Here is a 72,089-nt window from a genome sequence, read left to right on the forward strand (position 1 = left end):
CTGTTAATCGTCTGGCTTTGGGCAGGCCTTAATGCTCAGGCTGAGTAGTCACTCCTGCACACATGAATCCTGTGTTGCAAGATTTGACTGTGGTAGCAGTGTCTCAGAAATTTGCAACCATACTGTCATGGATGGTCATTTCTGTTTCCAGAATTGCAAAGATTCATTCAGGACACTCGTTTGGGGCTGTGATGTCTTCACTACAACTAGTAAATCCTGAAATTACTCTCTGTTATGAAATTTCACTGGAAAAAATAATTGATTTTAATTGATTCAAATGTATATATTAATTGTACATGAATGAACTGAGTTATGTTCACACAGTTTGTTTTCATACAGTCAGGATAGAGTCCCAGAATAAAAGCAAACTCGGCACAGGCTTACCTAAGCTATGGATCAAGCTAGGAATCTTCGAGCTCTGAGGTGGTGACATTATGCACTATGCTATTCAGCGATTTCCATAAAATATTTACAAATAATGAGGAATTCTCAAGCCATTTTATATGGAAAATTAATGTGAGGAAATGGAACACTATCATAGGAGTGCCATAAAACAGACTAAAGCTGTAAAATAATAAGGCCAGCCAGCGAACATACAGAGGAAGCAAATCCTTTCTTTCCCTCCCTGATCCAAACCATTACTACATTCACGCTGTGCAAAGCAGGATTCATGTTTGCAGGAACTAACTACTCAGTCTGGGAAGGAAGGCCCACCCAAACCCAGTTCATTGACAGCTTGGCCCTTCAAGCAACAGAAAAAGCAATAGGAAAAAGCAATAAGGAATAGCAATACAATAAAGTTAGTTATTTATTTTCTTATTTTATTTGTATTTATTTTCATTTATTTTTATTTCTGCATTTATTTTGTATTCTTTTATTTTTATTTTTATTTCTTTTCTAATTCTTTTTCAACATTTACTTTCTTTCACAGATTTATTCTTTTTCATGGCACTCCTGTGACTCCATATGGTACATTTAGTATCAGAGAATGGTTTTCATTAAATGACTGGAACATCAGTTTTTTAGTATCCTATTATTCTTTTACTTTCCCTTTAGAGTCTTATTTGTGTGGCAGTCTGAGAAATGCTGGGTTTACGGTCCTTTCCCACAAGTTATAAGAACTCACCCACTCACTTCTTCCAGCTTGTCCCACTTATGTGTGTGGCGTCGCTGCCATGTGGACCCCAGCATGCCATATTAATTGGAGCATAGTTTTACGCAAGATACCCTTCCTGCCACAACCCTCCCATTTCTGGGCTTGGGAAACAACCATTCACACCAATTTAGAGTAGCCAGTTAAGCTAACTGCATGTCTTTGGACTGTGGGGGAAACCAGAGTGCCCAGAAGAAACCCACACAAACAAGGGAAAGAACATGTCTAACTCCAAACAGAAAGGCCCTTGTTGGCCACTGGGCTTGAACCCAGAACCTTCTTGCTGTGAGGCAACAGAGCTAACCACTACACCACCGTGCCACCCCCCACAAGCTCTTAGAACATGTAATATTTATTATAAACACCCAGGGGTGTAGCTGGGGGGTCCTGAGGTGCCCATGACACCCCCCCCCCCCCCCTTTGTCGGACCATACATTTTTTCAATAGCCGCTAAGAATAATAGAAAAGCGCCCACTGTAATTTTTTTAACATTTTTTTAAACTAGATTGTCACCTCAGCCTCATTAGGGTTTCTATAACCTTGTATGGAGTTCCTGTGATTTGGGTGCGAAAACCCAGTTCTGCACAAGTGCAACACGATCGCACTAGAAAGCATGGTCAAGCTGCCAGTGTAGCTGCAGTCTTTTTAGTTGCGAATTACGAGTATTTCCTCATATTAATAATTCACCATATCAAAACAAGCGAAACTTTCCTCCTTCTTTCGACGTGAAGAGAGGTAAGCAATTTATTATCTATTTTTTTCCATCAAAGTTGCATTTTGTGGCTTTGAAGCTAAGTTTTAGTGTGCTGTTTCAAGAACACAGCATCAAGAAAACGTGGAAGAAACAGCAATAATGGAAGAGCCAGTTTCTAAGCTACCTAAAACTAGCAATGGTAATTATTTTTTATTACATAATATACTCAGGCTGCCAGTCAGTGTGTGACCCCCCCCCTTTGAAAAATCCTAGCTACACCCCTGAACACCTACTGATCATGTTAAAAGACGTTTGATGGATTTTTTAATGGAAGTTGCTGAGATTCCAATCAAATACGAGCAATTGTATTTCTCCACTTCGCCATCTTGAAATCGCAATGTTTGAAGTAACCCGTATATTAGTCACCAAGCCTCCCTTCAAACAATTTAACACAGCACACCACTGATCTCTGCATAAAATGTCTGGATAGCTCATTGGCTAGTCAGAGTGAAGCCATCTGGCCACCATATTACCATGCACATCGGATTGATACAGTCATATCTCTGCCTAGGAAGCGACACAAAACAAGACATGTTGTTCATCATCTCATAATTGTTGAGGGGAAAAAAAGCACAAACTGGACATGCTATTCATCTAACTGGACATGTTATTTATACACTTGTGTGTATGCATGTGTGTGTGTGTCAGTGTGTGAATGGTTGATTTTTGTGGGGTGTTTGTGTTTTAATCATAATGTACAGTATTCAATACATTTTATCATCATAGATACATTCAGGAAAATTACTGCAGATTTTTATTATTATTATTATTATTATTATTATTATTATTAATTCAACCAAATAGAAAATTCACAGACAATACACACATAACAGAGGAGAAAACAAAGTGTACATTACAACAATTCTGGTTTACACAGAGATGGAGACAGCATGTGAGTCAGGGTCCCACATGTCATTTATGTGATGTCAATATGTCAGTAAAGTCATTTCCTGTTGCCCAGAGGCATGTGAATCCTCATATACTGTTCCAGATCATCTCATCTCATCTCATCTCATTATCTCTAGCCGCTTTATCCTGTTCTACAGGGTCGCAGGCAAGCTGGAGCCTATCCCAGCTGACTACGGGTGAAAGGCGGGGTACACCCTGGACAAGTCGCCAGGTCATCACAGGGCTGACACATAGACACAGACAACCATTCACACTCACATTCACACCTACGGTCAATTTAGAGTCACCAGTTAACCTAACCTGCATGTCTTTGGACTGTGGGGGAAACTGGAGCACCCGGAAACCCACGCGGACACGGGGAGAACATGCAAACTCCACACAGAAAGGCCCTCACCGGCCACGGGGCTCGAACCCGGACCTTCTTGCTGTGAGGCGACAGCGCTAACCACTACACCACCGTGCCACCCTGTTCCAGATCAGCAATAAAATAACAAATATACTCTATTGCACAGAATGAAAAATGAAATGAAACTAATCATGCAAATAATGGATGGAACAGAGACTTACATGTAGATATTACAAATTAACTATTTAGAAACAGATTGATACCAATCCGTGGCTATAGTTACAAATTATGTATAATCAATCAATCAATCAATCAATCAATCATCTAATAACAATAAAATTAAATAAGTCCTAAATTAATTTCAATTCACTGCATAATTATATCAAAACAATAAATTATTCTAATACTCCATTTATTAGAAAAGTTTCTCTGCAATTTAATATTTCAAAAATTTTTATATTAATAATTTCCAAAGTTGTTTTGATGTAAATTTCAAGAAAACCAAAATAACATCAGACAATATCTATTTATAACTATATCAAACAGAAATAAGATCAATAAAACAATTCAATTGTATAAAAAAAGCCAATGTGTATTCAAGAAAATGAGATATGGGGCAAATCTGTAAGTTATTGTATTCTATCAGGATCGATTCATGCATGATGTGAATGATGTGACCAATAAATACTGTTAAGAAATAACTGTGAGAATGAAGTGAAAATGGCAAATAACATGAGAAAATAATCGCGTTTCAACAACTGTCCTCAATAGAAAGGAAGAAGAAATATACGAAAAAGAAAGATATACTGTACAAGAGAAAAACAAAAATAATCTCCATAAAAATAATTATTGTAGTAAAAGAGCAGTTCAAAAAAATTATCAGAGACTGAACTGGAAAAGGGAAAAAAACATTAACAATTAAGGGAGCGCTATAAAATAAGGAATGTGGGTAAAGTTGAGAAAATAAGAGGAGGTAATGAAAGGGGAGAAAAAGTAAGGAAACACTTCTTGGGGCAAATTTGATCGGATACGATGGTTTAACACAAACCAAATACACACAATGTGTGTGGTAATATGGCAGCCAGATGGTTTCACTCATCTGTACAGCGGGGACTGGACAATGAGCGATCCAGATATTTTACGTAGAGATCAGGGTAGTACACCAGTTCAGCTACAGTCGACTTCCAGGTTTGTAATGTATATGTGACAAATAAAGGCTTCTAATTATAAACATCTAATTTAATCTAATCAGAAATTTTCTGTAACCGTGATTTTTACTGGCAACAAAATGCGCGAATCAACAGACTTCACTTTTATGAAGTTTAAATCTCACCACGCAGTACTGACGCAGATACTAGTAAACAATCCCACTGCTGTGGCAATGCGATTCTAAAACGATTGTTTTTCTCTGTTTATATTTACTAACAAAAGCATGTCACATAAAAATGCAAGGAAATTTTTAATTTGGGGGGGGGGGCAGAATAGACAATGACGGAGTTTATTTAGTAATAGCACAAATCCTCTGCAATTTTGCACAACAATTGTGCAAAATTACTGAGGATTTGTGCAAAAACACGTTTGTGCAAAATGACCGGATACCGGATGCTGCCGTGGTTGAATTTTAATAAACACCAAAGATGACGGGAAATCATCAAAATCATGTAGAAATGTTTTATTTACTGTCTTATTTACCTTACTCTCTCTGTGCAAAGATCATGTTGGATCAATAAAGAGCTAGAGCGGCGGCTACAATTATTGACACCTTACCGATCTTTTGGCCAAAAAGTAGAAAAGACTTTCAATATGTAAATTGTGCATGAATAATTACTCAAATTTCCACTGGGGGAAAAAAATGAGTTGATTCCCGAATACTTAGCGTATCAGATCACATGACACCATTCCACAATTATCGGCATCCAGATGATCTCATCTCATCTCATTATCTCTAGCTGCTTTATCCTGTTCTACAGGGTCGCAGGCAAGCTGGAGCCTATCCCAGCTGACTACGGGCAAAAGGCGGGGTACACCCTGGACAAGTTGCCAGGTCATCACAGGGCTGACACATAGACACAGACAACCATTCACACTCACATTCACACCTACAGTCAATTTAGAGTCACCAGTTAACCTAACCTGCATGTCTTTGGGTTGTGGGGGAAAACGGAGCACCCGGAGGAAACCCACGCGGACACGGGGAGAACATGCAAACTCCGCACAGAAAGGCCCTTGCCGGCCACGGGGCTCGAACCTGGACCTTCTTGCTGTGAGGCGATAGTGCTAACCACTACACCACTGTGCCGCCATCCAGATGATATTTTTTTTTTTTTAATCGGTATGTGGTATTAAGTTAACAAAACATAGTTTTTATTTAAATTTTGTTTTACATAGACTTATATTTACAGTAGTACAAAATGTTTTATATCTATGTCAGTGCTTACGTAAATGAAGTAATTCTAATGATTGTAAACAAATGAACGGACAATGTTGAACCTGTATCAGAAAATATTTTTATTCCACTTTAAGTATTTTTGTAGATTACATTTTGTTAATCATTTCTTGTTGTTTGTATTAATTTCTAGTTTTGTAGTTTACTAATAAATGTCAACAGGCAATTGACATGGTAACCACATCAAATTCCAGGTCAAAAGTCGCATGTCATTCCTCGAACCAAAATATATGTCTACTGATATTGTAATATATGGTAGATATTTACAACAAACTGCAAAAAAATATTTTCTGAATGGAATAGGAAAATCTGAACATTTCAAGCATATATATATATATATATGCATTCCACTGTTATGAATCAGGAAATATATATATATATATATATATATATATATATATATATATATATATATATATATCTCACAGCACTTTTTTTTTAAAGTACTTCATCTACTTCAACAATGTTACACAAAGATCAATACATAACAATTGTAGATGTCATTTAATTCCACAGGGTGTCGATAATGGTGGACACCAGTGAAAGTGATCACTATTATCAACACTTCATGTGACTTCTCAAACATGTGTTTAGATACAAAATGGCGACTGTCAAATGAAAGAGTAAGAAACAAAGTAGGTTTTGACAAGGATATCATGAAATATCAGTGAATTTGATAAGTAAAAATATGTCCATGATCTTTCCACCATGCTTATCTGCGATGATAATGTCTGGGTTTTCCTCAAATTGTTGATCATGCTTTTTAAAAAAAAAACATATCAGGTAATGAGCTGTGTCATCAGATGACAAGTTCAAAGGGCAAGGGGGTTCTTCCGGTTGATTAACCAATAATAACTGTAGGTGCAATTGGTAATTAAGTGATCAATCTCATTAAATCAGTCTCATTAAATAATACCATTAATTTTGGTGCTTAATAATAAATTACCAAACAGCTAAATTATGGTATATTCCAAATTATTATGATCACCTACCGTATTACATAACTCATATGCACCTTGGAATTCTTTGAGGTTGGGTACTTCAAAAATATCGGAACAACAAATAAACACACACAATTTCAATAATTAATTGAATTTATTATAACAAAGATAAAATAGCAGTTGGAATCATTATATACAAATATGATATATACTTGATGAGCGTGTGTGTGTGTGTGCGTGCGTGTGTGTGGAGGCCTCATGGTAAACAAAAGGTTAGCCTAGCTTGCTAATGAGACAAAAGAATTAGCTGTGTGGCTAGCTAAGATGTGTTTGTGTGTGTGTGGAAACAAAAGAATTAGCTCTGGTAGCTAACTCCACGTGGTGGAGGCCTTGTGGTCCCTTGAGACAATATAATTAGCCCTGGATGCTAATGAGACAAAAGAATTAGCTGTACGCTAATTTCAGTAGCTTATAGCATTACTAAATCCCCTGAAATCTTGAGGAAGTCAAAATATCTGTAAGAACGAAATTAAGAGTGTTAGGAAGGAATAGAAGAAAGCATGCAACAGCCTATCTATTAAAACAACTGAGAGGTCAAAACAAAATAGAACCATCAATTCAACACCGAGTGTCTACAGTATACACAATTAAACCGTTCCTGAGTTTAAATTCACACTACTTCAATAAAGCTAATTCCTAAGACTAAGTTTTGCCCAAATGCCAGTCTTACTTCAGTATCTCGTCTCTATGCAAGATTATGAGAAGATGTTCCAAGACTTTTGGAGTTTCACCGTTGTGGAGCACGTGAGTCGCTTCCGTGGAAGGCAGAGGATTTCTTGGTCCGACGCGTGGTCGCTCATGATGAAAAGAAATTCTCTGATCAGACAATGTGCACAGCTTTTTAATTAGAAGGATCCGGTCGCTTCTAAACTTTAAATGAACTGTTCCGGGCTGCAGTTCGTAACGTTACTATAATAGACAAACAAATCGGCTGTAGCTCAACCGAGAGAGAGATAGCATGATTTAAGTGGTTCTACCGTGGCCAAGGGTAAACAAAAACCATGTTGAATTGTATTCTCAGGAGAAAGATGTCTTTTCTTGGGTTTTCTGGTGCGGGGTATCTCTTTGTGTCCAGATGGCTTGACATCCAAGACGAGAGAGAGAAAGACAGAAGCATTGTTCCTTTACTTATGCCTTCAGGGAGGAAGTGAAGTAGGAAATCCCGCCCAGGCATGACGTAGGTCAACGCGGAAGTTGGCTGATGGGAAATGTAGTTTCTTAAAGGGACTGTGTTGTACCTACAATCCCCCTTTTGGTCTCAGGGGTATGACAGAGTCATAGCACTGAGAGCACAGTACCGTACAGTCCACATGTCCGTAGTCCTTGAGGTAGCCTTGCTCTGTACAGTCCATGGTGTCCTGTGAAACCTGTGTAAACTCATGAGTCCCAGTAAGACAGTTGGAGGCATTTTGGGCATATAATCACTCTAGCTAACTAGGTCAAAGTCACACCTAAAAAAAAATATTAAACATTGAACATGAAACATATATACTTCATTTCCTACGCATAAAAAAACAAGAAAAAAGAAGAAATGAAGGAAGGAAAGAAGTATTAGTGTTTGGGTTCGTAAACCTAATCTTCTGGAAATCTTCTGTGTTGGGTTGGTGAATGTGACTGGGAATGTCAGTGTACGCTTATGGGTGAGTGAGGCGTACAAGCTAAGTGGACAGGATGGGCCTAACTGTCGTCCCCCCCTTTTGGAGTGAGGACTGTTCAACAGGTTTGATTCGATTACTATGGACCCATCGATATGAGAGCGTTTGATTAGGCCTGGAAGTCCTAATACGATACGCGACGGGGGACAGTTTCCTACAATCGAAAGGTCCCGACCAGTGTGGTAGGAACTTTTTGAGACTTCTACCGGCTTGGTAAAGTTAAAATATAGGACTTTGTCGCCTATTTGATATTTGTGATGGGAGGCTTTTCGGTCGTAGTAGGCTTTTTGCCCTTTTACGCTCGCTTCTATTTATCCGCTGAGGGGTCTGACCTCTTTTGTAACAGTTTTTTAATCTCAGCCAACCAGGCTTTTAAAGAATCCAGCTCTGAGCGGAACTCACCAGGTTGGTCTGAGTCACTGTGTCGGTCATCTGTACCCCTACATTTAGAGCTACGGTCGGAATGCTCCTGCCGTCTCTGGCCAGAGCAGGGATGACGGTCTTGCTGGCAACTGCCTTGTTCCCTACGACCCTTTTCATGTGATGGGCGATTGCCATAGTCACTGTGGACTTGCCTTCGGTCCCTCCTGGCCTTACCTTGCCGATTTCTCTGCTCACGCTGGTGACGGCTCGGCAAGGGGCGGTTCGGACCGGGATTTCTCCAGGGGGGTCCCCCTTTTGGAGCTTCGCCTCCTTCTAAGGCTAGCGGGGGCCCGTCTGCATCCTGGAGCCTAAGGACTCTGGGTTCATCATTGTTTCTGCCTGTGGGTTTGACAATGGTCTCCCAGGTCATTTGGGCTAGTTGCCTAGTTTCCCTCATCGAGTAGCAACCTTGTCGACACGCTAGTGTGACTTGACTCTGCACGCTTGGGTGGAGGTTATGTAAGAAGAGGGATTTGAAGTCTCTATCTTCTTCCAAGCCTGGTGCGCTACTACCCTGGAAATAGGCAGTACGTAGCCATCTATAATATTCACAAGGCGCCTCAGACCGTTTTTGTTTAATCTGTATCGCACACAAAGTCGTGGAGGTTTCATCTGTGTAAGGTGCATATTCTTCCCTCATGTAATTATGAAGTTTCGAATAACTATCGCGAATGCTTGGGGGTAGAGTCTCTAAAAAGGCACGAACGCTGCTACTGGAGGTCTTCCAGATCAGTCTAAGTTTCTCTCGCGTTGTGGCTTTCGGTAGGTCCATCAGGCATCGGTCAAATTCTCGTAAATAATCATTCACATTTGTTCTTTTATTCTCAGGATCGAATCGCTCAACATCGTTGGCAAGTAGGTTAATTTGCCGTAAGCGAACAGTTTGGTGCATGTCCTTGTGCGACCTTCTTGGCTCTCCTGAGTACTCACTATCTAAGCTACTCTGGTGCTGCTCCCATTTCACACTAGATTCATAGCCTGATTCATCCAAAGATGGATCAGGGATACTGTAGCACACTGACCTGTGTGCGCTATGGTCCTGGGCTTGGGATGAGCACAGTATGGCTCCACCCTGGCTAAACGACGTAGTCGTGTAGCGAGTTGATGGAGTTTGGCGGGGTGTCTGGTCCTCGACCAGGTAATCTACGGTGTCCGGTTCGGATGCCTCTTCCCGCTCTGAGCTTCGGCGCATTGTTGGGGGTCTTTCACGCCCCTCGCGCCCTTCTTGGGGGGTCTGCTCCTCGGCAGCCCTCTTGGCAGCCTTTTTGGCTTTCTCTAGCCTTTCGGCGCAATCATCAAGGGAGGTTTTCAAGAGCTCATGCTCCCTATGTAACTCATTATTATTGGCTGCCAGCTCGGCGTTGCTGGTGGTCAGCCTTTCAACCTCTCCGTGGAGGCGTCTGATTTCTGAATCAGTATCTCGGAAGTATGACAGGAATAGCTTACCTAGTGCCTCTTGGACACCAATGGTTGTTCTTTTTGGATCTCTTACATGTTTATTCAAGTTATCTATGTTGTTTTGGCATTCACTCTTACTCGTGTTCCTAATGTTTGCCTTTTCGGAGGCAGAGCAGTGAATGAGATCTGCGATGACCTCAAGGAGAGACATGTCTTGAGTATTGTCTTCAATTTCTGAGACACGAGGGGATGCCATTTTGTTTAGATTGGATAATTAATTAATCAATGAGTTAATTTATTAATTTTTATTAACTAATATTAACTACGTAATTAATTAATCAATCAATAAAGTTGTTTTTGTTCAGAAATGCTATCTCTTATCCTAAGTTATGAATAGGTTATTAGTATTTGTGATATGGTTATCACGCTACTGTTAACCGTTTAACACACCTGGGGATATACCTTAGCAACTGCTGAATCAAACTGATAGTTTATCTGTTGTTGCAACAATATTCAAGAAGTCAACACCACAGGCCTCACACGGGGCACCAATTTAATATGTAGGTGCAATTGGTAATTAAGTGATCAATCTCATTAAATCAGTCTCATTAAATAATACCATTAATTTTGGTGCTTAATAATAAATTACCAAACAGCTAAATTATGGTATATTCCAAATTATTATGATCACTTACCGTATTACATAATTCATATGCACCTTGGAATTCTTTGAGGTTGGGTACTTCAAAAATATCGGAAGAACAAATAAACACACAATTTCAATAATTAATTGAATTTATTATAACAAAGATAAAATAGCAGTTGGAATCATTATATACAAATATGATATATACTTGATGAGCGTGTGTGTGCGCGCGCATGCGTGTGTGTGTGTAGGCCTCGTGGTAAACAAAAGGTTAGCCTAGCTTGCTAACGAGACAAAATAATTAGCTGTGTGGCTAGCTAAGATGTGTTTGTATGTGTGTGTGGAAACAAAAGAATTAGCTCTGGTAGCTAACTCCACGTGGTGGAGGCCTTGTGGTCCCTTGAGACAATACAATTAGCCCTGGATGCTAATGAGACAAAAGAATTAGCCATAGGCTAATTTTACTAGCTTATAGCATTACTAAATCCCCTGAAATCTTGAGGAAGTCAAAATATCTGTAAGAACGAAATTAAGAGTGTTAGGAAGGAATAGAAGAAAGCATGCAACAGCCTATCTATTAAAACAACTGAGAGGTCAAAACAAAATAGAACCATCAATTCAACACCGAGTGTCTACAGTGTACACAATTAAACCGTTCCTGAATTTAAATTCACACTACTTCAATAAAGCTAATTCCTAAGACTAGGTTTTGCCCAAATGCCAGTCTTACTTCAGTATCTTGTCTCTACGCGAGATTATGAGATGTTCCGAGACTTTTGGAGTTTCACCGTTGTGGAGCATGAGTCGCTTCCGTGGAAGGCAGAGGATTTCTTGGTCCGACGCATGGTCGCTCGTGATGAAAAGAAATTCTCTGATCAGACAATGTGCACAGCTTTTTAATTAGAAGGATCCGGTCGCTTCTAAACTTTAAATGAACTGTTCCGGGCTGCAGTTCGTAACGTTACTATAATAGACAAACAAAGCGGCTGTAGCTCAACCAAGAGAGATAGCACGATTTAAGTGGTTCTACCGTGGCCAAGGGTAAACAAAAACCGTGTTGAATCGTATTCTCGGGAGAAAGACGTCTTTTCTTGGGTTTTCTGGTGCGGGGTATCTTTGTCCAGATGGCTTGACATCCAAGACGAGAGAGAAGCGTTGTTCCCTTACTTATGCCTTCAGGGAGGAAGTGACGTAGGAAATCCCACCCAGGCATGACATACGGTAGGTCAACGCGGAAGTTGGCTGATGGGAAATGTAGTTTCTTAAAGGGACTGTGTTGTACCTACATAACTTATAACTAAAACTCACCTTTGTAAAATTGTTTTTTTTATTGGTAAATCTGAAAAGGTGTCTAATTATGGACTGTCTCTAGTTTAACAAATGGTCAGTTTGATTAAAGATGATTTAATTGCTAGCTAATCATGCTTTCTTCATACAGTAAATGCTATGCTTTGATCAAATTGTTGCACTTACACTCTTGAGATTGGAGAAGACAAAGTGTGGTTATGTGAACGCTAATAAAAAAAATTTCAGCCAATAGAAGAGAACTGCTTTAGCCTGATCATGGTTTCAGTGTATCCAGAGACAATCCCAGAAACACCAGGTACAAGGCAGGAGAGTTCGCCACAGATAGAATGCCAGCAAGTACATTGCTGGCGTGGCATTACATAAGTTGAGTCATACTTCAACTTTCAAAAATGTCTTTTATTTTAAGTGATAATGATTCTACAAAAAGCAGAAAGACTTTCCAAAACTCTAGGTCATACACTAGTAACTCTACTGCATCACACAATTTTATTCAAAAAGTGTTTATTATGACAAACCAGGTTGGTCTGTGCATGTGTGTGCAGTTCTTGCATCAGGTGTGAACTATGAGCTTTTGACAGTGTGTGTAATCTTTCTGTCTTCTACAAAGAGCCAAAGGATTATTTTCTTCCAAACATCAGCGTTTCATTCTACTTTGTGGAACAGCGATGCCATACAATATCTGTCAGTCATATCACAGTAGCCACATTCCTGTGCTCTAGGACTGTAAATACAGTATGGAGAAGAAAGGTGTCTAGTGTATGCCATATCAACAGAGACAGAAAAAAAAAGGTGAGGGATTCAGAGAGCTAGAATATTGAAAGGCTGGGATTTGGGGGGACTGGTCTTCACACTTCCATTGCTGGATGTCTCCTTTTTCTAGTTTCTTTTTCCTTTCTTTCCTAGGAAGAGATGAAAAAGACATAGGATCAATGTTTAATTTAGTCTAGCTGACAGTTAAGCTACAGCACAAACCCAAACAGTGATTACTAGCACATAATGGCAGAGCAATGAAGCTTTACTATATTCAGTTTTGGTCATTGTACATTCAATTGTAAATCTCATTCATGTTAAATGGCTAGTTCTGTACTGTGTAATGTACAGTAATGTCTACTCACAGTTCCAAAGTATACACATGCTGTAACAGGTTTTCTTCACACAGATTAAAATGATGTGCATCTATATTTTCAAAAAAGTTGGGATGTTGTGTAAACTGTAAATAATGATCATGTACCCTGGATGATGTGAGCCACAAATTCTTTGCAATTTTACTTTGAAGAATGTCATTTATAAATTTTGCACCATTTGCCCATGTAGTCTTTCACAGAGCAGTGAACTTCTCCCCATTTTTACTTTTGAGACACTCAGCCTCTCTGAGATACTCTTTTTATACCCAAATCATGTTACTGACCGGTTGCCAAGTAACCTCATCTCATTATCTCTAGCCGCTTTATCCTGTTCTACAGGGTTGCAGGCAAGCTGGAGCCTATCCCAGCTGACAACGGGCGAAAGGCGGGGTACACCCTGGACAAGTCGCCAGGTCATCACAGGGCTGCCAAGTAACCTAATTAGATTTTTATTAACATTACACAACTTTTCCAGTCTTTGTTGCTCCTGTCTCAACTTTTTTGAAACATGTTGCTGGCATCAAATTCAAAATGAGCATATATTTTCCAAACAATACAATTTTCAACATTTAGTTTCACCATTTGATATGTTGTCTAACATTTTCAATAAATTATAGGGTTTCCATGATTTGTAAATCATTGCATTCTGTTTTTTTTACATATTTTTAACATGTTGCCCCAATATTTTTGGATATGCAGTTTAAATTCTATATATTAGTTATTAAAAGTAGTTTTATATACATATTACATATGAAACTATTGATAATACATATCCTATAATGGGTGGCACAGTGGTGTAGTGGTTAGCGCTGTTGCCTCACAGCAAGAAGGTCCGGGTTCGAGCCCCATGGCCGGCAAGGGCCTTTCTGTGCGGAGTTTGCATGTTCTCCCTGTGTCCGCGTGGGTTTCCTCCGGGTGCTCCGGTTTCCCCCACAGTCCAAAGACATGCAGGTTAGGTTAACTGGTGACTCTAAATTGACTGTAGGTGTGAATGTGAATGGTTGTCTGTGTCTATGTGTCAGCCCTGTGATGACCTGGCAACTTGTCCAGGGTGTACCCCGCCTTTTGCCCGTAGTCAGCTGGGATAGGCTCCAGCTTGCCTGCAACCCAGTAGAACAGGATAAAGCGGCTACAGATAATGAGATATCCTATAATTTTGAACGACCGCAGTTCTGACAACAGTGCCAGGTACAAGACATATTCAAGGTTTACATTAACACACTTTCAAATATGTTATTACGATAAAAATAACTTACAAGGGACTTGTATGGGAGATTTTCACATAAATGAGTTTAAAACTTGCTATGTAACAAAGAAAAAAAAAGGTATAATTGTTGATATGGTGAAGCTTGGAAATGTTTAAAACGTTTGGAAGGAGTCTCTGGCATCAGCACTTTTTAACAGCAAGTTTATCATGGGAGAGTCTTATGGATTTTGTCTGTGAAGATTCTCAATCATCCAGGTCATAGTAAACTGTGGGTGGTAGAAATGGGCAACTGGACTTGCTTGAAGATTCTTGAAAACGTTTCACCTCTCGTCCAAAAGGCTTCCTCAGTTCTGTCTGACTAATAGGGAGTATCAGATATTTATCCTCTCCTGGATCAGAATCAGAATTCTGATGACCAGCTCATCTAAGGTGTCATTGAGGCATCATGTTGGTGTGGGTCACTGGAGGCTGGGTGTGAACGGCGAGTCATTAGGGTGATCAAAGGATTGTCCGTTAGGGTGATCAATGGCAATCTGACTCTCTCTGTCCTCCTGTGAGTCACTGAAAACAGCTGGGTCCTGGCGTACACCCAGCCATCTGGGAAGAGTGTCCAATACCGCCTTGTAGATGGTTGACAAATGATGTCTTAGACCCCCACCTCTGTTCAGTGATGGCCGTTCCAGGTTGACAAAAATGGCTTCTTTAACTCCTCGCTCATACCAACGATCCTCTCTGGCTAAAATGCATACATTACAATCCTGAAATGAGTGTCCTTTGTTGTTAAGATGAATGTAGACAGCCGAGTCCTGGCCTGAGGAGCTGGCTCTCCTGTGTTGGGCCAAGCGCCTGTATTGAGGTATTTCACCTGACGTCACAGGGTCACGTGATGCCCCGGTGTCCACCATTTTGAACGTCAAGCTACATACTAACGCTGCAGACAGAGAGGGAGAACCGGCTTGAAATAAAACGTGTTACAGACACCTAGAATAGATTAATTTGTCAGTAAGCACTCTATAAATAACCATGGTGTTTGCTTGTTAGGCTGCCACAACAGACAGGGACAGCGTGCAGGATGCTCCTTTTACCGGTTTCTAGTGATGGGAATTTCAGCTCTTTTTCGGGAGCCGGCTCTTTTGGCTCTTCTTACTATAAGGAGCTGGCTCTTTCGGCTCCCAAACGGCTCCTGAGATTTTTTTTTTTTATTTACTTGCTGCAATTAACTACAGTGGTGCTTGAAAGTTTGTGAACCCTTTAGAATTTCTATATTTCTGCATAAATATGACCTAAAACATCATCAGATTTTCACACAAGTCCTAAAAGTAGAAAAAAGAGAACCCAGTTAAACAAATGAGACAAAAATATTATACTTGGCCATTTATTTATTGAGGAAAATGATCCAATATTACATATCTGTGAGTGGAAAAAGTATGTGAACCTCTAGGATTAGCAGTTAATTTGAAGGTGAAATTAGAGTCAGGTGTTTTCAATCAATTGGGTGACAATCAGGTGTGAGTGGGCACCCTGTTTTATTTAAAGAACAAGGATCTATCAAAGTCTGATCTTCACAACACGTTTGTGGAAGTGTATCATGGCACAAACAAAGGAGATTTATGAGGACCTCAGAAAAAGCGTTGTTGATGCTCATCAGGCTGGGAAAGGTTACAAAACCATCTCTAAAGAGGTTGGACTCCACCAATCCACAGTCAGACAGATTGTGTACAAATGGAGGAAATTCAAGACCATTGTTACCCTCCCCAGGAGTGGTCGACCAACAAAGATCACTCCAAGAGCAAGGCGTGTAACACTCCGTGAGGTCACAAAGGACGCCAGGGTAACTTCTAAGCAACTGAAGGCCTCTCTCACATTGGCTAATGTTAATGTTCATGAGTCCACCATCAGGAGAACACTGAACAACAATGGTGTGCATGGCAGGGTCACAAGGAGAAAGCCACTGCTCTCCAAAAAGAACATTGCTGCTCATCTGCAGTTTGCTAAAGATCATGTGGACAAGCCAGAAGGCTATTGGAAAAATGTTTCATGGATGGATGAGACCAAAATAGAACTTTTTGGTTTAAATGAGAAGCATTATGTTTGGAGAAAGGAAAATGCTGCATTCCAGCATAAGAACCTTATCCCATCTGTGAAATATGGTGGTGGTAGTAGCATGACTCTCTCCCAAACCATGAGGTTTGGGCCTGTTTTGCTGCATCTGGGCCAGGACGGCTTGCCATCACTGATGGAACAATGAATTCTGAATTATACCAGCGAATTCTAAAGGAAAATGTCAGGACATCTGTCCATGAACTGAATCTCAAGAGAAGGTGGGCCATGTAGCAAGACAACAACCCTAAGCACACAAGTCGTTCTACCAAAGAATGGTTAAAGAAGAATAAAGTGAATGTTTTGGAATGGCCAAGTCAAAGTCCTGACCTTAATCCAATCGGAATGTTGTGGAAGGACCTGAAGCGAGCAGTTCATGTGAGGAAACCCACCAACATCCCAGAGTTGAAGCTGTTCTGTATGGAGGAATGGGCTAAAATTCCTCCAAGCCGGTGTGCAGGACTGATCAACAGTTACCGCAAACGTTTAGTTGCAGTTATTGCTGCACAAGGGGGTCACACCAGATACTGAAAGCAAAGGTTCACATACTTTTGCCACTCACAGATATGTAATATTGGATCATTTTCCTCAATAAATAAATGACCAAGTATAATATTTTTGTCTCATTTGTTTAACTGGGTTCTCTTTATCTACTTTTAGGACTTGTGTGAAAATCTGATGTTTTAGGTCTTATTTATACAGAAATATAGAAAATTCTAAAGGGTTCACAAACTTTCAAGCACCACTGTAGTTAATTACATTATTTATATTTTATCAATAGGATGTTTTCCATTTTATTTTTTGTAGCCATTGTAAAGCTTTGTAAAGTATAGCAGTGTAACAATGTTCTAGCTATAGAAATAAAACTTACTTACCAATTAATAAATTATTTTCTCACAAACATAATGCAAAACTGTGTTATATTACCAATATAAAATACACAGCTGATTTTCCCCTCCTCAGGTGCCTCACAGACTCCTCTCCCCTGCGCGCCACAGCTTTAAGCATTACACCAATTTTCGTATTTTCGCAGCTGTGAATGACATCAACCAAAAAAAGTAGGCGTACACCATGCTACTTTTTTTTTCCTTTGAATGGTAATAGACAACACAAAGACACAATCGGACAGCAACTTTTTTTGTGAAAGTCTCTCTCTCCCTGAGGCATCTAAGGACAAAAAACTAATTCAGCTCCCCAACTCGGCTCCCACCGAAGAGCCGGCTCCCGTCGTTCACTTCAAAGAGCCGGCTCTTTGAACCGGATCGTTCGCGACCGACACATCACTACCGGTTTACTACTGACCCAGACAAGAGGGATTACAGCTGTGAAGAGACAGGATTGGGAGCCAACAGAGTACTCCAGACTTTGCAGTGATCATTTCATTTCAGGTTAGTTTATCAGTTAATGCAATTTTGATAAAATATATAGCAAAAAGTAAATGGGTCAGTGTTTGTTAACCCATCTGAGCAGTGAAACAAGGCAGTGTTAATTTGTCTAGGGTTGCATGTAGCAGACATCAGACATAAAATGCAATAACAGAGGCTAGAAAGAAACGGGACACAGAAATAAACAGGGAAATTAAGTAAAAAGAAAGAAAGAGAAAAAAAGAAAAGAGCGCAGATCTCCAAACACATGAGAAGCACATATCACGCACATATCACGCGGACTCCACACACGCATCGCGTCTGAAGTCATAACTCATCAGGGGAAATCGTGTCCGCATTGGCATGTTCAGAAAAACAACCTCGTGTCAACAATGATACCACATGCAAGAAAAAAAAAAAAAAAAAGTCAGGCTACTCAACAACCAACCTGGCAGCAGCAGTCGTTGTCATATAAACAACACTTCGGATATGCAAATGCTTCCCGTTACACACGATTGCTATGTCAATAAACATTATTTTGCCAATATTTTAGAGACCCCCCCCCCCCCAACATTTCCCAAATCATGTTTTCAAAGGATCTCATGTCTGTTTCAGGGGATCTCGGATCCCCCGAGTAACAAGACAGTGTTGTGAACATAGCCTACCTTGTACCGTTTCAAACTGCTGGGATCATCCTTCATCAAACTGTTGACTTCTGTCGACAACCTTGGCTCCATACCAAGGCTGGGTACAGTGTTTGTGATAAAAGACAGATCCAATTTAACACGAATCACAGCTTACTTTCTTGTTAAAATGTGCAAAGGTCTCCACCATCTCATACTGCCTTGCACTGAAGGACTTAAGCGTGCTGTCCAAAATGGCTGCATCACGTGACTTGGTCATGTGGGTGAAATACCTCAATAGCGGTTGTTTGGTCTCACCAATATACGAATCCGTGCAATTCTCACTGCACTGAATTGCATACACTATGTTATCCTGTTTGTGTCTGGGTATTCTGTCCTTAGGGTGGACCAGTTTCTGCTTCAGGGTGTTACTGGGTCTGAAATGTACCGGAATGTTGTGTTTGTAGAAGATCCTCCTGAGTTTCTCAGATAGACCAGAAATGTAGGGAATGACAATGTTCTTGCGTTTGTTCCTGTTATCATCCTTGCCAGTTATGTTCCTTTTTATGCTTTTTAGGAAAGCCCAGTTGGGATAACCGCAATTCTGAAGTGCTTTCTTGATATGATTCTGCTCCTTCTCTTTTCCCTCTAATATTGTAGGAATGTTCTGAGCCCTGTCTTGCAAGGTCCTAATGACCCCCAATTTATGTTCCAGTGGGTGGTGAGAGTCGAAAAGTAGGTACTGGTCTGTGTGTGTACCTACTTTTCGACTCTCACCACCCACTGGAACATAAATTCGTATATTGGTGAGACCAAACAACCGCTATACAGGCGCTTGGCCCAACACAGGAGAGTCAGCTCCTCAGGCCAGGACTCGGCTGTCTACATTCATCTTAACAACAAAGGACACTCATTTCAGGATTGTAATGTACGCATTTTAGCCAGAGAGGATCGTTGGTATGAGCGAGGAGTTAAAGAAGCCATTTTTGTCAACCTGGAACGGCCATCACTGAACAGAGGTGGGGGTCTAAGACATCATTTGTCAACCATCTACAAGGACACTCTTCCCAGACGGCTGGGTGTACGCCAGGACCCAGCTGTTTTCAGTGACTCACAGGAGGACAGAGAGAGTCAGATTGCCATTGATCACCCTAATGACTCGCCGTTCACACCCAGCCTCCAGTGACCCACACCAACATGATGCCTCAATGACACCTTAGATGAGCTGGTCATCAGAATTCTGATTCTGATCCAGGAGAGGATAAATATCTGATACTCCCGATTAGTCAGACAGAACTGAGGAAGCCTTTTGGACGAGAGGTGAAACGTTTTCAAGAATCTTCAAGCAAGTCTAGTTGCCCATTTCTACCACCCACAGTTTCTTATGGATTTTGTGATGTAAAAAAAAAATCAAACTTAGATAAATGTCAGATATTTTTCCATGTTTAAATGTGATGCAGTATCCCACACTGAAAAACAAATGGAAATGTTTAAAGAAAATATTTTACATAGGTACCTGGAACAATGAACCTAAAAGTATCAGCCCCAGCTCAAGAGAATCAGCTCTATAGCATGATACTGCCACCACCATGCTTCACTGGGTAATGGCATTCATTGGATGATAAGCTGTCTTTTTTGCCAAAAAATATTTTTTAGAATTCATGCCAAAAAACATGTTCTCATCACTCCAGTAGACCATAACACATTTTGGCAAAATTTAGGTGGGCTTTGATTTTTTTTTCATGAGAAAAGGTGGAGTTTGCATGTTCTCCCCGTGTCCGCGTGGGTTTCCTCCGGGTGCTCCGGTTTCCCCCACAGTCCAAAGACATGCAGGTTAGGTTAACTGGTGACTCTAAATTGACCGTAGGTGTGAATGTGAGTGTGAATGGTTGTCTGTGTCTATGTGTCAGCCCTGTGATGACCTGGCGACTTGTCCAGGGTGTACCCCGCCTTTCGCCCGTAGTCAGCTGGGATAGGCTCCAGCTTGCCTGCGACCCTGTAGAACAGGATAAAGCGGCTAGAGATAATGAGATGAGATGAGAAAAGGTTTGTGTCCAGTCACCCTACCCCACAGCCTACACATGTGAAAAATATGAGAAACTGTTGTCACATGCAGGGAGTTATTCTTTTCTTTTTGTCAATTTTAGAGGGACCATCTGTTGGTAATGTTACTGTGGTGCCCCATTTTCTCCACTTGTTGATGGTCTTTTATTTATGATACCTTTGTACAATAAGATCCCATACATGCTTTGTAAGCCATTTGTGGACCATGAATTCAGCTCTCGGAGGTGGTCAAAAAAAATTCTACAGAAACTGCTCATCTTTAAATGGGGTTAATTGGAATCACTTTATTGAAGACAAGTGTATGATAATTGCTTTTTAACATGAGTTAGAATGTCATTGGTTAATTCTAAGCACAGTCACATGCCCCACTATAAAAGGGTGTACACTTGTGCAAACAGGTTATTGCTTTTTTTAATTTTCTTTAAAACATTTCTATTTGGGGGCGGCACGGTGGTGTAGTGGTTAGTGCTGTCGCCTCACAGCAAGAAGGTCCTGGGTTCGAGCCCCGGGGCTGGCGAGGGCCTTTCTGTGTGGAGTTCTCCCCGTGTCCGCGTGGGTTTCCTCCGGGTGCTCCAGTTTCCCCCACAGTCCAAAGACATGCAGGTTAGGTTAACTGGTGACTCTAAATTGACCGTAGGTGTGAATGTGAGTGTGAATGGTTGTCTGTGTCTATGTGTCAGCCCTGTGATGACCTGGCGACTTGTCCAGGGTGTACCCCGCCTTTCGCCCGTAGTCAGCTGGGATAGGCTCCAGCTTGCCTGCGACCCTGTAGAAGGATAAAGCGGCTAGAGATAATGAGATGAGACATTTCTATTTGTTTTTCACTTAAATTTTGTTGGTTGCTATGTCACATTAAAGTTAGAAAAATAGATGGCATGACATGACTGACATGCTTTATCTTGTTTTGTGGTTTGTTTGGGTTTTTTTGCATCATAAAACCCTGCAGTTTTTAGTAAGGGTTTGCATTTTATATTGACTGCATATTATAAAACATAAGTTCACAGAGCAATGTAAGCCAAAGTTTTTGCATATTATGTCATGCTTGAAAGCTAGAAATTTTTTTTTCAGCAGCAAATCTGGAGCAAAATTAGCTCCAGGTCTGCAGAGCGATTCCCTCTCCACTCTAGCTCATGTTCGATTCAGCATCCTACTCAAACACCCACTGAAGGCCTTGAGATCTCAACAAGACAAGAGCTTACGATGCTTGTGCATAAAGCCTCCACCAAACAAACACAGACTGACAAACATCTGGCCCCTACAATTGTCTTTTTTCTTTTGTGACGGACTTCTCCCCTTTGGACACAAGGAAAAATGCTATGGAACTTCATGTGTACAACTGTACACATTACGTCCAAGGGGGTTATACTTACGGTACTCACCTATTATTTTTTCTAGATGTACTGAATTGTAATTAGAGATGGGCAGTCCCCTGATTTAAAAAGAAAAAAAAAAAGTGCTATCGACACAGGTATCTGAGGACTAGCCCCCAGCTTACACTCATTAGCTTGTCCCCCCTAGTGTTCAATACAACTATTTCACATAAGAAAAACTACCATCCACCAGTAAATTTTAACATAAATTATAAACTATTACTTGCTGTACAATTGTGATTTCATTTTTTTAAATATTTTATTTTTGTTACCTTTGGATTTGGCTTTGTTCTTGGTTGAGCAGGGTTTGGAGGCCATAATGACAGGCTGACACTCAGCATCATAGAGAGTCTTCACTAGGGTGCCAGAGCGACTTTTCAAGCCTGTAGAATTGTCACACTCACCCCAAGTACCAAACTTGTACTTGCAGTCAGCTGAACACGACACACACGGCAAAGTATGAATAAGGTGAAGGCATCTGAATACTTTTTAAATGTACTGTATTTATATAACATGATGAGCTTTTGAAGCCTCACCACCAAACTCCTTCTTCCAGTTGCAGGGCACTTTACACTTCAGCTTCTTGGTCTGATCATTGCACGTCCCCTCCCTCACACCACTTCCACAATCTCCATTATTAGCCACACAGTTCCCAAAACGCCAGTCTGTACAGTCAGAGACCCCTTTCCATCCTTTACCTTTGTCGAGCACAGTGCATGGGAATTATATCAATACTTGCCTGAACTGTAACAATTTCTTACAAATGTTGTCTATTATTATTTCATTTTAACCTGTCATAATTACACACACATACACACACACCGAGAGAAAGAAGGCAAGCAAGGCCTTTAGAATACTTAATACATGACTCACTTAGAAACTGAACTGGATAAAACAAGAATTTTTGTTACAAGCTTGGCAGTATGCTAAAAATCACATTCATAAGCTAATTTTATTTGGGGATTTGGTGCTGACCTTATGGATTACATTAATTTATAAATAATTACCTTTCCTGTTTTTTCCAGCCTCTGTAGTGACAATCGTCAAGGCCACGAGGAGCAGAAAGATGGTAGAAAACAGGCCACGCATCCTAAAAGATCCAAGCACACAACACTATTGCTTTTATTGAATTTGATTTTAAATTCAGTTCAGTTTACAGTTAAAGACTTGGAGAATGCACCACCAAAGACATGTTCATTTTCACAAGGAACAAATCATGAATGCTTATTTTCATATTAATTCATTATCATCTAATACATGGTTTTTTTACATTATGGATTTGTGTCTCCCCCCATCATTTTTCAAGACAAATGCAGACTTATAATTTTGGGCATTATTTTTGTGTGAAAAGATGAATGTATTTGTATAAAACCTGCATATTGTTAATTCAGTGGGGAGTAAGCCAAGTTTTCTCCAACTACACTATTTTTGTGCATATAAATCATGCCTACTTGGCCCAAATCCATTATCTGTAGCCGCTTATCCTGTCCTACAGGGTCGCAGGCAAGCTGGAGCCTATCCCAGCGGACTATGGGGAAGAGGTGGGGTACAAGTCGCCAGGTTATCGCAGGGCTGACACAGAGACAAAACCATTCACACCTACAGTCAATTTAGAGCCACCAATTAACCTAACCTGCATGTCTTTGGGCTGTGGGGGAAACCGGAGGAAACCCACACAGACACGGGGAGAATATGCAAACTCCACACGGAAAGGCGCTCGCGGCCACTGGGCTTGAACCCAGGACCTTCTTGCTGTGAGGCGACAGTGCTAACCACTACACCACTGTGCCACCCCTATTTGGACCCATAAGAGTTAATGAACAAACATTTGTGTAACCACTCTGTGTGGTGTAAAGTGTTTAATTTGTGTAATTTTTCCATTGCAATTAAACTGTTCTCCTGTTCCATTTTTCATTCATTCATTTCATACATACTCTGCATATAATGCACAGCAAAATGTTTGTTAATTGTCAGCTCAGTATTTCAGCCTGTAGCAACTCTGGTATTGCTTAAAATTCAAATTTTGTGAAAATTCTATTTACAACAGCCGAGGAATGGAGAGCTTATTGGATTAATTACCTTTATATGATCACAGAGGCAATTCATGTTTACAATATTTATAAGTGCAAATAAAAAGTACATATTTAGTAAATATAACATTTACTAAAACAAATGCTCCACATGAGAGCAGCACAGTGTACAATGAAAGTGACTGTTTTTAGTGTAAAATGGGAACCTAATTTGTAGTTCAACAATACCTTTAACGGAGTTGCATTAAGCATAATTGGAAGTGTATTATCTCTCTTTATCCTTCAGACCTGATTCCTGACTGCCTGCCCCCACCCACATGACAGCAAAGGCAACCTGCTCCTGAGGCCATTTTAGTCATGATCCATTGTACACCTCTAACTTGCACATCATGACTATTGTTCTCTGCATTAAATATTCCCACACATGGCTTCTCTTTTTCATTTTTTTCCCCCCCATGTGGATGGAGGGCATAACACATACCGGAATAGTGAGTCAAGTATGTGAATACTGCCCCAATAAATGGTTAACTGGGTATTCAAATACCTGTGCGCACCCCTAATCCCTACACTGTCATGGGTGGAACTACACAATGTGGGATGTGACACTCACTATATTTACATATACAGTACAAGTCAAATTTTGTACATTCATAGGTTTCTGTATTTTAACTATTTTCTACATTACAGAACAATACTGAAGACATCAAAACTATGAAATAACGTGATATATATATATATATATATATATATATATATATATATATATATATAGAAAAAATTGAGATAAAAAAAGTGTTAAAGTATGTGTTTCATGTAGTAGATTCTTCAAAGTAGCCACTGTTATCTTAATTAACTTCATGAGGTAGTCACCTGGAATGCTTTTCAATTAAAAACTGTGCCTTGTCAAAAGTAATCAATATGCCATCAAAAACCACTCAACTAAGTAAAGAGAAACAACAGCCACCGTTAGTTTAAGATATGAAGAGTCTCTTACATGAATAAAAATAATTAGAAGTTGTGTCCAAACACTTGACTGGTACTGTATAATAATATTCAGTTTCCCCCTTATTCCAAAAATACATAATATTCCTACTAAGCTGTCAATCCTTGGCAAATGAAAATTAATATTCCCATTTATATGCAGCTGTGCTATAAACATGAATAAACATTAACATAAAATGCACTTATGTTGGTTTCTGTACAACACACATCTGACAATAAATATGTACTTAAACTCCACTGATACATCCGTTAGTCTTTGTTCTTATGAATAATATCACATATTCATTATCATAAATACAGAACACAACAATAATTTTTTTTTTTTAAATCATGATCATAATCGTATACCCCAAGCACAGAACACACATGGGTACAAAGTTAGGACTGTAGGAATATGATTTAATTTCTAAAACACATCAGAAACATGAACAAGCCAAAAAGAAAATTAAAAATACTGGACTTTAAATATTAGTTTTATGTATAAAATAATGGTGTTTTGAAGTATTGAACTTTAATTGTGTGTAAATTGGTTACAATGTCACAGCGTTATATTTTTATGGGAAATCAAGGGAACTTGTGTCATAGTACCAATGTTTCCATACCTCCCTAAATTTTTATAGGTTCAGAGCACTGCCATCGCTGGCCAATCATTTGTATAATATTCAAGTTTGCTCTAAATTAACATTAGTTGTCCCACCTCTACCTGTGTTTTGCATGACATCCAAAAGGCTCTTTTGGTAGAAAACATACAGTGGTGCTTGAAAGTTTGTGAACACTTTAGAATTTCCTATATTTCTGCATAAATGACCTAAAACAACATCAGATTTTCACACAAGTCCTAAAAGTAGATAAAGAGGACCCATTTAAACAAATGAGACAATTATTACACTTGGTCATTTATTTATTGAGGAAAATGATCCAATATTACATATTTGTAAGTGGCAAAAGTATGTGAACCTCTCGGATTAGCAGTTAATTTGAAGGTGAAATTAGAGTCGGATGTTTTCAATCAATGGGATGACAATCAGGTGTAAGTGGACATCCTGTTTTATTTAAAGAACAGGGATCTATCAAAGTCTGACCTTAACACGTTTGTGGAAGTGTATCATGGCATGAACAAAGGAGATTTCTGAGGACCTCAGGAAAAAAAAAAAAAAAAGTGTTATTGATGCTCATCAGGCTGGAAAAGGTTACAAAACCACCTCAAAAGAGTTTGGACTCCACCAATCCCATTTGTACACAGTCTGTCTAATTGAGGAAATTCAAGACCATTGTTACCCTCCCCAGGAGTGGTCGACCAACAAAGATCACTCCAAGAGCAAGGCATGTAATAGTCAGCGAGGTCACAAAAGACCCCAGGATAACGTCTAAGCAACTGAAGGCCTCCCTCACATGCTAAAATGTTCATGAGTCCACCATCAGGAGAACACTGAGCAACAATACTGTGCATGGCATGGTTGCAAGGAGAAAGCCACTGCTCTCCACAAGGGCATGGGAAGTGGGGTGCTGAGGGCGCTACTGGAGTGCTGAGGGTGCGGATGAAACGTTTTAAAATCATTACTAATTTCGCCTGCATGGTTTTCACAGCCTAACTGATATGAGAACATGTTTTCTGGTAGCATAGTAAGACTGTTCTCTTTCTGTCTAAAATTGCACAAAACCCACTATCTAGCCTCTACAACATTAATTTTCTCGGGGGAGAAACCCCCGAACCCCCGCTTATTCTTACATCACTTTAAAACTGGTTCCGGCGCCAATGCTTCAGGATATGTTAAAATAATAGTTAGTCTTTATATCTTTCCATCACTACGTAGTTAAAAACAATCTGTTAATGATGGAAAATATTCAGTTAATGTGCCTCAGGAATGGAGCTTCTTCGGAGTCTTCAGACATATCGGCCAAAATCACAGGTTGGTTCTGCTTACATGCGTTACATGTAGATTATGGAACGTCGGGTACCGCGCTGCAGCAATGTCAAGGTATCAAAGTGCATTATAATGGCATTTTTATTTTTTTATATAAAATACACACACACACACACACACACACACGGGCAAAAAAGTATTTAGTCAGCCACCAATTGTGCAAGTTCTCCCACTTAAAAAGATGAGAGAGGCCTGTAATTTTCATCATAGGTACACGACAGAATAGGGGAAAGAATCCAGGAAATCACATTGTAGGATTTTTAATGAATTAATTGGTAAATTCCTCTGTAAAATAAGTATTTGGTCACCTACAAAACAAGCAAGATTTCTGGCTCCCACAGACCTGTAACAACTTCTTTAAGAGGCTCCTCTGTCCTCCACTCGTTACCTGTATTAATGGCACCTGTTTGAACTCGTTATCAGTATAAAAGACACCTGTCCACAACCTCAAACAGTCACACTCCAAACTCCACTATAGCCAAGACCAAAGAGCTGTCAAAGGACACCAGAAACAAAATTGTAGACCTGCACCAGGCTGGGAAGACTGAATCTGCAATAGGTAAGCAGCTTGGTGTGAAGAAATCAACTGTGGGAGCAATTATTAGAAAATGGAAGACATACAAGACCACTGATAATCTCCCTCGATCTGGGGCTCCATGCAAGATCTCACCCCATGGGGTCAAAATGATCACAAGAATGGTGAGCAAAAATCCCAGAACCACATGGGGGACCTAGTGAATGACCTGCAGAGAGCTGGGACCAAAGTAACAAAGGCTACCATCAGTAACACACTATGCTTCCAGGGACTCAAATCCTGCAGTGCCAGACGTGTCCCCTTGCTTAAGCCAGTACATGTCCAGGCCCATCTGAAGTTTGCTAGAGAGCATTTAGATGATCCAGAAGAGGATTGGGAGAATGTCATATGGTCAGATGAAACCAAAATAGAACTTTTTGGTAAAAACTCAACTTGTCGTGTTTGGAGGAGAAAGAATGCTGAGTTGCATCCAAAGAACACCATACCTACTGTGAAGCATGGGGGGGTGGAAACCTCATGCTTTGGGGCTGTTTTTCTGCAAAGGGACCAGGACGACCGATTCGTGTAAAGGAAAGAATGAATGGGGCCATGTATCATGAGATTTTGAGTGAAAACCTCCTTCCATCAGCAAGGGCATTGAAGATGAAACGTGGCTGGGTCTTTCAGCATGACAATGATCCCAAACACACCACCCAGGCAATGAAGGAGTGGCTTCGTAAGAAGCATTTCAAGGTCCTGGAGTGGCCTAGCCAGTCTCCAGATCTCAACCCCATAGAAAATCTTTGGAGGGAGTTGAAAGTCCATGTTGCCCAGCGACAGCCCCAAAACATCATTGCTCTAGAGGAGATCTGCATGGAGGAATGGGCCAAAATACCAGCAACAGTGTGTGAAAACCTTGTGAAGACTTACGGAAAACGTTTGACCTCTGTCATTGCCAACAAAGGGTATATAACAAAGTATTGAGATGAACTTTTGTTATTGACCAAATACTTATTTTCCACCATAGTTTGCAAATAAATTCTTTAAAAATTAGACAATGATTTTTCTGGAATTTTTTTTCTCATTTTGTCTCTCATAGTTGAGGTATACCTATGATGAAAATTACAGGCCTCTCATCTTTAAAGTGCTGACGACATGTTTTTGACATCTTTGGCGATGTTTTATAACATAAAAAGTAATTCCCGATGATCCATATATTAATTCACGAAGGCGCCTATTTTACAAGTTATGATAAAAAACGCGGCTATTTGGGCAAATTTGACAGGGCTGCAGCACCCAGGAGACAAAAGAGGAGGAGGAGCTATATGACGTCAGCGAAAGAACCTTCCTCCTAACTTACCAGTTTGTTGTTGATGCGACAGGTGTTCAGTTTGTCATTATTAGTATTATTATATAAGTTATGCCTTCGCATTGTGTTGCCGGCTTTTGCTCCAAAACCTACAAGGATGGGGCAAGTTTATTCAAGTTTCCCAGAGATCCCGAGCTGCATGCGAAGTGGGTGAAGCAAGTCAGGCGCACTCGTGACAAGTGGGAGCCCTCACCAACATCCATCCTGTGCTCTGAACACTTTGATTTGGATTGTTTTGACACCCTTCCCAGCTTAAAAGAATCTCTTGGGTGTTCAGTTCAGCACAAACATGTGTTACTACCATCAGCAGTGCCTACACAGTGTTGCCAGATTGGGAAGTTTCCTGCCCAGTTGAGCGGTTTCAAGTGCATTTTGGTGGGTTTTGAACATATTTTGGGCTGGAAAACGTCAGCAGTATCTGGCAACAGATACTGCTGACGTTTTCCAGCCCAAAATATGTTCAAAACCCACCAAAATGCACTTGAAACCACTCAACTGGGCAGGATTCCTCCCAATCTGGCAACACTGCCAGTATTCCGGAGGAGGTCTACTAGTAGCTATGCCAGATCCAAAGACAGTCCTCCTGTCAGAACATGTGTTGTGAAATGACACAAGATAAAAGGTACGTAGAGCTATAGATTCTACATGATAATCATAAATGTAAATCATAAAGTCGGCGTGATATCAGTCATGTATTTGCTTGTGAAAGCTTGCGGCTTTCATGTAACTGCTGCCTAGCAACGAGAGGCAAAGGGTAAAGAGGGTAGACTATCATAGATTCTATTCGGAAGAGATCAACACAATTTTAGACTCCCAGAAGAGGAAGAGCTAGCACTAGAGAGTTCACCGGCGTTTTCATGCACCATTTCCATTGAGTAGAACCAGAGTAGAACAGCCAGTGAACCGCAGTGTGTTCTTCCGCTGACGTCACAACATGGCTGCGAGCCACGGACCCAGTTTTCTTGCGCTGTGCAATTAAAAGTTGGATATTTGCATAACAACAGCTTCTTTTCATGTAATTATAACAGAACTCTAACATGTTTGCCATGTTGTATAGTTTATTTAAGAAATTGCATAGAGTCATGTTCGTGTCATCAGCCCTTTAAGTGGGAGAACTTGCACAATTGGTGGGTGACTGACTAACCCCCATTAACTAGGCTACTTAATATGCAGCACCTCTGACCTAAAATGTGTTCCCGCGTGCCTGGCTCTCCAAAAAGAACATTGCAGCTCGTCTGCAGTTTGCTAAAGATCATGTGGACAAGCCAGAAGGCTATTGGAAAAATGTTTTGTGGCTGGATGAGACCAAAATAGAACTTTTTGGTTGAAATGAGAAGCGTTATGTTTGGAGAAAGGGGGAAAAAAAACCCCACTGCATTCCAGCATAAGAACCTTATCCCATCTGTGAAACATTGTGGTCATAGTATCATGGTTTGCGCCTGTTTTGCTGCATCTGGGCCAGGATGGCTTGCCATCATTGATGGAACAATGAATTCTGAATTATACCAGTGAATTCTAAAGGAAAATGTCAGGACATCTGTCCATGAACTGAATCTCAAGAGAAGGTGGGTCAAGCAAGACAACAACCCCAAGCACACAAGTCATTCTACCAAAGAATGGTTAAAGAAGAATACAGTTAATGTTTTAGAATGGCCAAGTCAAAGCCTTGACCTTAATCCAATTGAAGTGTTGTGGAAGGACCTGAAGTGAACAGTTCATGTGAGGAAACCCACCAGCATCCCAGAATTGAAGCTGTTCTGTATGGAGGAATGGGCTAAAATTCCTCTAAGCTGGTGTGCAGGACTGATCAACAGTTACCAGAAACGTTTAGTTGCAGTTAGTGTTGCACGAGGGGGTCGTGTCACACCAGATACTCAAGTCAAGTCAAGTTTTTTTGTATAGCACTTTTAACAATAAACATTGTCGCAAAGCGGCTTTACAGAATTTGAACGACTTAAAACATGAGCTAATTTTGTCCCTAATCTATCCCAAATGAGCAAGCCTGTGGCGACGGTGGCAAGGAAAAACTCACTCAGACAACATGAAGAAACCTCGAGAGGAACCAGACTCAAAAGGGAACCCATCCTCATTTGGGCAACAACAGACAGCATGACTATAACATTAACAGTTTTAACATGAAGACAGTTTCGTTGATGTTGTAACTCTTCATTGAAACTTGAGTGCAAAACTGTTCATGACAACTGCAGTCCTAAAGTTAGCAAGTCAACTGTAGTCCTCAGCCATAAAAGCATTACTGTAAGAGGAAGACCCTGTAGAAGAGGATAAAGCAGGTGGAGATAATGAGAATAAATGACCAAGTATAATATTTTGTCTCATTTGTTTAACTGGGTTCTCTTTATCTACTGTTAGGACTTGTGTGAAAATCTGATGTTTTAGGTCATATATAAATATATATGACCTAAAAAATATAATATATAAAATATATATTTTAGTGCTGTCAAGCGATTAAAATATTTAATTGCGATTAATGTCGCGACAGTCATTGTTAACTCGCGATTAATCGCAATTTAATCGCACATTTTTGTCACATAAAAAAACCATTGTAATTCTCTTAGCATAAAAAAAATGTGCTTGCTTTGTACCAATGTTTTTTTTTTATTGCAAAGCATAACACGTCTTGACACAGCCACTGCAAAGTGAAACCTAAGCCGAGCACCGGTGGGGGGCTAGCAAGAGAACCATGAGTGAAATGATCTACTGTTTGAGTTAGTCTACAGAGAGATAGACTAATCAGAGAGATAGGTTACACAGTGACGGTAGACTTGACATGCTTGATTATAATATAAAGTACACTATTATATTAAGTTTAAGTTGTTCGTTGATAAATATTGCATTGAATCTGATCTTTACTGTTTCAGCTCACTTAACACATTTTGTACTTTTACATTTTCTGCCTGTTGATGCGTCGCGCTGTCCAATCAGAGGCAGCCAAATTTGCATATTACAGGAAGGATTTCTGGGATAGCATTGAGTTTACAGTTCAGAGGGATCTGGCTTCTTTAGATGCTGTCTTCTTAAAACTGAATAAATATTTAAAAAGAGCCAAATGAACCAGTCTTTTGAACGGCTCTTTTCAAAGAACGGATCACAAAGATGCGGATCCCATCAAAGAGCCATAAATCCCATCTCTACTAGCGCGCCCTACCCGCGCTGGCTCTTTGGGGGAGGAGGGCAGAGGACTCTGGCTGTGCGGGGCGTGGCATTACAGTCTAGCTGCTGGTTTTCGAAGCAAAGTCTCTATTCCAAGTTCCTGGCAGTTTCAAAAGCTTATGAAAAACCTACATCATGTCACAGAGCGTTAATCTCGCGATAAAAAAAAAATTATCGCCATTAAGATTGAGTCAAGTTAACGCGTTAATAACGCGACATTTTTGACAGCACTAATATATTTTATATATTTTTATGGCAAAAATATATAAAATTCTAAAGGGTTCACAAACTTTCAAGCACCACTGTAATTGGAATGTTACTCACTTTAGTGCTTGAATTTTCTACACATACTCAAAACTAGGGCTGGGCAATATGGACAAAATCTTACATCACTATATGGATAATCTAACAGTTAATAACTAAATACTAGCGAATGGCATTTTTTCTCCTTTTATTCAAAAGTGACATTGAACTATCACAAATTACAAGAAAAACTAGCAAAATGAGAATATGAATACAAAATCGAGAACAAATAAACTATTTAACTTCAAGTTTCATGAATCCAATTGACAGAAGTACCTCCTATTTCAGGTAAAAAGTTCCTCATCTTTTATTTGAGTTAATGTTGGTTTTGTGTTGGAGCGTGCCATGAGTTTCACTCTGTCATGCTTCATGCTTGATTTTGTTCCAGCACACCTCTAGTAGCTCCTAGTTCCGATCTTATTAAATCAGCTGCTGAAAAATGGCTTTGTAACACTGGTCATATAGACGATATATCTGTTTAGTCAAGCCTTTTGTTAATGGTGTTTATGAGGTAAAGGAGTAGATCTGGAGGGTCCTCAGACAGTGCGTTTTGGTAAACTGGGATGTATGGATGCTGTCAGTCCCCCACTCACTTGAGTTTGTTGACGGTGTAGTGGTTGGCTGCTTTATGTCCCAGGGCTCCCTCATGCCTGTGTTACCTTCTGGCTCTCCCCTTTTAGTTATGCTGTCATAGTTAGTTTTGCCAGAGTCCCTGCTTGTACTCAGTGCAACATTCCTACTGTTCCTACTTATTCAGGTGACATTGGGCATACCTAACAACCTGTGTTTTCTCTCTTCTCCCCCCCCCCATCTGTACCTCTGAGTTACATGTCAGTCCTGGGATCAAGACACTGACCTTTGCTGCTCCTCAGACCTGCCTGATCCATCCTGGTGCCGTGTCTGGTTGGAGTCTCATTGCATCACGCCTGTGGAGGACGGCCCCATATGGACAGTTGAAAGTCACACTTGGAAGACGCTCTGGACACTTACAGTAATGCTTTTATGGCTGAGAACTACAGTTGACTTGCTAACTTTAGGATTGCAGTTGTCATGAACAGTTTAACATCAATGAAACTGACTTCATGTTAAAACTGTTAATGTTATAGTCATGTTGTCTGTTGTTGCCCAAATGAGGATGGGTTCCCTTTTGAGTCTGGTTCCTCGAGGTTTCTTCGTCGTCTGAGGGAGTTTTTCTTCTTCTTCTTTCTGTCGTCTGAGGGAGTTTTTCCTTGCCACAGTCACCACAGGCTTGCTCATTGGGGATAGATTAGGGACAAAATTAGCTCATGTTTTAAGTCGTTCAAATTTCTGTAAAGCTGCTTTGTGACAATGTTTATTGTTAAAAGTGCTATACAAATAAAAGTGATATAGGAAATCAATAGACATTTTTTCTATTGTCCTACGATATGCATCACCATATTGCACAGCCCTACACTGAACATACATTATTACCATATTTCCTCAATGGAAATGTGTATGCAGGTGACAAATTAAAGCACAGCTTTACTTTCAAGACCAAGTTTGTATTAGTAGCTAGTCTTTGAAGATGACTCACTTTGTGTGTTTCAGTCTGATTAAAAACATCCACATAGAGCTGTTGTTCAGAAACTGCATAGCTCCTACAGCTGAGTACACTCTATCATTGGCTTACATCTCCATGACGATAGCAAGAACATGGGATTGCAAACAGGAGGAGAGAATAGACTCACCACCATGGGACATCACTACACCAAGAGAAAGCGTGCATGTGCACGCACACACGTGTGCAAGCATTTGAAGTGTTGTTTTTGGTTTTTTGATCTAATCCATGCCAAAATCACTGATTATACTGAAGATCATTAATACAGTCTTTGGTATGATGCATTTTTCAATAAATACTGAGATACAATTTCTTGACTTGTAAAGATCTTATAATAATCTGATTTTGGGGGGTTATTATGATATAATAAGACCTGAAGTTGGGGTTTTTTGAGTTCTGCTACAAGTTATTAAATAGAAACAGTTTACTCAGAATTTTGTAATCATGGGAGTGTTAATCTGACACTGGAAAGTTTTCTGGCAAGTTTTGCCCAGTCATTCAGCAGTGTTCAGTTACAACTAATTTGCTTTAAAGAAACATTTATAGTGTATTTTAGGTAACTATACATATGAGGAAAAATTAGGTAATCTGCTGTGGCATGAACAGTGTTCTTGTTGTCTCCATCCTTGACCAACAAGAGACTCAACTCTCCCACATTGACCTTTAAATTCCCATTCAGCATCTCAGCCTCTCATAATGTGGTGCCAAACTTTTATGGCGACCCATCATGATGAGCAATAAAATCTCTCTCTTGCTCACTTTCATTATAGCAAACACTTAGGCCTCATTTAGATCCTCCAAAAATATAGTCCCCCATATCAGAAGACATAAGGGTGTGTGCGTTTGCTGCATGACAAGTTGGAATTAAACTAATTTCCATGTCAGAGGAAAAAACACAAAGATGTGACCCAGTTCAGTGGTTCTGGCAGAGCTGTGCTCTCATCAGGAGGTCTTTGGCTCTAAAGAACTTCATTCAGATGGGTTAAAAAATAAAATAAAATGAAAATCATTGCCAACACATCTTAGATCCATTACTGTTGTGCCCCAATATCCCACTTAAGTAAAATGCTTTCATGAATTTGAAGGAGACCAATCTAAATACTAAAAGCATTACTGGGAGGTTTCATAGATCTGAGCCTCAAAACATTTTAACCACAGTCAGACAGACACACAGACAAAACCACAGGAAGGGAGGAGTACAGAGAGACAGAACTGAAGAGGCACAAGTCCAGACAGTGAGAAACAGACAACAAGCATAAAACCAGCAGTCACATTCAACCCAATACCACATGTTCTGGAAACTGTGATTATACCATCTGTGATTAAGCATCATAAATCCACACTGTTTATCCTGTAAATGTGTGCATACATGTGCATGTACACTCACTCACACAAAACAAAGCTTCATGTGCAGCTTTCCTCAGGTCAATGCACTGATTATTCAAAAGAAATCTTAAGTGCTTTAAAACCATCAGAGCAGAAGCATCACTACTTTGGTGGTAAAGCATTCAGACCCTGAGGCTTTGCACTTGTTATTAAGCTAAACTACACATTGTGGTCTCTGTGCAAGAGCCATACCATATTTACCCCTTGGTCTTCTCATAAAACATAGGAACAGCAAAATAAATTTAGAGCCACTACAAATACATAAAATGTTACCAGCCTGGCACACAATCACATCATTTAAATATTTAGAACATCTAGAATTTTTGCAATCGTGGTACACTTAAGGTTTCAGGGGGAAAAAATAATGAACTCTTCAATTGTCTGAAGCAGACCACTCCAATTACTCAAGTTTTAGGCAGATTAACCAAATATATATTGGCTTATTTGGTTATTGAAAACATTTGTGCTTTTTATTCTTGAACAGAACCAAACAGTTCCATTGCAACATACTGTAAATTCAAAATTTTATATTTCTAGTTTTATTAAAACTGTATTTAGATTCAATACAATATGTATTCTTGACATTCACCAAACCTCAATTTAAACCCATTACATTCAAATAAATATTCAAGAAACTATAACAGCTCATTTAAAAACTACTATACTGCTGCTTTATACTAACCCACCACTGTAACTTCATTAAAAATACACAAGTTAAATGTACAAACCCATGGGGCACAAAGGTTAACCCGTATGGTCCAATCCCACAGGAAAGCTACTGTAGCACAAACTGCTAAAAAAGTTAATGCTGGCTAAAACAGAAAGGCGTCAGTATTAACTTTTTCAGCAGTTTGTGCTACAGTACAGTGGTGCTTGAATGTTTGTGAACCCTTGAGAATTTTCTATATTTTTGCATAAATAGGACCTAAAACATCAGATTTTCATACAAGTCCAAAAAGTAGATAAAGAACCCAGTGAAAGAAAAATATTATACTTGATCATTTATTTATTGAAGAAAATCATCCAATATTACATATCTGTGAGTGGCAAAAGTAAGTGAACCTTTGCTTTCAGTATCTGGTGTGACCTCCTTGTGCAGCAATAACTGCAACTAAACATTTCTGGTAACTGTTGATCAGTCCTGCACGCCAGCTTGGAGGAAATTTAGCTCATTCCTCTGTACAGAACAGCTTCAACTCTGGAATGTTGGTGGGTTTCCTCACATGAACTGCTTGCTTCAGGTCCTTCCACAACATTTTGATTAGATTAAGGTCAGGACTTTGACTTGGCCATTCAAAACATTAACTTTATTCTTCTTTAATCAAATCAAGTTTATTTGTATAGCGCTTTTAACAATAAACATTGTCGCAAAGCAGCTTGACAGAATTTGAACGACTTAAAACATGAGCTAATTTTATCCCTAATCTATCCCCAATGAGCAAGCCTGTGGCGACGGTGGCAAGGAAAAACTCCCTCAGACAACATGAGGAAGAAACCTCGAGAGGAACCAGACTCAAAAGGGAACCCATCCTCATTTGGGCAACAACAGACAGCCTGACTATAATATTAACAGTTTTAACAGGCATAACCCTCAACTGTCCTCATGGGGCCGTCCTTCACAGGAGCGGTGCGATAAAACTCCGACCAGACACAGGGCACCAGGATGGATCAAGCAGGTCAGAGGGGCAGAAGAGGCCAGCATCTCAATCCCAGGATCAACATGTAACTCAGAGGGACAGATTGGGGGGGGGGGGGGGGGGGGGGGGGGGAGAAGAGAGAGAGAAAGAAAACACGTTGTTAGGTATGCCCTAAAAATGACAAGTATTAAATCTGTGTGGTAGGCTCGCAGAGACAAGAGTCTTTACATCAGGCATAACACACAACAATGGCATGTTAATATGGTAAAATATATCATGACCTGCTCTGGCTGGATGCTTGATTGGGTGATGGGAGCACACTCAGCAATGATGAGATGCAGATGGGACCCTTAGGGCTGGCCAAGACAATTCAGTTCCATTTCACCGGGTCTGGGACATGCGACAGAATGTCTGACGGCCGATTCCCTGCAGGCTACGATAGCCAGTCGAGGTCTCCACCCTCTCCACCAAAAGATTTCCTGTTGACTCCATGTAACTCAGAGGGACAGAAAACAGGTGGTTAGGTATGCCCAATGTCACCTGAATAAGTAGGAACAGTATACATATTGCACCGAGTACAAGCAGGGACTCCGGCAACTAACTATGACAGCATAACTAAAAGGAGAGAGCCAGAAGGTAACACAGGCATGAGGGAGCCCTGGGACATAAAGCAGCCAGCCACTACACCGTCAACAAACTCGAGTGAGCAAGCGAGTGGGGACTGACAGCATCCATACATCCCAGTTTACCAAAACACTATGTCTGAGGACCCTCCAGATCTACTCCTTTACCTCATAAACACCATTAACAAAAGGCTTGACTAAACAGATATGTTTTCAGCCTAGACTTAAATGCTGAGACTGTGTCTGATTCCCGAACATTACTTGGAAGGCTGTTCCATAACAGTGGGGCTTTGTAAGAAAAGGCTCTGCCCCCTGATGTAGCCTTCACTATACGAGGTACCAGCAGATAGCCTGCACCTTTTGATCTAAGTAGGCTGGCGGGTCATAGAGGAGCAGAAGTTCACTCAGGTACTGTGGTGCGAGACCATTTAGTGCCTTAAAGGTCAATAGTAGTATTTTATAATCAATACGAAATTTGATTGGGAGCCAATGCAGTGTGGATAAGACAGGCGTGATGTGGTCATATTTTCTAGTTCTAGTAAGGACTCTTGCTCCTGCATTTTGAACTAACTGGAGCTTGTTTATGCACTTATTGGAACATCCAGACAGTAAGGCATTACAATAATCCAACCTGGAGGTAACAAAAGCAGGGACTAGTTTTTCTGCATCATGCAATGACATTAAATTTCTTATCTTTGCAATATTTCTGAGATGAAAGAAAGCTATCCAGGTGATGTTATCAATGTGAGTTTCGAATGAAAGACTGGGGTCAATAATCACTCCGAGGTCTTTTACTGCTGCACGTGAAGAAACAGAAAGGCCATCCAGAGTTACTGTGTAATCAGAAAACTTACTTCTAGCTGTATGTGGTCCTAGTACAAGTACTTCAGTCTTGTCAGAGTTAAGCAGAAGGAAATTAATAAGCATCCAGTGTCTAATGTCCTTAACACATTCCTCAATTCTATTAAGCTGGTGTCTCTCATCAGGTTTTGCAGAGACATACAACTGTGTGTCATCAGCATAACAGTGGAAACTAATACAATGTTTACGAATAATATCACCCAGAGGTAACATATATAGAGAAAAAAAGCAGTGGACCCAAACAGAACCTTGTGGAACACCAAACTTTACCTCGCTACGTCTAGAAATATCACCATTTATATCAACATACTGATAACGATCAGTTAGATAAGACCTGAGCCAGGAGAGGGCCATTCCCTTAACTCCCACAACATTTTCTAGTCTATCCAGAAGAATGGAATGATCAGTGGTATCAAATGCTGCACTAAGGTCAAGCAACACAAGTAGCGAGACACAGCCCTGATCAGACGCCAACAGTAGGTCGTTTACTACTTTAACCAGTGCTGTCTCTGTGCTATGATGTCTAAATCCTGACTGATACATTTCATGGATGTTATTCCTATGTAAATATGAGCATAACTGCTGTGCCACAGCTTTTTCAAGGATCTTGGAGATAAAGGGGAGGTTTGATATTGGCCGATAATTGGACAGCTGACAGGGATCAAGGTCAGGTTTTTTAATCAGGGGTTTGAAAACTGCTAGTTTAAAGGATTTGGGTACATAGCCAATCATAAGAGAAGAATTTATTATTTTTAGAAGCGGTTCAATTACTCCAGACATTATCTGTTTGAATAGATGTGTAGGTAAGGGATCTAGTACACAAGTTGAGGCTTTTGATGTAGAGATTAATGAAAGTAATTCAGTTTCTTTTAGGGGAGTAAAACATTCTAACTGATGATCTGATACAGTTATATTGTTAACTACAAGGTCACTTTCATTGTCTAACCTTAAATTAGTAGTTTGAATTTTTTGTCGGATATTCTCAATTTTGTCATTAAAAAAAATTCATGAAGTTGTTGCTACTACATACTGCAGGTGTGCATGTGATGATAGTGGACTTATTCCTGGTTAATTTTGCTACAGTATTAAATAGGAATCTAGGATTATTTTTGTTATCTTCTATTAGGGAGGAGAAATATGTTGAGCACTAAGAGCTTTTCTATACTTCAGGAAGCTCTCCTTCCAAGCTAATTTGAACACTACCAATTTTGTTTGACGCCATTTACGTTCCAATTTTCGAGTGGTCTGTTTTAATGTGCGAGTGTCATCATTATACCAGGGTGCTAATTTTTTGTCTCTGACCATTTTCCTTTTTAGAGGAGCTACATTATCTAAAGTATGGCGGAATGTTGACTCTAAGCATTCAGTTGCCTGATCAAGTTCTGCAGGGGCTGACAGTGACCCAATCAAAGTTGATAACTCTGGGAGATCATTTATAAAGCTCTGTGCAGTAGTTGACGTGAAAGTACGTTTAATACAGTAGCATGGTGAGGTGCATATATAATTACTCAGACATATTTTGAATGAGATGAGACAATGATCTGAGATAACTTCAGACTGTGGAAGTATGACTATATTGTCTATGTTTAATCTGAATGTTAGTATTAGATCAAGGGTGTGACCACCATTATGGGTCGGTCCTATGACATTCTGCTTAATCCCGACTGAATCTAAGATGGACACAAACGCTGTTTTTAAAGGGTCTTCTGGGTTATCGAAGTGAATATTAAAATCTCCGACAACTAAAGCTTTGTCTAAGGAAATAACCAGATCTGAGATAAAATCTGCAAATTCAGAAAGAAACTCAGAATATGGCCCCGGGGGCCTGTAAATAATAAGCAATGGAATTAACTGGGTAGACTTATATTTCGAGGCTACATACATTATATGAGTATCAAGAACTTCAAATGTATTAAATTTATAACCAGGTTTGTGTGTTACACCTAGATAATCGTTATAAATAACCGCGACGCCTCCTCCTCTGCCAGTTAGACGAGGCTGGTGTATATAACTGTATCCAGGAGGACTCGCTTCACTTAATGCTATATATTCATTTGGCTTAATCCATGTTTCTGTTAAACACAGTACATTAAACTCCTGATCAGTAATGAGCTCATTAACCATTAGCGCTTTAGATGTAAGAGATCTAATATTTAATAGCCCCACCTTTAGATCAAAGGTGCTGGCAGCAGCTGTACAGTCAGTATGATCTAAATTTTATATTGATTAGGTTACTGAAACAAACTCTCTGAAAATTTCTACCTTTTTGTTGAGCTCGGGGAACAGAGACAGTCTCGATGTAGCGGGCCCTGAGTGACGACTCTGTGCAGCTAGCAGACAGTCGGTTTAGCCTGTTCGTCTGCTCCCTGGCCTTGGCTCTGGATTGTCAGAAATTAACTAGGCCTGTTCTGAGACTATGACCTATGCTGCAGGAAATGAGAGCAGCACCTTCCCGAGTGGGATGGATACCGTCCCGCCCTAACAGGCCAGCAGTGCCCTCAAAATTAGCCCAATTATCTATAAAGCCCACACTGTTTTCAGAGCACCACCTGGACAGCTAGCAGTTCAGCGACCATAACCTGCTGTAAGCTACATCGCCACGCCGCATTGGGATGGGGCCAGAGCATACTACAGCATCGGACATCACCTTCGCTAATTTAAACACCTCTACAAAGTTACTCTTAGTAACCTCAGACTGACGAAGGCGTATATCATTAGCTCCTGCATGGATAACTATTTTTGAGAACCTGTGCTTGCCTAGGACCCTAAGATTACCTGCTATGTCCGGCGCCCTGGCTCCCGGTATACACCTGACTAAAGCTGCTGGTGCCCCTAAAGGCTGAGCTAATTTCACGTGCCGTATGATAGAGTCCCCTATAACCAGAGCTCTTTCAGGTTTCTCAGTGGGTGCATCACTAAGGAGAGCAAACCTGTTCGACACGTGACGCGGAGAGGAGTGGTGCTCCCGTGGGCGAGCCTCAGCGGTAGCTTTGGCTCTATGCTTATGCCGCCGAGCCGTCACCCATTCGCCCCGCTGTAAGGGCTCTAATGCCGGAGTTGGGGGATTGCTAACTCCACCTAGGGCGTCCAGACTTTCCCTAACAGAAACTACACTCTTCTCACGCTCACTAACCTGCTCTAAAGCCTGGACACACGCTTCTAGCACTGTAATCTTCTCCGTCAGAGAGCTAACTAATCTGCACTTATCACAAGTAAAGCTAATAGAGCTATTGCTAGTGATGGAGGAAGAATGACTAAACATCCTGCACTCAGCACACTGAACAGGCTGAAGGTGTGCCATGATGAAAAGATTCACGTACCTTAAATGAAGATCTGTTGATATTAAAGCAGATCAGATGTGGATGGCCTCCGCTTATGGTCTTTACACAGGAGGAGAGAAAAAGAAAGCTTCCGGTCTCAGCGTTCTTCCAAAAAAAGAAAGAGAAAAAAAACAGGAAAAAAAAACGGAAAAAGGAAAGCGAAAAGTACAAAAATGAAAGCGACAGTACAATAAAAATGAAAAGGATACTGGAAATTTATTTGTAGAAAAAAGTTAAAAAGGATTAGTAATTAACGCCGGCACTTGCGGGAAAAAGGACTTGGCGCGAACAACTCAGGAAGCAGGAAGTGCGTAAACCAGGAAGTCCATTAACATTTAACCATTCTTTGGTAGAACAACTTGTGTGCTTAGGGTCATTGTCTTGCTGCATGACCCACCTTCTCTTGAGATTCAGTTCATGGACAGACGTCCTGACATTTTCCTTTAGAATTCACTGGTATAATTCAGAATTCATTGTTCCATCAATGATGACAAGCCATCCTGGCCCAGATGCAGCAAAACAGGCCCAAACCATGATACTACCACCACCATGTTTCACAGATGGGATAAGGTTATTATGCTGGAATGCAGTGTTTTCCTTTCTCCAAACATAATGCTTCTCATTTAAACCAAAAAGTTCTATTTTGGTCTCATCCAGCCACAAAACATTTTTCCAGTAGCCTTCTGGCTTGTCCACATGATCTTTAGCAAACTGCAGATGAGCAGCAATGTTCTTTATGGAGAGCAGTGGCTTTCTCCTTGCAACCCTGCCATGCACACCATTGTTGTTCAGTGTTCTCCTGATGGTGGACTAGGGCTGAACGATCTATCGTTTTCGACCGAAAATCACGATCTCAGACAACACGATTTTGGGATCGTCAAAGCCGCGGTTTTTCTCAGTGCTCCTAAACTAACCCATGTTTTGTTTCGTCAATAAATTGTCCTCATTTTTTACACTACAGACAAAAAAATTACGTTCAGGAAAGCCTTGTGGCACTCAGTGTGAAAGAATTTTGTGAATATCTCCTTCCGTTTTCGTGTAAATCCCCATTGTTTGGAGGGACCACTGTGAGGAAAAAGTGTGCTTTCTCTGTCTGAGCTCGCGGGTGGGGGAGGGGCTGCTCTCTCTCTCTCACACACACACACACACACACACACAGGAGGGAGGGGCCCTGCAATAGTGACTGCTACAGCCACTGCATCACTTGCGTCCCACAGGGGAATTGTTGGCTCTAGTTATAATTTATAATGCTTATCTACATTCTTTTAAAAAAAGTGCAATATTTTGATGCTGCTGAGCCATTGATCAACCTTTTTTTATGTCTGATATGTTGTAGATGGGAAACGTAAAAGAAGCAAAAGTTTACTTCAGAAAGATGGCTCTCTTTATTTTAAGTTATTATAACTTGTTCCTCAGGCACTTAATGTTAATAAACAGGCCTACATTTGAAATCTGTTGACCTCAGTTTTCATTCTTGCATTAGCTTTATGGAATTCATTGTATTAATTAATTTGCACTGAAACTTGATTTAAAGAAAAAAAATCGTGGTTGAAATCGAAATCGCAATATCTGCCAGGAAAAAAAAAAAAAAAATCGCAATTCAATTTTTTCTTAAAATCGTTCAGCCCTATGGTGGACTCATGAACATTAGCCAATGTGAGAGAGGCCTTCAGTTGCTTAGAAGTTACGCTGGGGTCCTTTGTGACCTCGCTGACTATTACACGCCTTTGCTGTTGGAGTGATCTTTGTTGGTCGACCACTCCTGGGGAGGGTAACAATGGCCTTGAATTTCCTCCATTTGTACACAATCTGACTGTGGATCGGTGGAGTCCAAACTCTTTAGAGATGGTTTTGTAACCTTTTCCAGACTGATGAGCATCAACAACGCTTTTTCTGAGGTCCTCAGAAATAATCTTTGTTCATGCCATGATACACTTCCACAAACAAGTGTTGTGAAGATCAGACTTTGATAGATCCCTGTTCTTTAAATAAAACAGGGTGAACACTCACACCTGATTGTCATCCCATTGATTGAAAACATCTAACTAATTTCACCTCCAAATCAATTGCTAATCCTAGAGGTTCACATACTTTTGCCACTCACAGATATGTAATATTGGATCATTTTCCTCAATAAATAAATGACCAAGTATAATATTTTTGTCTCATTTGTTTAACTGGGTTCTCTTTATCTAGTTTTAGGACTTGTGTGAAAATCTGATGTTTTAGGTCATATTTATGCAGAAATATAGAAAATTCTAAAGGGTTCACAAATTTATGGGCTAGCCTTTGTGCCCCATGCGATTCAATGAGCCTTCAACATCCAGGACTCTGTCAATGGTTCATCAGTTGTCCTTCCTTGGACCACTTTTGATAGGTACTAACCAATGCATTTTGGGAAGACCTCACAAGATGTACCATTTTGGAGATGCTCAGACCCAGTCATGACGTTTTGACCCTTGTTAAAGTTGCTCAGATCCTTACACTTGCCTATTTTTCCTGCTTCCAACACATCAACTTCAAGAACTGACTTGCTGCCTAATATATCCCACTGTAATGAGATAATGTTACTCACTTCACCTGTCAGTGGTCATAATGTTATGGCTGAGATAAAGCAGACACATTCTACTGGGAAATAAGCCACTCATTTTTCATACAAACTACATCCGTGACATTCAGTAACACATCCAATATCTTCACTCATGAGGATATTGATGAATTGTTTTGATTAAATTTACACAGTTTGTGAACGTATCTATATAATAAGAAAATTATACATTGGCTTGAAGATATGAAGTTTGTATTCAAAAACTCATTTTGCATACGAAATACATCCCGGACCTGAGTGACATATTTTCCAAGATCTTCACTCTGTGTCAGCCCTGTGATGACCTGGTGACTTGTCCAGGGTGTACCCCACCTTTCGCCTGTAGTCAGCTGGGATAGGCTCCAGTTTGCCTGCAACCCTGTAGAACAGGATAAAGCGGCTAGAGATAGAGATTTTTTTATACATACATACACACACACACACACACACACACACATATATATATAAAAAATGGGTACACCCTGGACAAGTCGCCATTCAAATTCATACACATACATACATATATATATATATATATATATATATATATATATATATATATATATATATATATATACATACACACACACACATATATATATATATATATATATAAATAAAAATGGCGACTTGTCCAGGGTGTACCCATTTTATATACATCTCGCCAGGTCATTCATGTCATATTTATTTTTTATATATATAAAAATGGGTGTATAATGAGATGTATAAAAAAATCTCATTATCTCTAGCCGCTTTATCCTGTTCTGCAGGCAAGCTGGAGCCTATCCCAGCTGACTACGGGCAAAAGGCAGGGTACACCCTGGACAAGTTGCCAGGTCATCACAGGGCTGACACAGTCGACCATTCACACTCGCGGTCAATTTAGAGTCACCTAACCTGACCTGCATGTCTTTGGACTGTGGGGGAAACCAGAGCAAACCCACACGGACACGGGGAGAACATTTAAACTCCGCACAGAAAGGCCCTCGCCAGCCACGGGGCTTGAACCCAGACCTTCTTGCTGTGAGGCGACAGCGCTAACCACTACACCACCGTGCCACCCCATTTGTAATCTGTTTACTTTTTTATCCACAAGCCTAGTTTTAACATTCAAGGAGTGTATGGAAAAGTTCCCACAATCAAAGCAAGAGGGAAAACAGTTACCCCATTTTCTGCACACACACAGCCCAGAAGGCAAAAAAGACGAGTTGAATGTTATGTCTAGCATTAAATGTGATTGTAATTCTTTGAATGAGAACTGTGCCAGAAGAAGGGAGGAAGCAGGCAAGAACGGTGTACACACAAACACTGACTGGGTGAAAAGGTCTAAGATGAGGCAAGATGAAAGAAGAAAAGAGGGAGAGTCTGTGTCTGTCTCTCCTGATCCTTTTGACTCAGCCCACTTTAATCAGCCTATTCAAGTCAAGAGGGGTTGAACACAGCCAAAGGCACTAATAGCACACAAACTGCCTCTCTCCATGTACTCTTATTCCTTTTACTCACTTACGTACCTTTTGTTATTAGGGTCATTGTGTGCAGTGTTATTTGTGAAGTAGCTTTATTGGGTTTGCTTATCAAGGCACACCAGAACTGCTTTACCAACATCCTGAGTTAAAGTGCTTCAGACTTACCTTTAAACTTTTCAAACTAAACCAACTTTTTGTTGTTGTTGTTAAACAGACATCAGTATACATTGTGAACACAAAGACAAGGCTAATATCAACAAAAACTGCACATCAAAGCAACTCTTTTTGCATACCCTAGAGGGAAAATCTCAAACTAATTGAATAATCACTTGGTTTGTTTAATTTCAAACATCTTGCTGTTCTTTATCAGTATGAATGAGTGAGTGAACGAATGAATCCCAACACAGTCTCTGCACTCCTATGTGTTAAAAGTGAACTTCATGAACTTACTCGATCGCTCTGTTTCAAGTTCCGCACACAGAAACAGAAGTTAGGAAACCTGTGCCTGCTTATCCTTCTCCAGCATCCGCTCTCAGTCTCACTCTGTCGCGGTTTGTTTCTGTCCAAATAAAAGCGAGTCTGATCCCCAGTCCCCCTTCTGAAGCGGTTTTAAATTAGCCACCCATGACGCCCCGCGTCACGTGACCAGCATTCCCTTGGCGAGGTTAAAGGACATGGGACATGAAACATAAATGCACGCTATATCAGTTTCTCATCTCATCTCATCTCATCATCTCTAGCCGCTTTATCCTTCTACAGGGTCGCAGGCAAGCTGGAGCCTATCCCAGCTGACTATGGGCGAAAGGCGGGGTACACCCTGGACAAGTCGCCAGGTCATCACAGGGCTGACACATAGACACAGACAACCATTCACACTCACATTCACACCTACGGTCAATTTAGAGTCACCAGTTAACCTAACCTGCATGTCTTTGGACTGTGGGGGAAACCGGAGCACCCGGAGGAAACCCACGCGGACACGGGGAGAACATGCAAACTCCACACAGAAAGGCCCTCGCCGGCCCCGGGGCTCGAACCCAGGACCTTCTTGCTGTGAGGCGACAGCGCTAACCGCTACACCACCATGCCGCCCTATATCAGTTTCTTTCCATTAAAAATATGAATTAATTGCATCAACAAATACAAAATCATCTATTAAATTCAGCAAAATTGTTATATTCGTGATGATTTTTGGCATTTCTGCTCGAGCTCCGATATGCATATTTTACAACTGGAAGAGCCGCTGTCACGTGATCATACGTCACAAAAACTTTCGGGCACAGCACAAGCAGGTAGATGAATGGAGAAATGAATGACAAGAAAATTGTTTTTATAGTCTTTAACGTACATTGAACATCATGGTGTATTGTGCTGCTTATGGTTGCAATAATTCCAATGGGAAATGCCCTGGAGTAAGTTTTTTTGCATTCCCCAAGGACCCGAAGCTGAGGAAAGTGTGGGCTCACTACTGCCGTAGAAAAAACTTTGCACCTACTGTTTCCCACAAACTGTGTTCGGACCATTTCACTGAGGATTCTTTCAACATTAATACTCAGGTACTGAGCGATATTAATTGCCAAGCCAAATTTAAGAGGCCGTATAGCCGGGTTCATGGAGGCAGTGATAGCGCCATAATATACAGGGCCTAACATTCCTACAACTGTAGAGACAGTCTAGAAATCCTGTAACATTAATGGACATTTATTTAAATAGGAACAGTCCACCGTACTTCCATAATGAAATATGCTCTTATCTGAATTGAGACGAGCTGCTCTGTACCTCTCCAAGCTTTGCGCGACCTCCCAGTCAGTCAGACGCGCTGTTACTCCTGTTAGCAATGTAGCTAGGCTCAGCATGGCCAATGGTATTTTTTGAGGCTGTAGTTAGATGCGACCAAACTCTTCCGCGTTTTTCCTGTTTACATAGGTTTATATGACCAGTGACATGAAACAAGTTCAGTTACACAAATTGAAACGTAGCGATTTTCTATGCTATGGAAAGTCCGCACTATAATGACAGGCGTACTAACACCTTCTGCGCGCTTCGACAGCGCATTGATACCTTCACTCAGAGTTGTACCATTATTTTTTAGACAGGACGGACGGACCAGGGCATTTGCCCGCCTGGCCGTGCCCGACGAGGAGCGCTCTTGGCCGGCTTGGGAGGCAGACGGCAGCCCCTCCTGGAAGTGTGGTTTTACCATGGGCCTTATGCGGAAAAATGCCGAGGTGCATTCGCTAAGCGACTGAAAGCCGAGGTAAGGATTAGTATTATAATTTTGGGTGTATCAATTATTGATTATCATAATTCTGACTCGTTTCGCCATTTTGAATGTTTTCATCTTGGACTCTGTAAGCATTGTATCTCAATCAATCTCGAAAAATATCAGCAAAAAAAAACTAGCTTGCAACGGACTTTAGCTAGATCTATGATGAACTTTCAATGTATGATACAAAAATAATACTTCTTTCAACAGATCATTAGCCTTTGAGCAGAATTGTTTTTAACTTACCAGGATGTGTTATCGAGCCGACCGCTTTCAGTTTCATGGGGATTGAATGAACTCTCACTCTCAGAATCATCTGACCCGTCAGAGTAAAGACAAGATCTATGTTCATGTGAATTTCCAGCTATCGGTTCGAATTGATAGGGTCTAACTTCACATCTCTGTGAAACATCGGGAATGTCACTGTCGGTGGTGTCCATTTCGGTAACCTGTTTACATTAGATTCCCAAGCGCTGGCTCCTTGGAAAGTTTTTGTGACGTCACGGGTCACGTGACCACCTAGCTAATTAACGAATCATTGTTTTACGCTGATGTATAAAAAAGTTGAATAATGTGATGATTTTCACATTTTTGACACCCTGCAGTGATTTAGATGGCATTTCTGTCCTTTATACATAATTATACCCAGAAAAAAATCCATGTCCCATGTCCTTTAAGAAAGCGTGGCACTGTCATGCAAATTAAATATTCCACATGATGTTTGGACTTAAAGTCATTCAATTATGTCTAGGGTTTTTTTCTTTTCTCCTTTTTTTGTGGGGGGTCCTTTTTCGATGCATATAGGCTATAACTCTTGTAAGCTCTGTGTGGGTTGATCAGATATAGCCCAAAACAATACAGAAAAGCTATAGCCTAAGACTAGTCTACACGTTTCTCAACTTTGAGAAAGAGATGTGAGATGAGTGAGGTGTGTGTACACTAGAACAGTGTGTGCATGTAATGCTGATGACACCCCTGATATCAAGATCAGCTATGATGGCGTATTAATGACCAAATAAATGGGTGTTTCTCCATCTCCAGCCACTTTTAAGTCCAAGTGGTTGTTTTTTACCAAAACTAACAGATTTTTATTTTAATCATTTAATTTTATGAAGTTCATATCACAACATCCTCAAAGACATCTAATCATGCCTGTATATTATATTTTTACTGCTCTTCGAGTGCCTTTAATCAATGAATTTTGCTGTTTTACGCTTGTCCCAGACTTGCTAATCTTAAAATGCTAAAAGCCACTACAAAAGTATTGTTTTTAAAATGTTATTTTGCATGCTTGTCTTGAGAAAGCATGAAATAAACACGTACCAATTTCAATTTCTCATGTATGGAGTCATTTTAACTATTTTTCAAATAAAACAGTGTCCCACAGTTATCAGTAATTTCCACCACAACTAACTATTTTAAACTACTAGAGCCACCTTTAAGAAATAGTTTATGTGGTTACCAAGGAAACAGTAGTGTCAGTGAAGAGCAAGGATGAGGTCAAACATGAGAGACATGTGGTGATCAGAAAAGGAGAAAAAGCCAGGTGACTATCGGTGGTATAGTGGTTAGCACGGTCACCTCACAGCAAGAAGGTTCTGGGTTCAAACCCAGTGGCCGGTGAGGGCTTTTCTGTGTGGAGTTTGCATGTTCTGTCTGTGTGGGTTTCCTCTGGGTGCTCCGGTTTCCCCCACAATCCAAAGATATGCAGTTAGGTTGACGTGGGGCAGCCTTGGGCTGAGGTGCCCTTGAGCAAGGTACCTGACCCCTGATTGTTTCCCAGGCGCTCTGGTGTGGCTGCCCACTGCGCTGAGTGTGTGTGTGTGTGTTCACTGCGTCAGATGGGTTAAATGCAGAGGATGAATTTCACTGTGCTTGAAGTGTGCATGTGACGAATAAAGGTTTCTTCTAAACAGAGTATTTTTATTGTGCATAATTTGTGTTGTGTCAAATTGTGTAAAAAAAAGTTGTCAAATTATGTAAAATAAGTGAAAAATAGTATATTTTTATATATTTTGGATACATTATGTGCTAACACCAAAAATGGCTGAGCATGGCAAGGGAGTATGTTAATTGTAGTGGAAACTTCTAATAAACACTTCAGAACACTTAGCAGTTGTCTTTTCAGTTATTTATTATAGTAGATCTTATAAAACAGAGATGGGCAATTCCATGTAAATGTCAACCTCACCATGCAAAAATAAAGCAACATGTAATACATCAAAACCACTCCCAGAGATATCACCTAGGCCTGTATTTTACAGATGTGAATAAGTTGAACCAATTTGTAACCAACTTAATATGTCACTGTCAGTCTTTCTTTCTTATAATGTAAAACCCAAGCTAAAATCAACTTTGATCATGTACAATTCTATATTATTGCCACAAGCCACAGAAATGTATGCTAAAATCCACAAAACAGCAAAACAATAGCCATCCTAAATATTATTTAAGAACTTTGATAGTTTTAGCTGATATTTAGAGAGTTTTTCAAAGGGTTATGGTGGTTAAATTGCTGATTTTCTAAACATATCCCATGTCTATTTCAGACGCGTCACATCCATAACGGAATTTCGTCACATCCATAACGCTGACTTTTCCTTCCGAAACTCTGCATGAAATACAAAATATTTTAAACAAAGATTTTTTAATATTCACCTTGGACCCCTCTATCAAACGGATATCTCCATTTCGACATTAGGTTTACAATTTCACAGAGTTTGATAAAAATGTACAGTCACCCAAGAAAAGTGATACTTTTTCTGTCACATCCATAACGCATCTTTTATTGGCATTTTCTGCCATGCCCTAGATGTACTATGGGAATTGTTCTTGTTCTATCACTTCTCCAGTATGGTACAGCCTTAAAATATGCAACACCTGTTTAAATACTGGGAGACAATAAAACATGCACTGGGTCATTTGTTGCCATTTTGAGTTCAAGTGTCGCGTCCATAACGCTGGAATTGCTCAGATATAAAACAGGAAAAGAAAGAAGGAGGCACCACCTCAGGTGATGCTGAGAGTGTGCACTCAGTTGTGTCTTCGTGGCTGTTATCTATTATACTCTAAAGGCATTTCCTTACTGCTCGCGTCTGTATGTGATTGGCTCGAGGCTTGCCCTTGAAGCTAAACATTGGTTCTTTGTTAGAGCATGCACCTGGTGTGCTCTGAGATGCGCAGCGGATGCGTGGTTAGGCATAACATAACATGAAACAAACAAGGCAGCCTGCTTATCACCAGCCATTGAGCCAAGGACACAGAAACACAGAGAATAGGAATGTTCATCTACTAAATTTCCTTCACATTTCCCCCTTTTTATCCTACAGGATAATAATTGCTAAAGGAAAGAAATGTACACAATTTCAGTGTTAAGAGTTCCTGGAGAAATTCGACTTAACACATCATTGAGTGTACAGGGATAATGCTAAGGCTGTTTTGTAAGACATAGACATCTTAAATTAATGCTAGCAAGCTATATACATAGATCAGGAAACAATAGAACAGAAAACAACCACAAATAAGAGTGTTTTAAGCTAGGGCTAATTTCATATCAGCTGTGCTGACGTCGTCAAACGGTGGGTTACAGTCTTCGTGTGGGTTTGGAGGCCAGTCAGGCAAGTCGTCTAGGTCTATTTTCACCATCTGGTAACCAATATTTGTCAGCTGCCCAGTGATGTGAATAAAGGCGTTAGAAATAAACGGCGTTACTAACGGCGTTATTTTTTTTAGTAACAAGTAATCTAACTAATTACTTTTTACATCGTTATAACGCCGTTCCCATTACTTACAATAAAATGCTATGCGTTACTTTATTAAAGCTGTTTTCATCTGGCACGCTGCTCGTTCAGCCTTTCTTTACTCTGCTTTAGTGTGGGGCAGGGGAGATGCGAGACAACAGCATAGTAAGCCAATCAGAGTAGATTTTTTTGGGGGGGGTAACACAAAATGTAACAGAATAATTACTTTCCCTGGTAATTAGTTACTTTTATGACAAAGTAACTCAGTTATTAACTCAGTTACTTTTTGGGAAAAGTAACTAGTAACTAATTACTTTTTGAAAGTAACGTGCCCAACACTGCAGCTGCCTCTGAAACACAGACATACAACATTGACAGAAAACAGGGAGCAAACATAGCATCACAATCACTAAGCCCAGGACTGGTATGGTGGATGGAATCAGAGTCTTCCATCCACTGAACCAACGCCACCAACTGTTTTCAACTCTGTGTCAGCCTGAGTTCCCTGTTTTGACCACCACACGAATCCTCCCATGAGCCCCAGCAGGATCAGGATGCTCAGGCCCATGACTGGACCTAGCTTATAATGATTTACCCCCTTCATCTTATGTTAACTATGTCTCCAAGTTAACCCTTGCCCTTCTTGGCATGTATTGGTGCTCAGAGGGCGGGCATGCCCTATCAGCCCTTGTCCCACCTCACTGGGACTTGGAGGAAACTCGAAACCCTAAGACTTATCTATCGGCTAGACACTGAAATACTCTTCCTTATTGAGGGTGTGTGCATGATTGATGTGATACTCACACTGTTACATGCAGTGATGCCTTTCTTCCTCATGCGCTTTAGTCAGCACCCGGATCCTTCAGGCCTTCCTCTTCCTCCTGCTCAGTCGGTTCAGGAACCCTCCTGCAGTGGCTAGCGTGGATCCATGTCACTCTGCCTGTGACCTTCAGTGCCACTGGGGTCGTGAGCAGGACCTGGAATGGGCCATTCCACAGTGGCTTGTTCCACTTGGTTCGTCGGAAGTCCTTCACCACTATCCAATCCCCTGGTTGTAGATCGTGCAGAGGTCCCTCAGCAGGCTTGGAAAGTGCTTCTTTTACCTGTTTGTGGATAGATTTCAAAGCAGAGGACAGCGTTGCACAGTAATTCAACATTACTGTGCATGAGATTTTGCTAGGTATACCCCACCAAAGAATTATGTCTCTCAGGAGTGCTTTGATGACTGCCTCTGAGCCTTGTTTAGCTGTGGGGAATACGTCAACCCATTTTGAAAACATGTCAACTATTACCAGGCAGTGTGGTATCACACAGTGTGGTGTCCGACAGTGTTCCTTGGGCTGGCCCTATCCTCGTGTTGGGTACTTGTCCAAACAGAATTTCAAATGGGCTTAACCCATGTTTAGGCCTAGTTTGCATCCTCATTTGTGTGAGTACTACAGGGAGGACCTTTGTCCATCCTAGCCCTTGTTTCTGCACAAGCTTTGCTTAGTTTATTTTTAAGGGACCCATTTTCCCTTTCCACTGCTCCTGCACTGGCAGGATGGTAGGCACAATGTTGTTTCAGGTCTATCCCTAGGAATGTTCCTATTTTCTTTAGGGCTGCATTAACAAAGGGCATTCCATTGTCACTTGAGATTTTGCTAGGTATACCCCACCTATGAATTATGTCTCTCAGGAGTGCTTTGACTACTGCCTCTGAGCCTTGTTTAGCTGTGGGGAATACGTCAACCCATTTTGAAAACATGTCAACTATTACCAGGCAGTACCTTTTTCCCCTCACTAGGTGTCAGTTCAATGAAGTCCATTTGGAGATGATCAAACAGTTTGTCTGGTATTGGGTGTGTTGCTTGAGTTAGTTTGATACCTCGACCTGCATTATGTTGTGTACATATCAAGCATTGCTTGCAAACTCTCGCAGCATAATTTGAAAACCCCTTTGTGAACCATCTCTTTGTTACTTCTGCTACCATCCCCCCTTTTGACACATGGGTGAGCCCTTGGGCCAAGTTTGCATAAAAAGGGAACATGTGTTTTGGTAGACAGGGATGGCCCAAGGGACAAACCCAGACCGAGTTTGCAAAGATACAGCCACCCTGTTTCCAGACTCGTCTCTCGTCCTGAATGGCAGTGCTCTGAAGGTCCGGTAGCTGTAAACAGGGGGTGGAAACCTGAGGAAAAGCAAGGTTAGAGGGTGAACTGGAAGCTGAGGCTGCACACTTAGCTGCTGCGTCCACCCTGGCATTTCCCTGAGACACAAGATCAGTATTGTTAGTATGGGCAGCACACTTACACACAGCAATGGCTCTAGGGAGTAGAATAGCATCCAACAACTCAGAGACCAGTTTATGATGTGCAATGGGAGATCCTGTGCTAGTGAGAATTTCTGTGTTTCCAAATGGTGCCAAAATCGTGCACAACACCAAATGCATACCTGCTGTCCGTAAAAATATTGACAGATTGCCCTGCAGCCAATTTGCATGCCTCAATGAGGGCACAAAGCTCTGCGGCCTGCACCAACAGGTTTGAGGGCAGACACGACGCCTTGAGGACCTCGTGATCTGAGACTACGGCAAAACTTACTTTGTTCTTTCCTGTCTCTGGGTCTCTGGAGGCTGAACTATCCACACAGAGGACCATGTCTGGATTTTCCAAAGGGTTGCGCTTTAAGTCTGCCCTGGGGGAACAAAAATCGTTAGTGAGAGCGACACAGTCATGTGGTTCTCCATCATCCTCTGTAGGGAGAAGAGAGGCAGGATTCAGAACAGTACAATGTTTCACAATGATGTTAAGCATATCAGGTATGACAGTGTTATACTTTAACCATCTCTGTGTTGACAAATGTGACATCTTTTTCTCCAACAGAAGCAGAGACAGCATGTGAGACCAGAAGGGTGAGGTTAGAATACCCCACAATATCTTTCCATTTACAGTTTGAACAAATGGTTTATTGGGGTCAGACAATCCCAGAGTGGGTGTGGTCTGCAGAGCGCTCTTTAGGGACGTCAGGCGCACGTGGAACAACCGCAGCATTGACTGCTTGCAGATCTTGGACAAACCTCCACTCATCAGGCTGGGACGGTTTTCTTGCCTTCTTAACTGGGAAAATAGGAGCGTACACTGGAGAGTCCAGGCAAGGGACAATTACACCTGCCTTCAGCAACGAATCAAAGACCGGTCTTATACCTGCGATTGCTTCTGGTTTGAGTGGGTACTGGGTCTGTTTAGGCCTGAAATCTGATTTGGGGGTGATCACCACTGGTTCAGCATTCTTTATTAGGCCTACATCATGTTTACCTTTCGCCAAGACAGAATTTGGAACTCCCACCAATTTGGGGTGCACCTATGCTGGAGTTATGGCTGTGGAAACAGAGACAAACAGGCCACTATGAAAGGGTCAACCTTTCATGTGCGTGGGGGTCTGCAAACCAAGTCTTTTCAAACTCTACATCCTGCCCTTGGTGAACATGTGCTGTGCAATGCAAATCTTCCTCTTTCATATAATCTGTGTCAACTGATGAGGCGTTCAAGTGTGCGAGCTGTACAAGGTGTTTGGGAGTTTGTGTGAGTTGATCTGAGCAGAGCCGCCAGACATACACATACAAAGTATGGCTTCCAAGACCATACTGCATGCCACACATTTCACTTACTTCAATAGTTAGTCCATCTGGAGTGGACATGAGATTTACTCCTAATTTGCACATTAAATCACATGCTAACAAATTTACTGGACATGTATGTGAGATGAGGAATGAGTGGGACGTAACTATTCCTCCCTCGCTTTTACACGGGAGGTTGACTGAGAAAGTTTCAGTTACAGGTCGTCCTGAGATGCCCATTGTCTGAATAGAATTTGTGCAGAGTGGTGGGTCTACTGGAAGTACCCCATGTTGTATGACTGAGTGTCCCACTCCAGAATCTACTAAGAAAGTCAACACATGCCCACATACAGTGAGGGGCATACAAGGGAGTTTAGAGAAGGGAGTAGTTGTGTATTTTAACAAACTTAATGCAACTTCAGGTGTATCTACCTGGACTGGTGTATCGGGCGTTTCTGTGTAGTCTTGCTGTTGCATGCAGGTGTTGCTACTAATGTGTTTAACGTTATGTGAATGTTCCTGTCTATGTGTATCATCAGGTGTGTGTGTGTGTTACCGCCCCTGTTCTCTGTGCAGGGCCCATTCCCGGAGTCCACCCGTCAGTCTGCTTTGCTGTACTCCTCATGGGGCCTCTGGCTGCTACTGTGGAGACAATCTCGAGCAATGTGTCCCTTCTGATTGCAGTGGTAGCAGGTTGCGCCTTTCATCCAGGATGGGTCACCCCAGGTCATCCTGCCTCGGCCCCTACCTCAACCTCTTCCTCTAGGTCCAGGCTGAGCAGTCTGGAGAAGAGTGAGAGTGGCGGCATGTAGGTCTTGGTCTCTTTTTGTTGACTTTGTCTTCTTCTCTTTCAGCAGCCTTTCTGCATGCACAGCGTACTGCTCGATCTTGGTGAGGCTCAGGAGTGCCCTCCACTGCAGCCAGGGTCACGGGCCTGGTTAGGCCACTGTGTTTCACGTGCACGGCAATGAGATGAGCGAGAAACGTTGACACCACTTCACAATCTTCTTGCTTACACATACTGATCTTAGTCATGTCTATGTTCAAGGGAAAAGCTTCAATCAGACGAGCACAGAGAGCAGTGAGGGCATTTCTATATTCACTATTGCCATCCACTAGTCAGCTTCTGGCCACTATCTGGAAACCTTGCTCCAATCTATACCCATCTTGGTCATGAGTAGGTGGTGGAGTTCATGGGTGGTTGGCCGGAATTCTCTGCAAAATATCAACAGCTCATTACCAAACCTCTTCCCTCCTACATCTCTCACATTGGGAAGAGAAGCCATGCTTTCCTTGATATCAGCTGTCATCCAGGGTCTGTGGACTAGAAGCATGCTGTCAAGTCAAGTCAAGTTTATTTGTATAGCACTTTTAACAATAAACATTGTTGCAAAGCAGCTTTACAGAATTTGAACGGCTTAAAATATATGAGCTAATTTTATCCCTAATCTATCCCCAATGAGCACGGCTGTGGCGATGGTGGTAAGGAAAAACTCCCTCAGATGACACGAGGAAGAAACCTCGAGAGGAACCAGACTCAAAAGGGAACCCATCCCCATCCAGGCAACAACAGGCAACATGACTATAATATTAACATTCCTAACATAAAGTCAGCTTCGTTGATGCTATAAACCCCCCACCGACAGAAACCAGAGCGCAAAACCATTCATGACAACCGTAGTCCCAAAGTCAGCAAGTCAACTGCAGTCCTAAAGTCAGCAAGTCAGCTGCAGTCCCCAGCCACAAAAGCACCACTGCAAGAGTCCAGAGCATCCTCCAGGCGTGACCCCCAACTGTCCACATGGGGCCGCCTTCCACAGGAGCGATGCAATGAGATGCCAACCAGACACAGGGCACCAGGATGTCAGCTCCAGCCACTTCCACCATTGGAAGATGAAGGACTTCAGACTTTAGGTTACGGCCTTGTGGACCTACTGGTGAGCATGTGGTCAGGTCCAGGAGGGTGTCTCTTCTGTCGCCATATGCAAGACCAGATCTCGTGTGTGATGGAGAAGCGAGGGGAGGTGCCGATGCTGGAGACAGCTGGTAGACTCGGAGAAATTCCAGAGGCTCAGTTTTTTGCTTTGTCTCACCTTCTCCCCATTTCTGTGGGTGAGGAGTGGGTGTGGGAGTGATGCTCTGCCTTGCTGAGGAGGCAGTGTGTGTCGGGATGGTGGGGCAAACTCCAGGTCAGGGTCCATCTGAAATTTCAAACACTGAGAAGAGGGTGAGAGCCCTGCCTGTCATTTCTCTCTTTTGTACTCTCTCTTAAGTGTTTCTTCTTTCCATGCAGAAAACGCCCTCCAGTCCCCTAAGAACTTAACATTATCTGCAGACTCTTCTTTTCCCTTCCGTTTCAACTTTTCTTCTAACTGTTCTATCTGTCTGGGACTAAAACTGCCCTTCTCAGGGAATCCTAAGTCCTTTACCCATATGTCAAACTGTGCCAAACAATCCTCGCCACATGAGGTTTTCATAAACTGGATGTTTGGGCTGTCATAGGAACACCCAATTCTTATTATAGCACATGTAGCCTCAGGCTTACTTGCTTTTTTCTTTTCTTTCCCTAACTTGCCATTTCAGTTCCCCATTGTACCGTTATATCAATAGGTTATGACAGCAATGGCTGAGTTTTTTACTAGGATCACAAGAAGAATAGGTTGGACTATGTCCAAAAATGCAACACAATAATCCTTTAGGTATGTTCTTATTAGTAAACAATTTATCTGACATTTAGCTTAAGCTAAAAGTAGGTATCATTTACCACAACAACCTCAAAGACAACTCACGCATGTGTACAAGATCTACTTCTCTGTTTCAGAATTTGGAGGAGGACAGTACTCTGTTAATTCATCAATATTTTGCGTGCACAGTGGTGTGTCTTGGCGACTTCGTGATCGAACCTCTCTATCCCATTCCTACGACAGGCCAGTTGTTCACTGAGAACAAAGGGAGCAAGATTCAATTCTTTCCCAGTTACGAATCGCTGAACGTGAATCCATCGAAACACGCACCCTTACTTCACACTCTCAAGTAGGTGAGCCATTACCCAGTCGTCACTTAGGCGGATATTTCTCTTACACAACCCAATAAACTACTCGCGGTTTATTGTCTCAAAATTGTGTTTTATCCGTTTTTGCAAACATATTGATGGTACCACAGCTTAGCAGTCTTCCTTGACTAGGACAAATTTCTGTCTGTCTCTTATATCAGTCTTCCTTGACGAGGACAAATTTCTGTCCGTCTCTTATATCAGGATTAAATACTGTTTCCACTAATTTCTTTACACAAGAATGCAAAGTTAGCACTTCCTGGTTTGGTGAGCCCTGATGGTCTGGTCTCTCATCTGAATTCTCAGCTCCGCACCATGGCCTTGGGAGTGTCCCATCATCCGAGGATCAGACGCGTAGGGCCCACCTAGGGATGCCAAATTGTAGTGGAAACTTCTAATAAACATTTCAGAATGCTTAGCAGTTGTCTTTTCAGTTATTTATTATAGTAGATCTTATAAAAGAGAGATATAAAACAGGAAAAGAAAGAAGAAGACACCACCTCAGGTGATGCAGAGTGCACACTCTGTTGTGTCTTAGTGGCTGTTATCTATTATACTCTAAAGGCATTTGCTTACTGCTTGCGTCTGCACGTGATTGGCTAGAGGCTTGCCCTTGAAGCTAAACATTGGTTCTTTGTTAGAACATGCACCTGGTGTGCTCTGAGATGTGCAGCGGATGCGTGGTTAGGCATAACAGAACATGAAAAATAAACAAGGCAGCCTGCTTATCATCAGCCATTGAGCCAAGGACACAGAAACACAGAGAATAGGACTGTTCATCGACTAAATTTCCTTCACACTAATATCGTGCAAAAACAATTAGAATGTCATTTCCACCACAGACATTTTCACCACAGAATGAGTTGTGATTGTATTCAGGGGCAATCATGTTTTTAAGTCAAGTCAAGTCAACTTTATTGTCAAATATGCTATACATGCTCGACATACAGCACAGATGAAATTTCAGTCCTCTCTGACCCATAGTGCAAACAGGGAATGCAATAAACAAAAATAGAATAACTGAAATAAACTATGTAAACAGTATAAACACTCTAGATAAGAAATAGACATAGACTAAACACTCACAGGTATATTGTGGCAGTGGGGGCGTGGTCAAGCGTCGGTCTGTGACCGGAGGGCGGAGTCAGGGAAGGTAAGTGGCAGAATCACGACACCTGCTGTGAATTAACCTGTGTTTGTGTGTCTTCCCCAGAGACCACGCCATATTTAAGGAGGAGAGCGAGAGCAGAGCGGGCTTTCTCCCGACCAGAACACGTGTGTGTGTAGCGTGTGTGTATATGTATATAAATAAACGTATAGAAGCTGAAAAGCTGACAATAAAAGAGTTATTGAGAACTCAGTACTGGCCTGCCGTGCTTCTGTGCTCTACCCACCTAGAACACTTGCTATATATATATATATATATATATATATATATATATATATATATACTGTGTGTATATATATATATATATATATATATATATATATATACTGTGTATATATATATATATATATATATATATATATATATATATATATATCACACACACATATATATATATATATATATATATATATATATATATATATATATATAAAAAATCTCCTTCTCACCCCCGGCGGGGGGGTGGTATCCATGTCATCCTCAAGCTCGGGTCCTCTACCAGAGGCCTGGGAGTTTGAGGGTTCTGCGCAGTATCTTCGATGTTCCTAGGACTGCACTCTTCTGGACTGAGGCTTCAGATGTTGTTCCTGGGATTTGCTGGAGCCACTCTCCCAGTTTGGGGGTTACTGCCCCAAGTGCCCCCACTACCACAGGGACCACGCAACCCTTGACCTTCCACATCCGTTCCAGCTGCTCTTTCAACCCTTGATACTTCTCAAGTTCCTCATGTTCCTTCTTCCTGATGTTGGCGTCAGCTGGGATCGCCACATCTATCACCACCACCCTCTTCTGCTCTTTGTCCACCACCACTATGTCCGGTTGGTTAGCCAGGATCTGTTTGTCAGTCTGGAAGCTGAAGTCCCACAGAACCTTGGCCCTGTTGTTCTCAGCCACCTTCTGTGGTATGGCCCATTGGGACTTGGGTACTTCTATTCCATACTGGTTGCAGATGTTCCTGTATACTATCCCAGCCACTTGGTTGTGCCTCTCCATGTACGCTGATCCAGCTAGCATCTTACACCCTGCTACTATGTGCTGGACTGTTTCAGGGGCTTCTTTGCACAGTCTGCATCTTGGGTCTGATCTACTCTGGTAGATCCTGGCCTCTATGGCTCTTGTGCTGCCATGATTAGTGCCTCTGTGCTGTCTGTCAGTCCTGCATTATCCAGCCACTGGTAGGATTTCTTGATACCAGCCACTTCCTCTATCTGACGGTGGTACATGCCATGTAGGGGTTTGTCCCTCCAGGTTGTCTGTTCCTCCTCCTCCTCTGCACTCTCATCAGGGTTCTGCTGCCTGAGACATTCACTTAGCAGTTCATCCTTTGGGGCCATCTTTCTGATGTATTCTCGGATTTTCGATGTTTCATCCTGGACCATGGTCTTGATGCTCACTAGCCCTCGGCCTCCCTCTTTCCGCTTAGTGTATAGTCTCAGGGTGCTGGACTTGGGGTGGAACCCTCCATGCATGGTGAGGAGCTTTCTAGTCTTGATATCTGTGGCTTCTATCTCCTCCTTTGGCCAGTTTATGATACCAGCGGGGTATCTGATGACTGGTAGTGCATACATGTTGATGGCTCGGACCTTGTTCTTACCATTCAGCTGACTTTTCAGGACCTGCCTTACTCTCTGGAGGTATTTGGCTGTGGTTGACTTCCTTGTGGCCTCTTCATGGTTTCCATTAGCCTGTGGGATGCCAAGGTACTTGTAGCTGTCTTGGCTATCACCTATGTTGCCCTCTGGTAGGTCAATCCCCTCAGTCCGGATCATCTTGCCTCTCTTTCGCTACGTTCACACTGCAAGGCTTAATGCTCAATTCCGATTTTTTTGTGAAATCCGATTTTTTTGTGAGGTCGTTCACATTAACAAATATATGCGACTTGTATGTGATCCTCAGTATGAACGAAAAGCGACCTAAAGTGTTCCGCATGCGCATTGCAGGATACGACGACGTCACACGCAGTGAGCATGGCCAGTGTTTACGGAAGTAAAACCGCCCGGTTGCGGTATGACCCATCCAATCTAGCTTGAATAGCTGCATCCCCCCAAATGGAAATCAGCTCCCTAACTTCTGCGTCCTTCCATTGAGAAGATTCAGAACCTTCACAGCCCGAAGCGTCCCTCGCATTGATGTCATGCGCAAGGGCGCAGATACGTTTTTTGAACTGGGGGGGACAAAAAACTGGGGGGGACAAAGCTGCCAGCAAACCAACCCCAACCCCGATATGCCTGCCAAACTTGTTGTTAGTAACCATAGCAACCAAGCTCGAGCTCGCAACCTGTGCAGTCTGCGCAGCTCAACCAACCGAATATCAGTCTTTGTTTTGTTTTATGTGAGTTGTTGCAACTATATGTATACACTGCCGTGCACCTCAATAAACCGAATGGTAATTAGTCTTTTGATTTTTCTGTGAGGTTTGCCTTATGCAAAGAAAGACAGCATAGACGTTTTTTCCTCCCTATAAGTGGGGGGGGACCAAACGAGGTGAATTTAAATATGACTCGTCCCACCCTCTATCTGCGCCCGTGGTCATGCGCCATGTTGTTGTAACTTTTTTGAGAGACCTGCCGCTTACTTCAGCGCAGAATAGTGACGTTTGTGGCTTGTTGATGACGTGTAAGTCGGATGAATGCGACCTGGCGGTTCAGACTGAAGTCGCATATGAAAAGAGCGGATAGGAATCGGAATTAGCACCACATATCCAAACGGCCTGGGTCGGATTTGAAAAAATCGGATCTGTGTCGTTCATATTGTCAATAAAAGATCGGATACAGGTCACATATGGGCAAAAAGATCGGATTTGAGTCACTTCAGCCTGCAGTGTGAACGTAGCCTTTGAGACCATCCGGCCACACTTGTCCAATCCGAATGACATCCCTATGTCATCGCTGTAGATCCGGGTGGTGTGGATCAGCGAGTCTATTTCTCGCTCGTTCCTGGCATACAGCTTGATGTCATCCATGTAGAGCAGGTGGCTGATTGTTGTCCCACTACGGAATCGGTACCCGTAGCTGCTCTTCGTGATGACTGAGGGGGTTCAGGCCTATGCAGAACAGCAGTGGTGATAGCGCATCTCCTTGGTATATGCCGCACTTGATGTTGACTTGGGCAATGGGTTTTGAGTTGGCCTCTAGGGTTGTCTTCCACATTTCCATTGAGTTCTGGATGAAGATCCTTAGGTTCCTGTTGATCTTATACAGTTCCAGACATTCCAGTATCCATGTGTGTGGCATTGAGTCATAGGCTTTCTTGTAGTCAATCCAGGCAGTGCACAGGTTGGTCTGTCTCTTCTTACAGTCTCGGGCGACTGTTCTATCGACCAGTAGCTGGTGCTTGGCTCCTCTGGTGTTACTGCCAATTCCTTTCTGTGCCTTGCTCATGTATTGAGCCACATGCTTACTCATTTTTGCCACAATGATGCCTGACAGGGCCTTCCATGTTGTGCAGAGACAGGTAATTGGCCAGTAGTTGGATAGGATGGGTCCCTTCTGGGGGTCCTTCATGATTAGGACTGTCCTGCCTTGGGTTAGCCATTCTGGGTGGGTCCCATCCCTCAGCAGCTGGTTCATCTGTGCAGCTAGGCGTTCATGGAGTGCAGTTAGCTTCTTCAGCCAGTATGTATGGATCATATCAGGGCCTGGTGCTGTCCAGCTCTTCATCTTTGACACTCTTTCTTGGACGTCTGCCATTGAGATGGTTACTGGTTCTTGTTCTGGGAGGTTGCTGTGGTCAGCTCTTAGGTCCACTAGCCATTGGGCATCGGTGTTGTGTGATGCCTTTCTTTCCCATATGTCTTTCCAGTATTTTTCCACCTCAGCTCTTGGTGGGTCTGACCAGTTGTTGTTTCCCTGCCACTGAGAGTACACCTTGGCTGGTTCAGTGGAGAACAGCTTGTTTATTCTCCTGGCCTCTCCCTCCTTGGTGTATCTCTTCAACCGGGTGGCCAGAGCTGTTAGTCGCTTTTTGGCAGTTTCGAGTGCCTCTTGTATGGAGAGTGAGTTGTACTTCCTGGGTGCCCCTTTATTCACCATGTTCCCTTTCTGTAGTTCAGCTAGCTGGCTAACTTCTCTCCGTGCTGCCTTTATCTTGGCCTCTAATCGTCTTTTCCATGGTGGATACTGTTTGTTATGTCCCGAGCCCACCTTGTGTCCAAGCATCTCCATGATTACTGTTGCTGTACTGTGTATCAGCTTGTTGGTCTCAGTGATGGTTCTTGTGGAGATTGTCTTCAGAGCAGCATTCACATCTACTAGTAGATCTTCTGAAGGTAATTGGCAACTCAGCTTCGGTATTCGTCGGGGGCTCCAGGTTTCCAGTTGGGTCACGATCTTCCTTCTCAGGTCAGCAGCTCATGTGTTGAGGCTGTTAGCTGTTGGGGCTTGGTACCCAATCTCTGGTTGTGGGGATGATGATGACATCTCCCCGCTGACCTGTCTTCCTGGCTCCCCCTTGCCATAGCATCATTGTTGTATTTCATTAATCTCTAGTTGTGATAGTAGATTTCGATTACAGATGTTGGAACACTGGGAGAACATGCAAACTCCACACAGAAAGGCCCTCGCCGGCCACGGGGCTCGAACCCAGACCTTCTTGCTGTGAGGCGACAGCGCTAACCACTACACCACCGTGCCGCCCCTATATATATATATAAAGAAAAAAGTTGAGGGCCTAAGAGAGAACCTTGTGGAACACAAAATTTTACCTGAGTATGTCTAGAACAGGGGTGTCCAAACTGATCCATAAAGGGCCGTGTGGCTGCAGGTTTTCATTCCAGCCATGCAGCAGCACACCTGACTTGGCTCATTCAATCAACTGAACTGTCTTCACACAGTCAAATACTTGCAGCCACACCCACCCTTGATTAAAGGGTGGGTGTGTCAGTTGATTGAATAAGCCAAATCAGGTGTGCTGCTGCATGGCTGGAATGAAAACCTGCAGCCACACGGCCCTTTATGGATCAGTTTGGACACCCCTGGTCTAGAAAAATCACCATTTACATCAATAAACTTATAGTGATCAGATAAATAAGCCCTGAGCCAGGAGATGGCCATTCCTGAAACCCCCATAACATTTTCTATTCTATCCAGGAGAATGGAATGATCAGTGGTGTCAAAGGCTGCAGTAAGGTCAAGCAGGGAGACACTGTCCTGATCATATGCCAACAGTAGGTCATTTACTACTTTAACCAATGCTGTCTGTGTGCTATGATGAAGTCTAAATCCTGACTGATACATTTCATGGATGTTATTCCTATGTAGCAGGGGCGATTTCTCAGAGACAACAAGGGAAGCCGAGCTTCCCCTAAAATTCTCTCCCCAAACTGCAGCATCTATGACGTTGAATTCTCATTAAAACAATAACTTGCATAACATAATATATGCCCAAGATTGTATTTACGTTCATAACTATCCTGTAACTTATTTGAGTGATGTCTGACAAACTTGCAGTTCGCTACGAGAATCACCTTTGCTGCCAGGCTGTAACCAGCGTTGCCAGATACTGCTGACGTTTTCCAGCCAAAATATGTTCAAAACCCGCCAAAATGCACTTAAAACCGCCCAATCTGGCAACACTGGCTGTAACCTATTTCAATGGGCTCTATGGACTGGCAGCCAGGTATCCGTTGCAGTCTATGAGAGGGCTCTGAACAGCCAATTTCGGCTAGTTGTTATTGGTTAAAATTGACAAAATCGTCACTTCCGGGGAAGCCAGGCTTCTCTGGGACTAATGAGACAGTGGGAGGGGCAAGAAGCCAGGCTGATGAAGGATTATTGGAGGTGGTGTTTGAAAGACATGAGGAGGGCGGGCTCTGTACTTCAGTGTCGGCGAGGAACACGGTAAGCGCATGATCAGTCAGTCTCTCGCGGATGTTGAGAAAGTGTAGTCGTGTGCCAAAGTGCTGTCCGAATTTCTTTTCATATAAACGTTTCTTCTCATTGATGTCTCTGTACATTACTCTGTAAATAAATGTAAATATTACTCGTTGTGCTCCGTTAACTTTCATCCATTCTATCAGCTTGATCATTCGTGAATTCACTCGTTTATTTCATTTGTAGTTCAATCTGGTTGTAGGCTAGCTTGAGCCTTATTAGGATCTGCAGTGCTAGCTGCTAACAGAAATTGGTGAAGTCTCTGGAAAGCACAACCAGCTAGTATGACAGGGTCACAGACCATTTTCTGGAAAAGGAGCGGAGGGCAGAATTTGTGTATAAATAGTGTGCATCATATAATGTTCATGAATCTGAAGTGTATATATTGTTCAGTAATGTTAAGAGAATGGTGGGCTCTGTGTTATAGGTTATACCTGGGTATAATATTCAAGGTTCTGTGTGTTGCATAGCCTACCTGGTTATGAATTTCCAGACTGTGTTGCAGAAGATGTTCAAGGATGTGTTGCACAGCTGGGTGTTGTGTTAAAGACTCTGTGTTGCATATCAGGGTATGATGTTCAAGGCTCTTCGTTGAATAGCCAGTGATTTTTGGATGTTTGATATTTTTGATTAAGGATATGAGGCACTAGCCTGGCAAGCCAGACTATAACATGAAATGTACAAGCAAAAATACTTTCTGCCACTAGGTAGGGTTGTCTAGTTCACTACGCTAATGGGGCACACCTTTCTATGCTTTGATATCCGTCCTACAGGTTTTACGATGAATGCGTAAAATGGGCTTCCCCTGTTTTAAAAACCAGCAGCCGCCACTGCTATGTAGATATGAGCATAGAGAAAGCTGTAGCACAGCAGTTAAGATCTTGGAGATAAAGGGGAGGTTTGATATTGGCCTATAATTGGACAGCTGACAGGGGTTGAGGTCTGGTTTTTTTAATCAGGGGTTTGATAACAGCTAGTTTAAAGGATTTGGGTGCATAGCCAATAGAGATCTTGCATGTGACATCACAGCCGATCCAGATTGTGACAGACGCCATCGTGTCGGTCAAACGCCATATTCCGCCTTCTACTTCTGGTTCTACTTCTGCTTTTACTTCTACCTTTTCTTCTGGAAAACCCTACTATATACAATTCTACTACAGCGGCTGCGGCTACAAGCTCTCCCTACCTGTGCACGGTTTTTATGTTTTTTATGTGTATTTTTGCGTGTTGTTCGTCTGTACCGGACTTCAATATCCACTACAACCGTATGGACTTACTGGACATTGGTTTCCAGCAGAAAATGACGGTTTGTAGCGATTTCCATCACATCCACAACATTCCGGACGAGAAAAAAAAAAAAACATTCCAGACGAGAAAAAAAAAAACATTCCGGACGAGACCAGATTGCGAGACCAGCGGGGTCTCCGTGGATTGTTATCGGAAGCAAAGTGAAGGAGGCAGCGCCGGGAGCCGAAGCAAAAGCGAGGCTACAGGCAGAGCCGGCCTGTTGACTAAGCTCAGAAAACAGCTACTCAAATCTCCACTGCCAAGCCTCTACCTCTCCAATGCCAGATCCATGTAAACAACACGGACGATTTGGAATTACCTTATTCTATAATCAGCTGGTCAGTGCTATACTCAATACTTAAGTGACTTACCCATCCAGTGAGGATCATTTTCTTGCTTACAAGATGCCACATCTGAGTTGCTGACAAATCCTGAATTTCTGTAAAGATAACTGTGCAGAGATTTATAAGCACGCAGTGCTTCACCACTGAACAGCGAGGGAAAGTTGATGAGGTAATCATACACGTCTGGGTATTCCGCTGGCAGTTCAAAATCCTGTCGTGAAAACTCCATCCGGAAAGCCATAAGGGTCATAAATCTGTAGATCGTTTATTTTAGACATATATCTAGTTATCTGTTCCTTAGAAAAATGAGCCGTGTAGTCCGTCGGTTGAAATTGATCCATTCTGTACACGAGTGCAGCAGTATTCAGCGGTGTTTTTGACCGACACGATGGCGGTTGTGTACTTTCCGGTCACGTGACTGCAAGATCTCTATTCCAAGGGCTAATAAATAATTAATTTATTATTTTTAGAAGCGGTTCAATTGCTTCTGGTATTATCTGTTTGAAGAATCGTGTAGGTAAGGGATCTAGTACACAAGTTGAAGATTTCAATGTGGAGATTAATTAAATTAGTTTGATTTCTCTAGAGCCTCACTAACAACCCGCTGTTAAGTGTTTTGGACACACACAGGTTGCACAGTTTGGTAGCTTGCAGCCATGCCGCATGGTCACGGTGAACCTGGGGAAAAGTTTGGGGGAGGAGTACGGGCAAAGTACTTGTCAAGTACAGGTTGCACGCCTGACTTCCTCGAGGCATGGGAAAAATTGCGCCGTTAGCCCATGGAAAACATATGTCTGACGCATGTGATCAGTGCGTGTTCAGTGAGTGTGGCGTGCATGTGACTTGCATTTTACCAGTTTCCTGCACGAGGAATACGGGCTGCACTTGTGAAGCATGTGTGACGCATGTGATTAGCATATTACAATCACAAATAACTTGTGTGTGACGCAAGCCAGGAGTGGGTATATAAAACCAGCGTGTCTGCAGCATTCTGCATCTGTCTTTTGACTGAAGAACATTGGATATTTTGTGGGAAAAATTAAAAAAATTTCAGTTTAAAGTTTAGAAAATGGGACCCAAGTAGAAGCAAGCAAAAGTGAAGTAACCCAGCCTGAAACAGCAGAGAGGGAGGAGGAGGAAGAATTTGATGATGATGATGCCATGATGGTAGCAGCACCGGCAAGCCCTGCACAGACATGGAGAAGTATGCCTTCAAGCTGGCAGAAGGCAGAGCACCCCACCAGAGGTATTTTCACAGGTAAATACACGTTTTAAACATTCTGTAGAGGTCAGAGCGGGTGGGTGGAGCACAGAAGTACGGCAGGCCAGAACTGAGTTCCAAAAACTCTTTTTATTTGCACTTTACAGTCACAAACATACACTCTCCTAGCCACACGCATATACACACATCAGTCATCTGGTTCGGGAGAGCTCACTTCCTCTGCTTTCTCTCTCCTTATATAGGGCATGGTTGCTGGGAAGACACACAAACAGGTTAATTCACCTCCGGTGTAGTGATTCTGCCACTTACCTTCCCTGACTCCGCCCTCCGGTCACAGACCGATGCTTGACCACGCCCCCACTGCCACATACCCCCACCGCCCGACTCAGGCCGGGCAGCCGTCCAGCCTGCACCCGACTCCCCCCCCCCCTTGACGGGAGAGGAAGTCCGCCACAACTATCTGCGCCCCCGGCCTGTGGACCACCTTGAAGTTAAAGGGTTGGAGTGCCAGATACCAACGGGTGATCCGCACGTTGGCATCCTTCATGCGGTGGAGCCACTGGAGGGGCACGTGGTCCGAACAGAGGGTGAAAGGGCGTCCCAGCAGGTAGTAACGGAGGGTGAGGACCACCCACTTGATGGCCAGGCACTCCTTCTCTATGGTGCTGTAGCACCCCTCACACACTGACAGCTTACGACTTATATACAGCACTGGGCGATCCTCCCCCTCCACCTCCTGGAACAAAACAGCCCCCAGCCCTCTGTGCAACGCGTCCGTCTGCAATATAAAAGGGAGAAAAAAGTCAGGGGAGTGTAACAGTGGCCCCTCACAGTGCAACCTTTACCTCAGAAAAAGCCTGCTGGCATTGCTCCGTCCACTGGACCGGATCTGGTGCCCCCTTTTTAGTGAGATCAGCTGGTGATGTCCGAATAATTAGGTATAAACCTATGATAATAGCCAGCCAGCCCCAGGAACTGTCTCACCCCCTTTTTGGTCTTGGGCCTCGGGCAGGCAGCAATCGCTGCCGTCTTGTTAATTTGGGGACGCACCTGCCCATTGCCCAAGTGGAAGCCCAGATACCATACTTCCACCCACCCAATCGCACACTTCTTTGGGTTGTCTGTGAGACCCGCCTGCCTCAGCGACCTAAGGACGGCCCTCAGGTGTTGTAGGTGCCGCGGCCAGTCATTACTATAAATAATGATGTCGTCAAGGTATGCGGCCACATAGGTGGCGTGGGGGCGGAGGACCCTATCCATCAGCTGCTGAAATGTAGCAAGCGCCCCAAACAGCCCAAAAGGAAGTGTGACAAACTGGTGTAAGCCGAACGGTGTGGAAAAGGCTGTTTTTTCTCGGGATAATGGAGTGTCGAGTGTCAAATCCAGTGTCGAGTAAAAGCGAGACGTGCCTAGTCGATCGAGCAACTCATCAATACGAGGCATTGGGTACGCGTCAAATTTAGACACCGTGTTGACTTTTCTATAGTCTACACAGAACCGGACTGACCCGTCGGCCTTGGGTACCCGTCGGCCTTGGCTGCTCCAGTCGCTGTGGGACTCCTCGACGATGCCCATTTCGAGCATGGCCTCGAGTTCTTCCCAAACCACTTTTTTCTTGTGTTCGGGTAGCCTGTAAGGGCGGCTATGCACTACCACCCCCGGGGGCGTCTCAATGTGGTGCTCTATGAGGTCGGTGCGGCCGGGCAGGGGTAAGAACACGTCCGAAAATTCGGTCTGCAACTGGGCAACCTCCGCGAGTTGGGTCGGGGAGAGGTGGTCTCCACAGGGGACCGGAGAGGTGCACAATGCCAATGCTCCCTTTTGAACCTCTGGCCCCAGCTCCGCCTTCTCCAGAACCACCGACACCAATGCCACGGGGACCACAGAGTTTGAGCAGATTGAGGTGGTAAATCTGTAGCGCCCCACCCCTGTCCGTTTGCCTCACCTCGTAGTCGACATCCCCGACTCGTCATGTGACCTCAAAGGGTCCTTGCCACTTGGCAACCAATTTGGAGCTCAATGTGGGCAACAGTACGAGTACTTTATCTCCCGGTGCGAACTCCCTAAGGCGCGAGCCCTTGTTGTACAGGCAGGTTTGCCATTCTTGGGCCTGCTGCAAATTCTCCTGGGTTAGGTGTGTGAGTGTGTGGAGTTTTGCGTGCAGGTCCATAATGTATTGAATTTCATTTTTACTTGGTGAAGGTCCCTCCTCCCAATTTTCTCGCAGCACGTCTAAAATGCTGCGCGGCTTATGCCCATATAACAATTTGAACAGGGAGAACCCTGTGGAGGCTTGTGGGACCTCTCGCACTGAAAACAACAAGGGTTCAAGCCATTTATCCCAATTACTGTACGTGCGTCCTCGCTTACGAATTTTCTAATTATATTTTTGAGGGTGCGATTGAATCGTTTGACTAATCTTTCGCCTTCTTCAAAACAGTTTTGAAGAAGGCGGAAGATTCTCGCCGAAACTGTCAACAAGGTAACATCTTAAAAATCCTTGTCTTAAGAAACGAACTAAAAATAGGTTAATTCACCTCCGGTGTAGTGATTCGGCCACTTACCTTCCCTGACTCCGCCCTCCAGTCAGAGACCGACGCTTGACCATGCCCCCACTGCCACACATTCATTTCGGTATCTATATGTTTATGTAATTAATATTACATATGCTGATTTTCATGTATGTTTCAGCTAATGATGCCCAGAAGTGAGGACATTGCAATCCCATCATCACTATCAGGCCATTGTGCCATGCTCAGTGATACGGACAAGGACATCCAGATACCCATCAGCAGGAGCAGGACAGCAGCTCGGAGTCAGAGTCAAACTGTGTTTCAGTGCTCAAACTGTTAGGCTATTTACTTGGGATTTTTTACAATGTAATAAAATGCGTTATTCCCTTATACTCATGTTTTATTATTTGACATTTGCATGGTGAATTAACATATACTCAAATAAAAACAGCAAATAAGGTGGTCTTCTTCCCTTCTACAATGCTACACACTACATGATCGGTTCCTTAGTTCCTCCCCAATATATATATACCCAGAGTCTTGCCCCTGGTATCATGTGCGGGTCACGTGCACTGCGTGCAGGTTGCGTGCGCTGCATGCATGCCACACATAAGGGTAGAAAGTGAGATGTACTTCTGTCTTGCAGGCTGCACAAATAGCAAGTGTGGAATACTTGTGTAGTATTCCACAAGTATATCAAGTTGTATAAACGCACAGTTTATACAACTTGATATACTTGTGTTTCTGAGTTCTGTCTCTCCAGGAGCATGGGAGGACATTGATAATGTCTGGAAGAATGTGGTGTTCAGAAAAAACTCTTTCTTGATATTCTGCAAACCAGTAGCTGGAGTTTGGGACTCAGTGGATGGACACTGCCATGCAGTGGATTGAAAAGGACTCCCTTAGTCACTCGAACAACTTGGGGATGATCGATCGACAGACTTAGTAATCTGGTGAACCAAGGCCTGCGTACTCCACATGGGTATAACAATGATCAAAGTGGCCTGCTCTAGGGTGACTTTCTGTAGGCACCTGCCAAATACAGTGGTGCTTGAAAGTTTGTGGACCCTTTAGAATTTTCTATATTTCTGCATAAATATGATTATCTGATATCAATAATTATCTCATGGGTGCCAGCTTATCTGGGACCCATTATACCATGACAAACCACCCCTTCATTATTCACGATATGAAAGGTGTTTTCAACTGCAGATGTTCAGAAACCTGGGATGTTCACATTGTATTAGATTATATGAAGTTAATGTTCCCTCTGGACAAAGTTTCATTAAAGGAACTTACATTGAAATTAGTGGGCCTTCTCATCCTTACTTCAAGACAGAAGTCTCAAACTTTATTTCATTTGG

The 72,089-nt window shown here is 42.0% G+C and overlaps 1 protein-coding gene across 3 annotated transcripts; it reads right to left on the reverse strand.

Moving 5' to 3' along the window:
- Positions 1 to 12,567: 12,567 nt before the first annotated feature.
- Positions 12,568 to 46,200, reverse strand: mdka (midkine a). Of its 3 annotated transcripts, none has more exons than XM_060912053.1 (5): positions 46,115 to 46,200; positions 22,899 to 22,981; positions 22,428 to 22,589; positions 22,164 to 22,325; positions 12,568 to 12,938 (listed from the first exon to the last, which is right to left on the reverse strand). In XM_060912053.1, exons 2-5 carry the CDS (start codon positions 22,978 to 22,980, stop codon positions 12,916 to 12,918), a joined length of 429 nt encoding a protein of 142 aa, XP_060768036.1. In that variant the 5' UTR covers position 22,981; positions 46,115 to 46,200; the 3' UTR covers positions 12,568 to 12,915. The 3 variants fall into 3 exon arrangements, with proteins under 3 accessions (XP_060768036.1, XP_060768035.1, XP_060768037.1); XM_060912052.1 differs by lacking the exon at positions 46,115 to 46,200 and adding an exon at positions 44,453 to 44,520; XM_060912054.1 differs by lacking the exon at positions 46,115 to 46,200 and adding an exon at positions 41,612 to 41,678.
- Between the last annotated feature and the right edge of the window lie 25,889 nt (positions 46,201 to 72,089).

Source organism: Neoarius graeffei, chromosome 27 (assembly GCF_027579695.1).
Source record: "Neoarius graeffei isolate fNeoGra1 chromosome 27, fNeoGra1.pri, whole genome shotgun sequence".
Lineage (NCBI taxonomy): Eukaryota > Metazoa > Chordata > Actinopteri > Siluriformes > Ariidae > Neoarius > Neoarius graeffei.

What these genes read in the sequence shown, in the direction of transcription:
- mdka (XM_060912052.1), bottom strand. An exon ending in GGCTGGAAAAAACAGGAAAG is followed by an intron (nt 22,590 to 22,898) that starts GTAATTATTTAT and finishes TGCTCGACAAAG; the next exon opens with GTAAAGGATGGAAAGGGGTC. An exon ending in CTGGAAGAAGGAGTTTGGTG is followed by an intron (nt 22,326 to 22,427) that starts GTGAGGCTTCAA and finishes TGTCGTGTTCAG; the next exon opens with CTGACTGCAAGTACAAGTTT.